Raw genomic sequence first — 72089 nt, forward strand, 5'->3', positions numbered from 1 at the left:
AATACCTCATTAACATGTTCCTTATTGTTCCTTATTGTATTTTCCTTTCATTTCTTTTTCTGGAGGTCTTCCTGTTTCTCTCTGCACCCCTCTCTTGTCCAAATGTCTTTGTCCTACTTGATTAAACTATAGCTCCCATCATCCTTTGACCACTTGCAATCTTTGCTAAATAATTACCTTTAATTATTTAAATGTTTCAGGCTGTACAACATTCTCAGGCATCCAAAATGCCCTTCCTGGAAATTTGAAAACAATGACGCTTTGAGGGTGTCCTCCTGGACATCGTAGGAAGACACCTTTCTGAATACAGTGTTGGGGCACCCTGGAACACTTACAGGAGCCTCCTTTTCCCTCCTGTTCACCCCACTGTACTCTCACTCTTATTCCATCAATCTTTAATCGTCTCATTACCCTCCTGGACATCTGACAACACTCATACTTCCACAGGTTCCTTCCTGACACCTTAGGGCAGTATCATTCCGAATATGGTGCCAAGCAGACCTTGAAATTCGATCAAGATTCCGTCTTCCTACTCCCCTCCTTCTAACCTGACATTTACCTTCTTAGGCTTGAATCATCACACTTGCTGGATGTTGACTTTGCACATTGGCAACTCTTTGTTGAAAAACCTGTTCAAGTTTCTTGGACACACTGTGGTAATTTTTATCTGGCATTACTGTCCATCTGTTCAGCACCACTGTCCAAAATTCAACACAAAGACTCACAGCCTTTGATGAGAAGAACAGATTCTGGGGTGATATTAATTTACACCAAAACCGCAAGAACACATGTTTCAACAGGAAATCTATACTGCATCAAGCCCTGACTCTAGAACAGTTTCATTTTGAGTATAGACAACAGATAGACTTTAGAAATCCACACGAATTGGCTTCATATGTTTCATCATTTACCTTTCCTGGGACATAATATCCCCTTTGTAGTACTCTGGAGGGGAATGCATAACCCGAATCTACTTTGTGAAAATTTTTAAAAATTCAAAGTATGAGATTTTTTTTCAAAAACGGCACTGGGTGTTGTTCTGTATGTTGGCAAATTGAACACCAATAAAAAATAAATTTATTATTAAAAAAACAGTTAAGGGAAATGTATTCTTCAAATTATCAATGTCATGAAACATTTTTTAAAATTTGAATGCTATTTGCCAACACATAATATAACACCAGTGCTCATCCAGTCCAGTGCCGGCCTCAGTGCCCATCACACAGTTGCCCCAACCCCCCGCCCACCTCCCTTTCCACCACCGCTTGTTTATTTCCCAGAGTTAGGAGTCTCTCATGTTCTGTCATCTACACTATTTTTTCCACTCATTTTCTCTCCTTTCCCCTTTAATACCTTTCACTATTTCTTATATTCCCCATATGAGTGAAACCATATGATGATTGTCCTTCTCTGATTGACTTAATTCACTCAGCGTAATACCCTACAGTTCCCTCCATGTCAAAGCCAATGGTGGGTATTCGTCTCTTCTGATGGCTGAGTAATACCCCATTGTATACATAAAGCACATCCTCTCTATCCATTCATCTGTCGATGGACACCGAGGCTCCTTCCACAGCTTGGCTATTGTGGACGTTGCTGCTGTGAACATTGGGGTGCTATCTTAAAATTTTTCATCAAAGGAGTGAGAAGAATGAATTTGGCATAAAGATTTCGAGAGCTGGGCTGTCATTACACAACTGACCACTTGAGAGAGATGCTTGATAACGTTGGTGGTCGGACAGTGGCCCATAAGGGTGGATTCATTCATAATTACAGAATCCTCTGCTTTTGTCTTCCTCCACCACAGTTGAAGAGTAACCACAGCTCATTGCTAGTTACCTGTTATCAATTGTGTGGGTTATTTTTTTTAACAAAATTTTCCTGGTCTCAGAAATCAAATCCTGATCCTCACTGACAGTATTTTTAGCTGACTTAATTCTTTCCACTTACGCCCTGACTCTTTAACCTCCTACCAGTTTGTGGTTGTGGAAGGCCAGGTAGGGCACAGCTTGTCAGCAATCATCATGAACACTTTGGATTTTGCTGAAAGATTTTTAAGCCATAAGGATTGAGATCGGAGGAGCGACATGAACATGACACGATTAACATTCTCACATGATTGTTATGGCTAATTTTGTGTGGACGGATTATGAAGAGATGGTATGTGTGCAAGAAGAGCACACAGAGCTATTTCAGACCACCTAGGGTGATGACTGGGTCCAGGAGAACATGGAAGTGATGAGAAGTTGTCTGTGTCTGAATGTATTTTCAGGATGGACCTTAAGGATACCTGACAGGTTGGATATGGGTTGTGAAAGAAAAGAAGAGTCAGGCATAGTCTAGAGGTTTGTATGGGAACGACTGGAACAACAATGGTATCATTAATGAAGGTTGGCTGTCTTCACAGAGCCATATGTAGATGCACATACTCTAGGTGGAAGGTGAGGTAGGCAGTAGAATGGCCTCCAGGACGGCCTCAGGTCCCAATCCCCAGGACTGTAAATATGATAACACCCTGACGAATATGTTGTTCTATGGCAAAAGGGACATTCCAGTAAGGAGGGTTAGTATGGTTGACCTTCAGATAGGGAGAGTCTTCCGGATTATCTGGCTGAGCCCAATGGAATCACGTGAGCCCCTGAAAGCAAAAGAGGAAGGCAGAGGTGGACGACAGAAATAGATGAGGCACATAAAGGTTCAAGTGGCCTTTGCAGCTTTGACAAGGGGAATCACCTGAGCAGGAAGTGAATTCTTCGAGCCCCTGAAGGAGGTTGCAGGTAGATTGTTCCCAGAGTCTCCAGAAAGGAGTATAATTGCTCCTGCCTTGGTGTCTGCCTTTTTAGGCCCTAGTCAGAGAATCCACTGAGCCAAGCTGTGTCCCACATTTGCATGCAGGGAAATTGTGAGATGCGTATTGTTTTCAAATGTTAACTTTGTGGGGGTTTGTGACAGAAGCCATAGAAAGGGATCACGGGAGGAACAAGCGAGTCTTCCAAACAAGCCTTAGCAACATGTCCTCCTGGGCTCTGTGGTTTTCCCCAGGCGGTTTTATTGCCTCTTTCGGGCTCTGTTTGCTTCCCACTTGCCACTTACTGCCTACACACCTGGGGAACCTGACCTATTCACAAGGAAGATTATTCTGTTCTGACCACAGGTAAGTCGTTTTGAAGTTGGTCCAGTCAACCTGTTGGCAGCGTGTCCGTCAGCCCCTTCCCCTGAGCTGACTGCTTCACTGTGCCTTCCTCATGCTGCTCAGGGTCTCCCTTCAGGGCAGGTGACGGTCACGCTCCTGCGTAGTGCTTGATCCTCAGTGTGGTCCGTTTCAGCCTTCCTGTAGGATTCTGTTGGTCCCTTTGGAACACTATTTCTGCCAACCCCTACGATTCAGTCTTTCACCTTAATGCCTGCTCAGTACCAGCGTGTGGGGTTAGACACTGACACACTTCCTTGATCCCTGCGGTGACGCCCCTTGGCCATGTCTTCTCTCGTTGAAGTCCTGCCTCATGGTTTCAGGCATAGTCACTGACAAAGATGAAAAAGATCTCTTGGACTCAGTCAGTTCTTTGACTGATGGAATTCTTCTATAGAGTTTTGAGTTGGAGCTATCCAGGCTTTGCCTGAAAATCTCCAGCGTGGCATGACAGCGAAAATGTACTTCACCTTCGGAGGCTTCCCAGTGCAGTGCACACTTTCTAACATGGGCCCCAATGATCCATACTCTTGTGTAATCCCGTCCCTTTGAGTGGACGGCACGTGGGACCTGCCTGTAACTAACAGAGCATGGGAGGGATCATGTGATGTTACTGCCTCGATTGTGCTTTGCTCTTGGATTGAAGGGAGAGATTCTCCTGCTGGCTCAGAGGAAGCAAACACTGATGTTACTTGGTGCTGACGGAGAGAACGATGAGGCGTGGAACTGCAGTTGACCCCTAGGACCTGGTGTGGCCTCCGCCAACCTTCATAAAAGCTGCTCTCTCAGTCATACAAACTCAAGGAAGTGAATTCCATCAACAAACATGTGACATTGGAATAAGATCCAGAACCTCAGATTAAACAAACCTTGCCTGCCACCTTGTTGGCCACCTTGTGAGACCCTGCAGAGAAGACCCATTTTTTTTAGTGCCTGAACCCCTCACTCTGGAACCTGTGAGACAATGAGTGTGTATTGTTTTAAGCCACACGACATTTGTGGTATTTGTTATGCAGCAATGGAGAACTAATAAGACTGATTTTAGACTCCTAGTGTGTTCAGACATAAGGTCACTTGAGTACCCGTGACTAGAGCTTTGCTAGCTTTGGAATAATATTGCCTTTTTCATCTGAGTATGATGAATGTTGCCCACTATCACATTTTTTATTGAATATTGTGCTGAACGTCCAAGCCACTTCAATAAAGCAGGAAAAGAGGAAGAAGGAGCAAGCAGGTTTGGAAAAGAATAAAGTTAGTATCATTTATTAAAGAACATATGGTATATAGAGAAAATTGGAGATTATTAGTTGGGATTACTAACAAAATATAGTAAGATAACTGAGTATGAAGTCAGTGTACTAAAGCATTTTTCTTTGTTCCTTTTTTGCTTTACCAGAAGTAAAGCAATAGAAATTAATTTGGAAAAAAAAGATATTATTACAGATTCAAATGGATGAAATAGCTAGGAACATATCTAATCAAACTTTTGCAAAACTTGCCCCTAAGAAACATTGAATATTATTGACATAAGTTAAAGAAAAACCTAAATCAGAGGAACATATCATGCCTGTGGACTCATAAATTTGAAGAAGTCAATTATTTTCAAATTGATATATGTTTTGAGAACAACTTAATAAGAAATCCCATTAGGTATTTTTATAGAAATTGACAAGTTCATCTTAAAATTTACATGTATAGACAAAGAAATCCTGGAGGAATAAGAAGGTCGCAAAATTTACAAGATTTTTGACCAGATATGAAGACCTATTGTCAAGTTTATCAAAAGACAAGACATAATGCTAACTGATTATGTGAAAAAAATATGGGAACCCTCTTATGGCATAAGCAAATGAAAATTGATCAGCCACCATCTAAAACTCTATCGAGTTTTCTCAAATTATTAAAAATAGTACTACCTTAATATCCAGCGAATTCACTTCTGGGTATTTATTAGAGGGGAAAAAATCACTCTCTTGAAAAGAGTTTTGTACTGCCACGTTCATTTGAGCGAATAGGTGAGAAATGGAAGCAACCTAAGTGTCCATTGACAAATAAATGGATTTTCAAAAATATTTTTAAAAAGATTTTATTTATTCATGAGAGACACAGAGAGAGGCAGAGACACAGGCAGAGGGAGAAGCAGGCTCCTTGCAGGGAGCCCGATGTGGGACTCGATCCTGGGACCCCGGGGTCATTACCTGAGCCAAAGGCAGATCCTCAATCACTGAGCCACCCAAGTGTCCCAACAAATAAATGTGTTAAGAAAATGTGGGATCCCTGGGTGGCGCAGCGGTTTAGCGCCTGCCTTTGGCCCAGGGCGCGATCCTGGAGACCCAGGATCGAGTCCCACATCGGGCTCCTGGTGCATGGAGCCTGCCTGCTTCTCCCTCTGCCTGTGTCTCTGCCTCTCTCTCTCTCTCTGATGTGACTATCATAGATAAATAAAAATTTAAAAAAAAGAAAATGTAATAAATGTACAAATATTATTCGGTCATAAAAGAGAAGCAAATCCTGCTATTTTTGACAACATGTATGGACCTTGACAGAATTATGCTAAATGACATAAGTCAGACAGAGAAAGATAAATACTGAATGATCTCACTTACACGTGTTATCATAAAAATTGAAATACTGAACCCACAGATACAGAGAATGGATTTGTGTATACATTATTGGTGTATAGGAATGCAAGAGACCTCTGTGTGTCATTTTGTATCCTGTGATTTTGCTGAATTCCTGTATCAGTTCTAGCAACTTTTGGGAGGAGTCTTATAGGTTTTCTAGATAGAGTTAGTATCATGTCGTCTGTGAAGAGTGGAAGCTTCACTTCTTCTTTGCTTATTTGGATACTTTTTATTTTTGTTGCCTGATTGCTGAGGCTAGGACTTCTACTATTATGTTGAACAGCAGTGGTGGAAGTGGACACCCCTGTTGTGTTCCTGACCTTAGGGGTAAAGCTCTCAGGATGAGATGAGCTGTAGGTCATTTGTATATGACCTTCATGATGTTGAGGTCTGTTCCCTCTATCCTTACGTTGTTGAGTGTTTTTATCAAGAAGATATGTGGCCTTTTGTCAAATGCTTTTTCTGCATCTATTGAGAGTGTCATATGGTTCTCATCATTTCTTTTATTAATGTGGTGTATCACTTTAATTGATTGGAAAATATTGAACCACACTTGCAGCCCAGGAGAAAAATCCCACTTAGTCATGGTGAATAATCCTTTTAATGTACTGTTGAATCCAATTAGCCAGTGTCTTATTGAGAATTTTTGCATCCGTGTTCATCAGGCATATTGGTCTGTAATTTTCCTTTTCAGTGGTGTCTTAGTCTGGTTTGGGGATCAAAATGATGCTGATATCATAGAATGAGTTTGGAAGGTTTCCTTCTATTTCTATTATTCAGAAAAGTTTTAGGTGAACAGGTATTAGTTGTTCAAGTGTTTGGTAAAATTCCTCCGGTAAGCCATCTGGCTCTGGACTCTTTTTTTGTTGTTGTTGTTGGATGAGTTTTGATGACTGATTTAATTTCCTTGCTGGTTATGGGTCTGTTCACATTTTCTATTTCTTCCTGTTTCAGTTGTGGTAGTTCATATGTTTCAAGGAATTTGTCCATATCTTCAAGATTGCCTAATTTGTTGCCATTTCATTGATCATAATATTCCTTTTTTTAAAAAAAATTTATTTGATTTATTAAGTTTTTATTTAAATTCTAGTTAAGATACAGTGCAATATTAGTTTCAGGTGTAGAATTTTTTTTATTAAGCTTTCAATTTTATTTTATTTTTTATAAATTTATTTTTTATTGGAGTTCAATTTGCCAACATGAAGCATAACACCCAGTGCTCATCCCATCGAGTGCCCACCTCAGTGCCCATCACCCAGTCACCCCCACCCCCCGCCCATCTCCCCTTCCACCACCCTTAGTTCGTTTCCCAGAGTTAGGAGTCTCTCATGATCTGTCTCCCTTTCTGATATTTCCCACTCATTTTTTCTCCTTTCCCCTTTATTCCCTTTCACCATTTTTTATATTCCCCAAATGAATGAGACCATATAATGTTTCTCCTTCTCTGACTGACTTACTTCTCTCAGCATAATACCCTCCAGTTCCATCCACGTCGAAGCAAATGGTATTTGTCGCTTCTAATGGCTGAGGAATATTCCATTGAATACATAGACCGCAGCTTCTTTATCCATTCATCTTTCGATGGTCACTGAGGCTCCTTCCACAGTTTGGCTATTGTGGACATTGCTGCTATAAACATCGGGGTGCAGGAGTCCCGGCATTTCACTGCATCTGTACCTTTGGGGTAAATCCCCAATACTGCAATTGCTGGGTCGTAGGGCAGATCTATTTTTAACTCTTTGAGGAACCTCCACACAGTTTTCCAGAGTGGCTGCACCAGTTCACATTCCCACCAACAGCAGCAAAGGAAAAAGTGGTGCAATTCTGCAATCCATTTAACTCATAAACATAGAACCCTAAGTAACTATGGCCAGCCATTCATCGGATCCTTGATTGGGTAGTCCTGAAATCAGACATGTTCCTGTAGAAAGAATTTTAAGTGAGGCTGTCTATGCACTTATCAAGAATAAAGAAAAGTGATTGTATCCAACAACGGCAGGGAAAATCCTTCGGCAATGCTAATCCACTTTGGCTTTTCAGAGATATATACATCTAAAGCAATAGCAGACTAGAACTGAATTCTTGTCTATACTGTAAAATATCAATTGTGCAATTACAGGAATTCTGGTGATGATATTAAAAGTGAAATAACCAAAACACACATACAGAAGGCCCCGTTTTATCAACTGGTGTGAGAAGAAATTTTAATAAGAGAGAACCTATAACTTCTTTCTGGAAATGTTTTCCCACCAAATAAGGGCTTTCCCCCTATTATTTAAGGAGCCAGATGAATTAGAAGCCGTAGAAAGAGGCAGCTATAGAATTTGATCTTCCAAGTACCCCATTTACCTTTATTGAACTTAATCATAATACTGTAGAATTGCTATGATCTCACTAAAGGATTTCTATTGCTGTCAGTTACAACCCCAAATGCATTTTTATTCTTTATACTGGGTGCATTGTCTGTTTTCTTTATAAATGCAGTACAATAAACAAATTATTTAATAACCTAAAAAAAAAAGGAGTTCCCCTTTCCCCACATCCTCTCCAACATTTGTGGTTTCCTGCCTTGTTAATTTTCCCCATTCTCCCTGGTGTGAGGTGGGATCTCACTGTGGTTTGGGTTTGTATTTCCCTGATGGCAAGTGATGTGGAGCATTTTCTCATGTGCTTGTTGGCCATGTCTGTGTCTTTCTCTGTGAGATTTCTGTTCATGTCTTTTGCCCATTTCATGATTGGAGTGCTTGTTTCTTTGCTGTAAAAAAAAGACAACCTACAGAATGGGAGAAGATATTTACAAATGACGTGTCAGATAAAGGGCTAGTTTCCATGATCATAATATTCCCTTATACTTGTTTGTATTTTTTTGGTGTTTGTAATCTCTCCTCTTTCGCTCATGATTTTATTAATTTGGGTCCTTTCTCTTTTCTTTTTGATAAGGCTAGTCAGGGGCTTAGCAACCATGTTAATTCTTTCAAAGAACCAGTTCCTAAATTTGTTGATCTCTTCATTTTTAAAAAATTTTTATATTATTACTTTCTGTTCTAATCTTTTTATTTTCCTTTTCCTGCTGAATTTAGGCTTTGTTTGCATTTTTTCCCAGTCTCTTTAGGTATAAAGTTGAGATTTTTCTATATACCAAAGTTTCAAACTGTTGTGATTTCATTTTCATTTGCTTCCATGTATTTTTAAATTCTTCTTTAATTTCTGGTTGATCTATTCATTTTTTAGTAGGATGATATTTAACTTCCACGTATTTGTGGTCCTTCCAAATTTTTCCTTATGGTTGACCTCAAGTTTCATAGCATTATGGTCTGAAAATATGCCTGGTATAATCTCAGTGTTTTTGTATCAGTTGAGACCTGATTTGTGACCCAGTATGTGATCTGTTCTGGAGAATGTTCCCTGAGCATTTGGAAAGAAAGGGTATTATGCTGCTTGAGGACGAAATGCTCTACATATATCTGTGAAGTCCAGCTGGTCCAGCGTGCCATTCAAAGTCCTTATTTCCTTGTTGATCTCCTGCTTAGATGATCTGTCCATTGCTGTGAGTGGGATGTTAAAGTCCCCTATTATTATTATTGTATTTTTATCAATGAGTTTCTTTAACTTTTTAATTAATCGACTTATATAATTGGCTGCTCCCAAGTTAGGAGCATAAATATTTACAATTGTTAGATCTTCTTGTTGGATAGACCCTGTTATTGTGATATAGTGTTCTTCCTCACCTCTTATTACAGTCTTTTGTTTAAAACTCTAATTTGTCTGATATAAGGAAGACTACTCCAGCTTTCCTTCCCATGGATTCTCCACCCCTCACTTTCAATCTGGAGGTGTCTTTGGGTCTAAAATGAGTCTCTTGTAAGCAACATATTGATAGGTCTTTTTAAAAAATTGATTCTGATATCTTATGTCTTTTGATTGGGGCATTTAGTCCATTTACATTCAGAATAATTATTGAAAGATGTGAATTTAGTGCCTTTGTATTATCTGTACAGTTGCTGTTCCTGTAGATTATCTGTTCCTTTCTAGTGTTTGTTATTTTTGGTTCCTTTTTCCACAAAAAGGGTCCCTTTTAATATTTCATGCAAGGCTGGTTTAGTGCTTATGAAGGCCTTTAGTTAGTTGTTGTTGTTGTTTTTTTTTTTTTTTTTTGTCTTGGAAACTCTATCTCTCCTTCTATTTTGAATGAAAGCCTTGCTGAATAAAGTGTTGGTTGTATATTTTTCCCATTTAGCATGTTGAATATATCATGCCCATTCTTTCCGGGCTGCCAGGTCTCCATGAACAGGTTGGTTGATGTGTCTACCTTTATAGTTTAAGGACATTTTCTGTGGAGTTGCTTTCAGAATTCTCTATCTTTGTAGTTTGCAACTTTCACTATGATATGCCATGGTATTGACCTGTTCTTTTGATTTGGGGTAGGCGGCAGTTCTCTGTGCTTTTGGACTTGAATGCCTGGTTTCCCCCCCAGATTAGGGAAGATTTCAGCTATAATTTTCTCAAATAGATGTTACACTTTTCTCTATTTTTCTTCTTCAGGGACTTTGATACACATATTATTTTGCTTTATGGAATCGTTGAGTTCCCTAAGTCTACCTTCATGGTCTAATAGTTTTCTTTCCTTCTTTTTTTCAGCTTTATTATTATCCATAATTTTATCTTCCATATCACCTATGCTCTCTTCTGTTTCTTCAGTTCCCCTAGTGATTATATCCAGTCTGTTTGCATCTCTGGTTTAGTATTTTTTATTTCAGCCTGACTAGCTTCTAGGTCTTTAACTCTTCAGCAACGGTTTCTCTGGTGCCTTCTATGCTTTTTTTCAAGTCCAGCTAGTAATCTTATACAGTTGATCTAAATTTTTGTTCAGGTATATTTCTTATATCTGCTTTGAGCAAGTGCCTGGCTATAATATCTTCCTGACCTTTCTTCAGAGGAGCATTCCTCCATCTTGCCATTTTGGCTGAGCTTCTATCTTTTGTGTGTTATGGAAGCCTATTATGTTTCCTGCACTCAGAGTAATACTATATTAAAAAGAGGTCATACACTGTCCAGGGCCTGGCACTTCTTGAAGAACTTGAAGAATTTCTGGTGTATTTTCTGTGCACCCCACCATGACCTTTTGGCTGCTCTTTCCCACTGGCCTGTCTTCAGCGGAGCTCCTTCTTGCTTGCAGTAGGGGGGTGTTTGGACCTTTATCTAGATATGCTTTGATTTGTTTGTTGAAAGTAAGAGAAAGAAAAGAAGGACAAACATTATATGGTCTCCTTCATTTGGGGAATATAAAAAATAGTGAAAGGGAATAAAGGAGAAAAGAGAAAAAATAAGTGGGAAATATCAGAAAGGGAGACAGAACATGAAAGACTCCTAACTTCCTAACTCTGGGAAATGAACTAGGGGTGCGTGGAAGGGGAGGAGGACGGGGGGTGGGGGTGACTGGGTGGCGGGCACTGAGTGGGGCACTTGACGGGATGAGCACTGGGTGTTATTCTGTATGTTGGCAAATTGAACACCAATAAAAAATAAATTTATAAAAAAAAAGAAAGAAAGAAGAGAGAGAGAGAAAGAAAAGAAAAAGAAAGTCTGATCCAAAAATAAGAGAAAAGGGAAGAAAACAAACAGATTAAAAAAAAGAAAGACACACACACACACAAAGCAAAACTATAAGCCTAAAAAAATTAAGAAAGAAAGAGACTATAGGCCTGACTCTAAAGAAAAAGAGAGGGAAAATAATAAACAAAAAGAAAAGACAAAAAGAAGACTGATCCAAAAAAAGAGGAAAGGAAATGGAAAAAACAAAAAAAAAATTATATAATTCTGATTCAAAAAAAAAAAAGAAGAAAGAAAGGAAGGAAGGAAGGAAGGAAGGAAGGAAGGAAGGAAGGAAGGAAGGAAGGAAAAGAAAGTATAAAAGGAAAAAACCCACAACCACCTGGTCCTATTTCCACCAAAACTGAAGGGGATGCTATGGGACACACTGAATGGCCAGTAAACTTGGTGAATAAAGAAGCTTGCCTGTGTTGCTCCTCTGGGGCAGAGGCCTGCTGTGCTGTCTCAGGATCCATCCTGCTGCAGTAATTAAAAAAAAAAAAAAAGAAAGAAAGAAGCAGTTACCATGCACAAAGGGCAGGGTGCCGGTGTTGCTCTCTGATGTCCAGCAGTGTTTAGCCTGCGTCCAATGAGATCTCACTCCCTGGGCAGGGGAATCTCACACCTCCCTCTGTTCAGGAAGCCCTCTCAGAAGTGAGGCCCTTCAGGGGCTTAGAGCCCGGTCTCCTGCTCTCCTGCATTTATCTCTGGTCAGGCTGGGACTCAAAGCTCCAAATCTTAAAGGAGCTGCCATCACTTGGATGTGCTCCCTCCTCAGGATTAGAGGCTCCCTGTACTCTGACTAGTGCTCTTTGTCCCAGAAAACCAGGCCCCTGGCTGGGTAGTGTGCAGATTCTATGCTCTGACAACACAAAAAGCAGTGACCCGGTGACCCCTCCTCAGCACACATCTTAGTCCCCCCGCCCTCTCCCCCCCCAATGAAAGGCCTTCTTCCTGGCGCCTGCAGGGCCTTTTGTCCTTGGAGAGGATATATACCCTCTTCCAAATGTAATCCGGGAAGGGAACCTCCCAGGGCAACCCCCGAGACCCCTGCACCTCTTTGTGCCCGCTCTCCATTTGGAGCCTTCCTTCTCTCCAGGAGCAAACCATAAAGCTCCGCTCTTCCAGCAGCTCAGAGTTTGAGCTACAACGTCTTCAGGAAAAAGAGGAAATAAACAAATCATATAAATAAACCTAGAATGCTAAATAGTATAATTCTGTGGAGAAAAATGATAGCAGGGAAGGGAGCATGGCTCTGGGAGCTTTACTAAGATTACGGTGCCTGTGCCCCCTGCACCCCCTGCACCTGCCTAACCGCCAACCCGGTACGCTTCCAATCCATTTTTCCTAAAGTGGGCGCCCGCCCTGCCACCCACTCGGTCCTCGCATCCACATGGGAGAGGCGGGAATAGCAGATTGGCCTTGGGACTGTGAGCAGTGCTGTTGCTGCGATGGGTCTGGAGCCCTGTCCCATCACGGGGATGCGGGGATGTGGGGATGCAGGGATGCGGGGACGAGGGGATGTGGGGATGAGGGGCTGAGAGGATTTGGGATGCACGATGAGGGGATGAGTGGATGGGGGATGTGGGGATGAGGGCTTGGCGCCTGGTACCTGGGTTGGGAGCAGGAGGACTGCAGCGCCGCAGGTGCTGGAGAGAGCCAGGCCGAGAGAGGAGCAGGGGCGCCTCTGTTCCCCAGACCAGTAATGAGTGTTACCCAAAGGGTTCTGGTTACTGGCCAAGGTCTTGGGAACCCGCCCAGGCAGGGGCCAGCAAGCAAATGCATTGTTTTCTTCCCTCCTCAGTGACGGTCTATGTGGATCCAGGAGTCACGGACCCGAGGACGTTGTCCTGCCGTATCCTGCCCCAGGAGGCGAGCGCACCTCCAGCCACACACACTTTGCACAGGTCTTCAGTTCCCCCGTAAGGAACCTGGCAACGCTGAGCGTGGCGGCTGCCCCTTCCTGCAACGCCAACCCAACCTCCATGAGATGAGATGGGTTCAGATATATTGTTGCTCAGGCTCTTTCACATGGAATAATGTCAGATTCGTGTGTTCTCTCTCATGGCCGAGATGGCCTCAACGTTCACCTCAGCTGGACCCCGGTTTGCACAGGTTCCCCCCAACCCCCAGCGACGCTAGGCCCCGACCTCTGCTTTCTTACAGCATTTAATTTAAAAAGCATGTACTATAAGTCCTTCCTCAGACCCTTTGAGCTACCAATCTTCTCCCAGCCTCATCCCAATTCTACAACCCAGGCAAGCGTTTCTCTAGGAACTGAGAATCATCTTTCTGAAATTTAATCAAAGAACATAGGCCTTTATCTCCCAAGTTCAGTGAAGGGAAGGAGCCTACCTTAAGCTGGGCCCTTAGCTCCTAGTCTTACAAAATGGCCAGAAAGTGGGGTTCCTGGGGCAGGGGGCGCTCAGGGGGTGGAGTGTCTGCCTTCAGCCCAGGTTGTGGTCGCGGGGTCCTGGGATCCAGCCCTGCCTGCTGGGCTGCCTCTGCCTGCTGCTCGGCCTACTTGTGTGCTCTCTCTGTCAAATACATAAATTCTTAAAAAAAAGAAAAGAAAAGAAAAGAAAAGAAAAGAAAAGAAAAGAAAAGAAAAGAAAAATATGCCAGGAAGCTTACTTTTCCTCTAGATAAGGCCAGTCAGCAAACACGGGGTCTAAGAGCTCCCCAGCCCAGCTCCTAAACTCTCTAGTTCCTTGTTCTTCCCAAGCTGGACAACCAGACTTGGTCAACGCTCGGTGCTTTCTCCCCTCCGGTTGGCGATATTATTGGAATAAAATCAACCTCTGCCCGCTCATCCTATCTGGTAGATGATTTTTTTCTTTGACACTAGTGGTTATGCTTTCCCTCAAATCCCTCTCTTCTGGTCTTTGCTATCTTGCAACTTATTAGGCAGCTGAGTAATACATTACTGGAAGTGTGTGTGCGTGTGAGACCTCTCCTAGTCTACAAAAAACTTAGAACGGGTCTAAGATGCTCTGTACACGTGCTGCCTGGTACAGTATTTTTTTTTTTTTTTATTTATGATAGTCATACAGAGAGAGAGAGAGAGAGGGGGGCAGAGACATAGGCAGAGGGAGAAGCAGGCTCCATGCACCGGGAGCCCGACGTGGGATTCGATCCCGGGTCTCCAGGATCACGCCCTGGGCCAAAGGCAGGCGCCAAACCACTGCGCCACCCAGGGATCCCCCTGGTACAGTATTGTAGGTGCTCAAGGCCTGTTTGTCAACAAAATATTTTCCCTATGACCCAAACCACAACTGCTAATTCTTTTAAAACACGACAACGTTTTTTTTTGTTGTTGTTGTTGTTAAGTTTATTTGTATTTTGTTTTCTGCCAGCAGAAAATACTGATTTTTTTTGCAATGGCCAAGAGGAGGAACCCTGATCCCCACTCATCTTTTTTATCTTCTATGAAGATGCAAAATTTGACATCGAGGGAGAAATTTGGGATAAGAGAGAGGCTTCCAGAAAAACAGGACTCTGGTGTTGTGGGAGACTTCCTGGAATTTAATTCGAGATGCAGAGGATACGTAGAGGCTCCTGGGAGCCCCAGTGCCAGGTATACCAAGGTTTCAGAGCCTGAAGGTGGGATTTCTCCTTCTTCATTTAGCTTAAGTCTGAGAATATTCCAGTAGCAATATTGTTCCTTGTTCTCCGAAGTTGACCACCGTTAAATCCTCTAACTGCCCTACGCAGTATCAGAGCTTGGGAGAAAATCGTGTCTAGTTCACCACGGTCCATCTTGTGTATGCTAATACCCACATGGTAGGGAAACCAATGCACAGAAGAATGAAGGGACGTGCCTCGGGTCTTTCCCCGGGCATGCAGTTTACGACAGGCTCAGGGCAGAGATTCCAGGTCTCTCCGGCCGGTCTTCCTTCCCATGCACCTGCTGCCTTTCTCCTACCGTGTTCAGGGGTTTGTGGGGCCGGGGAGCAGGAGCTGGGTCTTGGGGGCAATAGGACGTGGCATTGGGCTCTTCTCCGAAGCCACTGCTCTCAGAGCACGTACGGTGGCGTGGAAAGCCTGTAATGAGAATAAAAAGAAACATATCATCCATTTTCGAGACAACTCTGGGTACTGGGGTTGGTAGAGGCGTCCCTGCTCCACCTGTTGAAATGTCTCTCGCTAGTGCAAGCCACACTCAGGGGGATTGGCAGCAGCAGCAACAACAGAAACCCTCATGTGACTTTCTGTTCTGCCCGCCGTGAAGTGCGGACCCTGGAAGGGTTCACTTCTTATCTTTTTATCCTTAGAAAGCAATACTTCTATCCTTATTCGTTTATGTGGATCACTGAACACTGCTGGAGAAAACGATTATTTTTAAACAGATTGTATTTATTTCTTCATTTGAGAGGGAGAGGGAGAGAGGGAGCGAGCACACGCGTGAGCCAGGGAAGGAGCAGAGGGAGAGGGAGACGCAGGCTCCACGCCGAGCAGGGCCCGACCCGAGGCCCCGAGATCATGACCTGGGCCGAAGGCAGACACTTAACCAACGGAGCCACCCAGGTGCCCCTGGAGAAAATTATTAAATCCCTACAAATCCATATTCTGTGCCTTGAGCTGAGCCCTAATATTATACATTTATTCAACTATTAATACGTGTTTCTATAATAAACATTTCTCATTATTTATTTTTCATAGTAACAACCTCAAGCCTTTACTGTTGTCTTCAAATTCCCTGTCTCACACTGTTTAGGGGTGACCTTTTTTTTTTAGCAAAAAGAGAGAGACCGATAGGCAGAAATGTCTTTTTTTTTTTTTTTTTTAGGCAGAAATGTCTTGACTTCTCCAGATGTCCAATGTAACTGTGTTCACACTTGTCCGTTTTCCTTTCCTCTAATCTCAGATAAAGATTTGTACGTATGCTTCACGGCTAAACCCTCCAAAAGCACTTTATGTGTATATACATATATTTTTCCTTTTTAATATAACAGCTTTATTGAGCTATAATTTACATACCATCAAATTCACCTTTAAAATCCCTTAAAAAGTGTACAATTGTTTTTAGTAGATTCATGGAATTATGCAGCCATCAACTCCAGAATATTTCTATCACCCCAAAAAGAAACCTCTTACCTATTAGGAGGGCACATGATATAATGAGCCCTGGGTATTATAGAAAACTAATGAATCAGTGACTTTATGTATATTTTTAAATTAAGTTTTTAAAAGTGATTGGATCTCAACTCATTCCAATTTTCCAATGACCTCACAGCATCATTCTCTCATCCTTCCTGAACCATGACCACCCCCACCCTATTGATTCCTCCCCTTCAGCAAATATATATGCTTAAACCTTTCCCATCCTAGAAAAAAAAAAAAACAGAACACTCTTTAGAGTCTCTTGATTCCTTTATCTACTTTATTTGCATAACTTCTTAGTTTTCACGTTACTATTTTAAATCCCTGTCATATAAATAGAAATATTCTTATTGATATTTCTTTCTTTTTTTTATAAATTTATTTTTTTTATTGGTGTTCAATTTGCCAACATATAGAATAACACTGAGGTGGGCACTTGACGGGATGAGCACTGGGTGTTATTCTTATTGATATTTCTAATCATTGTGTAGTTGCAAATCCAGTGATATCCGTGCATTCTCCTTCCTGCTGGATATTTTATGACGTTTGTTACTGGAGAATATACCCTCCTTCTTGAACCATGTCACACTTGGCTTCTATTTGAAACTTTCTTTTTCCAACCCCTATAGCTACTCTTTTGTGAACATCTTGTATTTGATTGATTTTTAAATATTGCTGTTTCTAAGGGTTCCTTTTACACTTGAACTTCTGACTCTGCATACTTTCCCTAAGTGAACTGCTATTTCTCAAGTCTTCACCTGTTATAAGGAAGCCTTGAATTCCAACAAACTCTATCCTCAAGCTCGTATACCCAGCTGCCTCAGGGACTTCTCTATTTTTAGTATTTCAGAACCGCCTCCAACTCATCATATCTCAATCTTAACTCATCAGATTATTTTAGACTTGAAAATAGACAAACAAGATGACCATATTTTGGTAACTGGGAGCAGTGCGAGAGTTTCTCTTTCCAAGGCTATTTTACTACTTTGTTGGGCAGGGGTCACCTCACAAATTGATGTTGAGTAGAGATGCAAGTACTTTATTTCTGGTGTAAACGATCATCTCAGAGATGAGAGTCGATGCTGTTGCTGCTGGTGACTAGTTTTGTAGCTGACTCAGGTGTCTGTTTATAACTAACTTCTCAAATACTCTTTGGACCAATTCAAATACATTATTGGAATTCTTTTTTTATAAGGTTTTATTTATTTATTCACAAAAGACACACACACACACACAGAGGCAGAGGGAGAAGCAGACTCCGTGCAGGGAGCCCGACGTGGGACTCGATCCCGGGTCTCCAGGATCACGCCCTGGGCCGAAGGCAGGCACTAAACCGCTGAGCCACCCAGGGATCCCCCATTATTGGAATTCTTATTAATTGATGAGTTGAGTAAAATCTTTTTGAATATGTTTGTCTTATATTAACACAAGTCATTATTTTGCCTTTTTGAAAATTATACTTTAAAATATTTGCTTTTAACTTGCTATTTCTACTGTATATCGTTCTTAATAAAAGGACTCAATATTCACTTAGTCATTCAAGAAGAAACCTGGAAATTTCCCAATGTTTTTTTTTTTTTTTCTTTTCCTCCCTCCACCCCTCAAACATAAGTCTGATCGGTCCTCGATTTAGCCATTGGGCATATTAAATATCTCAGGGTGTCACACTTCCTCTCCATTCCTAGTATGCTCGTCTTACTTCTGGTGGTCACATTTCTCCTTTGTCTTTTGTGGTAGGCTTTTAAATGATTTTTCTTTCTACACTGGTTCCTTATTCCATCCATTTCCTATATTTCCTCCAGAAAGAGCTTTCTAAAAGACAAATCTAATCATATAACTTCTTTTGTACATTTCTAAGTGGCTCTTTATCTTTCTAGACTAAATCAAAACACTTAAAATAACATTGAAGACATTTGTTTCATACCTAATTTCTTTTTTTTAAATTTTACTCCTGTATGCCTTTTTTTATATAAATTTATCTTTTATTGGTGTTCAATTTGCCAACATATAGAATAACACCCAGTGCTCATATCTAATTTCTATTTATCTTTCCTATGCTTAATTTTTATCTCCCACATATCTGCTTTCTCCCAAATGGCACAAGGTGTAGTTTCTGAAGGTTTTATGATATTCCATTTCTCTCTGCCTTTGAACATGCTTATCTCTACTACCTTTAGTATATCAGTGTCTTATTGCTTCTTCTACTTTGCCCCACCATTCTTCCCCTGTTTGACTTTTACTCATGTGTCCAGATTCATCTGGACATGTCATACTCTGGGAAGTCCATTTTTCTATGTCCCTGTGGCATGTAAGTTCCACTACATGGAACTTTGAATTACCTGACAGCTTTGAATTACGGGCTATTTGGGACCATTTAAGACTAGTTCCCTTCTTTATCCTATGCTCTGCACCAGCCTCCCCACATAATCCTGGCTGTCCTCCCCCTGCACTGCCACCAGCAGAGTTGTCCATAAAATCCAACTCCTACCTCTAGATATGATCACTTTGCAAATAGGATATATGTTAGCCTGTGCCACCTCAGATCTGGCAAAAGAAACAAACAGCATCAAAAAGCAAAGAAACCAACAATCCAATCATGAAATGGGCAGAAGACATGAACAGAAATCTCACAGACATGGCGAACATGCACATGAGAAAATGCTCTGCATCACTGGCCATCAGGGAAATACAAATCAAAACCACAATGAGATCCTACCTCACACCAGTGAGAATGGGGAACATTAACAAGACGGAAAACCACAAATGTTGGGGAGGATGTGGAGAAAGGGGGACCCTCCTGCACTGTTGGTGGGAATGTGAACTGGTGCAGCCGCTCTGCAAAACTGTGTGGAGGTTCCTCAAAGAGGTAAAAATAGACCTGCCCTGCAACCCAGCAACTGCATTACTGGGGATTTACCCCAAAGATCCAGATGCAGTGAAACGCCGGGACACCTGCACCCCGATGTGTATAGCAGCAATGTCCACAACAGCCAAACTGTGGAAGGAGCCTCAGTGTCCATCGAAAGATGATGGATAGAGAAGCTGTGGTCTATGTATACAATGGAATATTCCTCAGCCATTAGAAGCGACAAATACCCACCATTTGCTTAGACGTGGATGGTACTGGAGGGTGTTATGCTGAGTGAAATAAGTCAATCGGTGAAGGACAAACATTATATGGTCTCATTTATTTGAGGAATATAAAAAATAGTGAAAGGGAATAAAGGGGAAAGGAGAAAAAATGAGTAGGAAATATCAGAGAGGGAGACAGCACATGAGAGACTCCTAACCCTGGGAAACGAACTAAGGGTGGTGGAAGGGGAGGAGGGCAGGGGTTGGGGTGACTGGGTGGCAGGCACTGAGGGGGACACTTGATGGGATGAGCACTGGGTGTTATGCTATATGTTGGCAAACTGAACTCCAAGAAAAAATAAAAAATAAAAAAACCTTGGCCCTGCCTCATAAATTTGATAAAGGTCAAACAGCTTCAATTTCAGCAATGGGACACTAATAGAACGGGCTCTGCATTTGACATTGTTGAGTGTGGTACAAATTGTGAGGAATGATGAGGATTTGGGAGGAAGATTAAGACTTCTTCTCTGGCAGAGACTAAATGAGAGGGTGGAAGGGAAGAAAACTGATAGCCGGGGAGGAGATCCTCTTTTAACGGAAGGTCCCCTTGGGGTAACTACAGAAAAGCACTTACCTTATGTAAATTAGCTAGAAAGGAAAAGGAACACCCTTTTAGAAGATGAAGACCCTTGAGGTTTTGGGTGATAAGCACAGCAGAGCTGGATTTCAACTCCCTTTGTTTCTTTGAGTCTCTTTGTGCAACGGTGAGGACTATACAGCTGGACCCCATGGCTGGCTGGGTGCTGCTACCCCTTCCAACCCTTGCTCACACCCCTCTCATGCCTGATGACAAGTAGTAGGTGAACACTTGGGGCTTGATACACAGCTTCTGGGAGATCATTAATCCCTGGAGGTAATTACAGACCCTGGAGGAGGACTTCTCTCTCATTCGATCTGAGGAACTGCCCCAGCTCACTCTGCCTTTGATGGTAGTGAGTGACTTTCCCCTTTTCCATATTTATCACATAGTGTTTAATCTCAGGTGCTTTCACAGGGATCCCCCCATTCTGTGATGTCTTAAAGGATGAAACAGGAGTGCATCAAGAGAGATAATTCATAGCTTTGCAAGAAAAGATAATTAAAGAAGTGTATGGAAGATTTGGGAACTCACGGTGACCCCCTGCCTGAGTCAAAGACTGTCAGTGAAGAAGAGATCTCTTAGTCTTCTGGTGAATCACAGAAGGGAAATCCGCAAAATCATTTCCTCATGGGAGTTACTGTGTTTCATCCAATCTGATAAATCATCTTTTGTAAGGCTCAATTATCTTACATTTCACTAAGGAGGGGGAAAAATAGAGACATTGGATGATATTGCCAATTGTTAGAGATATTAAAATGTGGAAAATTGCATGCCTTAGAAAAAGTGAGGTACAGCATTTCTAACCGCAACGTCTTGTGCTGTAATGAGGCCTCATGACCCTGGCAGAAGGTGGAATCTAGCTCCTTATCCGAAATGTGTAGCTCCTAGCAATACTTTCTCCCTGGAAATTCAGTTCTAATCTTTCCTTCACTGAAGGACCCAGCTTCCTCTGGCGGACATCTTGGCATTATCTTGTGCGAGGCTGACATCTGCTGGACAAATAACACTCGAGCGACGCTTCGCATTTTAGAGTAAATGAAGTTATTGGCAAAGAAACCTAACTGTGGAGCATATACTCCACATTTTCTATTTTAAATTGGTAAGCCTACCAGTTAATTTCCTTTTCAAATTCTTATGCCGTGGCTGAGTATGAATGAGCTGTAGCATGAAAGCTTACCCTCAACGCATCTTTGACATATGAGGGTAAAGCCCTTTGATTGAAGCAGTTATTCTCAACCCTCATGATTCAGTGGAGTCCATGTGATGGACTGTTTATAAAGATGGCAACCTTCCCACTCCACATGCCTTTTTGCAATGGGACCTTGCCATGCTTGTTAAAGAGTAGTCTGTTTTCCTTCCCTTGGAGCCTCGGTTGGCCTTGTGATTTGATTTAACCAGGAATGTAGTAGAGGGGACATGGTGAAACTTGCAACACACCCACAAAAAGAAGTGTTGCAATTTCAGTTTTAGCTGAACATCCACATAAGAAAGACAACCCATCAGCTAGCCTGCCAAAGAATGACTCAGCACACGGACGGCGTGCCCCCTGACAGTCAACACCAAGGTCCCAGACATGTGGGGGAGCCCATTTTTTACCTTTCAGTCCAGGCCAGCCAAATAACCAAAAACCGCTGCGTAATTGAGCCCAAGTGAGACAAGCAGAAGAACCTTCTCATAAACCCACAAAATAGTGACAAAAAAGAAACAACTTTTGCTTTTAACCACTGCATTTTGGATGGCTTGCTGTGCAGCAATACGAAAGTTTTAAGAGAAGAATAACAAATGATGGGGATCCCTGGGTGGCTCAGCGGTTGAGCGTCTGCCTTGGGCCTAGGGCTTGACCACCTTCAGGGTGCAATCCTGGAGTCTCGGGATCGAGTCCCACGTCAGGCTCCAGGCATGGAGCCTGCTTCTGTCTATCATTCATAAATAAATAAATAAATAAATAAATAAATAAATAAATAAATAAATAAATATTAAAAAAAACAAATAAATAAATCTTAAAAAAAAAAACAACAACAAATGATGCCCAAGCCCAAACCCTAGAGATTTGCATTTAAATCTATAGGTTGAAGTCTAGGAAATAGCAACTAAAAAAACTTGTAGGATTGAGAATCACTGTTCTAAATATTTTATGCCCATGATTACCTTTTCTAAAGTCAGCAGCAGCCGCGGCAACATCATTGTTACTATGATGATATGTTATATTACTCTGACACATTCCCTGTAAGGTGTTAAAATCTACATAAATGCCTAGTCCATATATATATTATATAATTATATAATTATTATATGTATAATATAAATAACCACTGAGCCACCCGGGCCACCTGATTCTTAATCCTAAACTTTACCCAACTGTATAAAAGATACTGCTGCCTTCTGATATTTAGCTTTTTTGTAAGTGACTACTGGATACATATAATTTATATACCTGGAGATGAAAGCAATGAGTAAAAGGGAAAGAAGGGAGGGGGTCCCTGGGTGGTTCAGCTGTTTAGCACCAGGGCGTGACCCTGGGGTCCCGGGATCGAGTCCCACGTTGGGCTCCCCGTAGGGAGCCTGCTTCTCCCTCTGCCTGTGTCTCTGCCTCTCTCTCTCTCTGTGTCTCTCATGAATAAATAAATAAAATCTTTAAAAAGAAAAGAAAGAAGAGTGACTAAGGCCCTAAAATCACTGAGAATGAAGATTAAAAGAGTTAGAATTGTAAAGATCTTTGAGATTCTGGAAAAGTAACACTGCAACTTTCGAGTATTCACCCAAAATAACTATCGGTCCAGGAAGTATGGTAAACTAAGACATTTGAAATTGAGGGAATTCTAAGCAAGACTCATTGACTTGATTCAAGAAGGATATCAATTTCTACTATCTTGGAAAAAGCATTTATTTATTCATTCATTCATTCAATCGTTCATTTACTCCTGATGCCATCTTCTCTGTGGTACTAGGGGATAGGTGACAAAAACTACAGAAGCTGCATTTATACTTAGTTTAAATAATAAATCTTCAGCCAAAATATCCGAGGGCATAAGGGATACCTCTGATATAATGCACAAAAGTTGTATGGAAAGACATTTTAGCTGCAGTAACCACCTATGTGACATTCACTGTCCTTCCTTAATTAACAAGGAAAGGAGAGCGAAGGACATCAGACCCTCACTGCAGGAAGAAACTCAGAGCCTAAGGGAACATGGCTGTGAGATACCTGGGGTTTTCCCCATGTGGTGATGTAGGCTGATTAGAATGTCTCTATAAGCAGGAGCTGGGATGAAGCTCTTTATGGTTGGTTCTCACCTGTTAAAAAACTATAGCAGTGCTTCTCAAACTTCAGCATGCAAATAAATCACCCAAAGATCTTGATAAAATTGTGATACCTTAATTCTGGTGTGTGGTCTGGGATTCCACATTTCTAAAAAAATCCCAAGTGATGCTAATGCTGCTGGTCTGCAGGCTACACTCCGAATATTAAGGCAATACAGAATTGACCCTAGAACACTTCTCAGACTGTGATTGCCAGGCCAGCAGCATCAGTATCACTTGGGAACTTGTTAGAAAAGCAAATTCTTGGGCCCTGTGGAGGGTTTCTCAATCAGAAACTGGGATTTGGGGCCCAGACATCTGCATTTTAACAAACCCTCCGGGTGATGCTAATGTCCGAGAACCACTAATCTAGAGAAGTATCTAACCAGCCATAATAGAAATACCTGAGGGGCTCAAAAACAACAACAACAAAAAAATCAGGCACTTTCCATGCCATATCAATTAAATCAGAATCACAGGATGAGGGGGCACTTGGTTGTGGGTATTTTAAAAAATCTTCCTGGACAAATACAATATGTAGCCAGGTTTGAGAATCACTGCCTGAAGGAGGGTGGGAGGGGGAGAGAAAGAAAGGAGAGAGAGACCTACTTACTTTTTGAGTCTTTGTTAGCAGAAGTCTGGTGCAGGTGGAGGTGTCTGGGAGCATCGGGCCAGCAGCTCTTCCTTCTCACCGTGGCTGTGCACCTGTAACCAAGATCCCAGCAGAACTCAGGGCCAGTGGGGAAAGGTCTCAGAGGGCAGGTGGCTGTAGGGGAAAGAGGCTGAGTGTACTTGGGAGACTCGGCTTCTTCTCTTGCAGCAGGAATGTGTGGTAGTGAGGAAGTCAGGAGCTGAGGTGCAGCTCCATGCCCAGTGGTAGGTGACATGTATGTAAACAATATTATAAATCGTCACAGCTTCTCTTGGTGGCAAGGATCTGAGATCTTTTTGTAAGAGAGCTCAGCACTTGATGGCAGTACTGCAAATAGTCCCAGATCAGAGGAATCTCGAGAGTCCACAGGATGAAGAGCGGGTGGGCCAACAGAATGTTCACACCTGGACCCTGCACTACCCCTTCTAGAACATGCTCTGGTTACACAGGATACCCAAATACGCTGCTGAGATGCTTCTAAGTCTGCCTCAGACAATTGCACTGGTTTTGTTTGGTGTCTTTTGTCTTAAAGGGTTAACCTCTCTACCAGTGTATGCACCCTCAGGCATGACTGATGACCAGTAGGAGGCTATTTGTGTGGGTAGAGGGTGTGTGGCTTTTGGATATGCAGGCCAGGTGCTCACACACTTCTGTGCAAAGTCCTTTATGGCTTAGGGCAGATCTGGGCATGGGAAGAGAAGAGGACAAGCCAGAGCCGGGGAGTGGCTCTGCTCACGCTGCCATGTTCTTGCACAGAAGTCTTAAGAGTCTGAGAATATTAAATTTGAACCTGGGCTTCCTGGGCTTCCTTTATGGCTACATATTCATTAAGGTGGAAGAGACCATATTTTATTCAATAGCATTTCGCATGGTGTATAACCAACCTCTATTCGTACTCTTGTGTGGATCCCATAAATGACAGAGCCAGGTGTGATGAGGAACTCCAATGAAGATCAGCTCGGATGAGGAAATGGAAAAGCTCTGAAAAGCTGGATGCTATTAAGAAATCAAGTCTATTTATCTTTCTCCATCTCTACTAATCTGTTCCCAAAGGTTTCTTAATGTAATTCGAGAATTGTTATATCTGGTAAGGACAAGGAGCCTGGATTCCCTTTACCCAAAGGCAAAAATCCAGAATCTTTCTCTGCCAGTCTCTCTCTCACCCCCTACCCACTCACCTCCTCCAAGTCACAAGTGTCCTGCAGCTGCGGGGTTAGAGACCGGTACAGGGCTGGTTGCTCTTCGCTCTGCTGGTTGATGGACAGGTCCAATGACTTAACCGTCCTGTCCATGGGATTCTTTTGAAACAAGCTCTTTCTTGCTCTGCTCTTTCTTTCCCAGAAAGTCTCATCGTTGGCTCTATGGACTTCCTTATTGGTGGCCTGTAGACCCCAAAGCTCTCTCTTTACCTGTGCAGGGTCTGTGCTCCACTGTAGATCTGCTCTGGGCAGAGAATGTGTGCAACAGGTTGCCTCTGGTTTAGGATCCAGAGTCTGTGATAGTGCTTGCATTGTGGACATCCCCTCTTTCGGGCAAAAGGTACACGGACCAGAAGAAGTGGGCAGGTTTGTTTCCCTGACAAAGGGCACAAGATCTTCCTCTGAGCCTGGCCCAAATCCAGGGTCTTGCTGGAAGACCAGCTTCTCTCCTTTCACTCTGTCCATTACTTCCCATACCACTTGGTCCAAACTGTTCCTTTTGGGTATATTATGGAGTGGTGACAGTCGATCTCTGGGGCTTGTATACAGGCACATCTTGGATATGGCTTTCCGGAGGCGTTCTCTGGGTGAGTGAGGTTCAGATTCTGGAGCCAGAATCCTGATAGATGGCACATCGGTTGGGTTGTAATTCCAGAACATGTGGGATGGTGTGAACTTTTGGACAGGTGTCTTAGACACATAGGAGTAGAGACAGAAGAAGGCGTCAGCAGTGACAGCAAGTGTTTGCACTTGCTTAAACCTGCCTGGACACAAAGGTTGAAGATGGTGAATCTGAGGACCATCGGTAAATTACCTCTTGTATCTCTTCCTTCAATAGCCTTTCTAAGGCTCAAAATTCGGGAAGAAGATGTCATTTTCCCCACCAGTGTTTCTCCAATTTAGGTTCTCACACCCAGGATCCCCTTTCTTGACTCCTTGACTCCCCATCCTGAATAGACATTTTCCTTCAGTCCAAAAATTAATTCCATATGGGATGAGGAACTTTTCTACTTCTTGATTTAACATATCTTTTCGGTTGTCATTATATTCTAAACTATGGCTTCTACTGCTGTTTGCTTTAGATGATAGACATGACCCCAAAAAGGACAAAACCAACCTCATTTTCTTAGTAACAAAGCTTTAGGGTCCTAGAAGGCTTCTGAGTAATAACAAATTGAAATAATGTCAATTACTAGCCAATGGACTAGGGTACAGAAATTTTGATGTCACTTTTTTTTTTTTTTTTAAGTAAACTCTATGCCCCATGTGGGGCTCACACTCATGACTTTATCATTCTATTAGACCTTGCATCACACAATATGGTCCCTACTCTAAAAACATTGGCACTGCTTGGGAACTTGTTATAAATATAGAATCTTAGACTGTATCTTGAGCATTTTAACCATATCCTCTGATAATTCATATGCACACCCATGTTTGAAAAGCACTATGATAAGTGCTTTTCATCTCTTAAAAAACTGTGAGCTTCCAAAAGGCAAGAATCATGTTTCTCTTGTCTAGTCTGTTCATACAAAATTTAACACCTAATTTTGTACCTGGCACATAAAATGAATTCAATCAATTACACTCTAATTTTAGTGTGCCTAAGAATCATCTAAGGTCGTGGAAATCCTCCAACTCAAAATCTTTGTTACGGCAGGTAGAGCTCAGGAGTGCAGTTTTGCCAAGCTTATTTTAAGTTGAATCTGATGCAAAGAATCTGAAACAAACTATCAGGAACACAATGTTGGGGATGCAGCAGACTATAGTTTGAAATGTATTCTAACATAGAGAATATTTGATTTCTCATCGAGCTAGAGAAACCCTTTCATATCTTTCCTTAGTATGGAATCAGGACAGCTTAAGTAGTTGTTTGTTGGATGTGGTCTAAGGATTACAAATAAGAATCCTGTGTGTGTGTTTAAAGTAAATACTTCTGAGCCTTTTCCCCCATGTAAAAAAAGTAGCCTGTGAATATGAGTATTTTATAAAGTCTATGGACAATTGAATATATTTAACTTTGAGAACAGCTGCCCTAAAAGGAAATGATTTTAATACAGTGGCTGTAAGTGGGGAACATTCTGTTGCTCCAAATGAGAAGTAAAAGCAGGTATAAGATTTAAAGACACTGTTCACATTTGATTCAACTAAAGGGGAGAAGGCCTAAGAAAGCAATAGTGGTACGGGGTCTCTTGATGATTATTTCTTTAAGAGAGAGAAGCAGACATCAAAGTTCTCCATCTTTACTGAAAACAAGATGCCAGGAAATAGACACAGGAGACAAAGTGTAGAGTGAAACTGACCAAGAGAAAGTAGGATCTGGAGCCACCGACCCCTGTTCATGAATGGCAGAGAAATAGAGATCTATGGGAACACTCACTGGCCAGCATGAGGCAAGGGTCCTCCATCTCAATCCTCCGCACCTGGGACTTCAGGAAGAGCTGGAAATCAATGCCTTTGGCCTGAGAGGGGGTGGTGAAAAATCGGGCAGGAATCCGCGAAGTGTCCTTGTGGTCCTCTTGGCCAAAGCCCAGACTGAAGAGGACATCCTCTGCGTCTTCTTGCACCTTGTCCAGAATCTCAGAGATGCTGAAAAGAGGGAGTTTGATAAATAGGGGCAACTTGGAGTTACAGAGTCATCCAGAGGATTTATTTATTTATTTATTTAAAAGATTTATTTGTTTATTTATGAGAGAGAGAGAGAGAGAGAGAGAGAGAGAGAGAGAGATCATCCAGAGGATTTAATAAAATTGTCCGGAGACTGAACTACCTTTCTGATCTACTTTCCATGCTGACTTGGAGAAAAGCTTTCACTCTGTGAACCCACATTTTCATGTCTGAAACATGGGAATTACGGTCCAGGCCTGGTTTAGAAATTGAATTAGAGTCTATCATACTATTTTAATTTTTAGAAAAATTTAGTTTATTTGCTTGAGAGAGAGACAGAGAGCGAGCAAGCGAGAGCACAAGGAGGAAGAGAGGTGGAGGGAGAGGGAGAAGCAGACTCTCCCTGAGAAGAGAGCCTCATGCAGGGCTGGATCCCAGGACCCAAGGATCATGAGCTGAGCAGAAGGCAGACGCTTACCCAACTGAGCCCTCCAGGCGCCCCTATCGGAATACTTTCCACATCATTACTGATGAATGAAAATTTGCTATGAGAGGGATATAAAAAATCAAAAGCATTCTAGATTTAAAGCAATCTTGTGGTTCTGTTATTAACTTATTGCTTCCCACCTGCACACACCATGGTTTGGCTGGCTTTTGTCCCCACCTAATGGTTGCGTGGGACAACTAGGTAGGAAGTGTGTAAGAAACACAAAACTCTTTATTTTTACCCTGAAGGTAAAAATTAACCAATGTAGGTATGTTCAAAACCAAATTTTGAGGGGATCCCTGGGAGGCTCAGTGGTTTAGCGTCTGCCTTTGGTCCGGGGCTTGGTCCTGGGGTCCCAGGATGGAGTCCCACGTCAGACTCCGTGCATGGAGCCTGCTTCTCCCTTGGCCTGTGTCTTTGCCTCTCTCTGTGTGTCTCTCATGAATAAATAAATAAAATCTTTAAAAAAAAAAAAAACCCTGATTTTGAAGGGTAGACCCCTTTGTAGCGCTGTTTTCAGGACAGCAGCCTTGCACTACAGATCACTCTCTTGGTATTGCTCTCACATGTATCTACATCCAAATCTGTGTACCACCAAGCCGGGTGACATGAGAGCTCAATAACTACCCACTCCATATAAATAAGTCATGGGGATGAGAGGTACAGGATAGGAGATATAGTCAGTAATACTGTAACAACATTGTATGGTGACAGATGGTGACTACCCTTATCGCGGTGACCATAGCATAATGTATACAGTTGTCCAATCACTATGTTGTACCCTTGAAAGGAGTGAAACATGGCATGTCAAGTATGCTTCAATGAAAACGTGCAGATATCTGAGCCTCATCTCTAGAGATTCTGACTTAATTGAAGTGGGATGTGGCCAGGGCTGTGGCTCAGTGAGGACAAACCACTATAGATAGCTACATGGCTGATAAATCTGAGAACTAGGTCTCAAATTCATACTTTGACACCAAATTCCAAGTACTTTTTTTATTATACTACCTTAGTTTTCATCACTTTCCACCTTCCTTTAAACTTGTGTGTGCTTTTTGTTCACCCTGATTATTAAGCTCCTAAGGGCAAGCACTTTGCTTCATCTTTTCAGTTTCCATGTAGTCATTACCTGGCCTGCATTTGGGGACAGAGAATTGCCTGAGTGAATTAGACAATCAATCAATCAATCAATCAATCAAAACATTTATTGTTTGTTTATTGAGTACTTCCCATAAGTCCAGGAACTGTGGTGACACCCATGCTTCACCTCCTGGTGTACAAGGTCACGTCTATGTTACAGAGCATCCAGCTCAGAGCAGTAAGTCCTTCTGCATCTCCCAGTGTTCTTGAAGCAAACAGTCATACTTCTCAAGTATGTGAGTGCATAAAGCCCCCAGTAAGTTATCCCAGAAAAATTGGGCAATTGTTCTTGGTTCCATTCTCTTCTGCCTCTCATCTTCCCCACCCTTACACCCCTACCAAACCCAGCACCTACCTTGAACTAGTCTTGTTGGTCCCACCAGTCATGCTGCTGGAAGCCAAACTGCAGCCAAGATCGAGTAGCTGGCAGGGCCGGGCTGTCTCCAGGAAGCTCCTACAGGGATCAGAGTTGATGTCATAGTAAGCTTGTGAGCATTCTGTGCCCGGGATCCAAGACATAGTCTTCTGTGTACCTTCTACCATCTACTGGGAAAACTCAGTCTAGGGCCTCATTCCTGGTTGGAAAATCTCACTTTCTCTTGTGACTCTTGAGCTCTTTATCTTTCATCTCTTTGACTCTCACCAGTTCAGTACACCTACACCAGTTCAGTAGCTCCTGAAGACGACACCAGGCAGTCTGTGTAAACCTAACGCTTACCTGGAGAAGACTTTGCCATTGGCGGCCAGTAGGGTGGCTGGACAAGGAAGAGAAAGGCAAAGAGAAAGTTAGAAGGGGAAATGGAAATCATCTCAGCTGCCTCTCTGGATGTAAAACTCAACCCTCCTCACTGCAGTCTGCCACCACTACAGGCTAGCTGAACCCCAGGAGCTCTGCTCTTTGTGGGAGTATCTGCAGTTCACCCAACGTCCATCTAGAAGGAGGCAGGTACAGCAGAGAACAAGAGGCCCTGAGCCTCTGAACTTATAAACTGTGTCAGGTGTTGAGGCGAGAGTTTCTCTGTCCTGAGGAGGAGGACATCATCCAGCCTTCTAGGCTGGAGTTCCTGCCTCACAGCGTAATCCTCCACAGGTCTCAGGAGACACTGGTCCATTGCTATATCTCCATCCTTCATTCAAGCTCTTCTCTTCTTGCAGTGTGGTCTCCTGCTTACGCCCAGTGTTCAAGCTGCTTTGGGCTTCCTATACAGACAACAGCTTCAGAGATGTCTGGGCAGCCAATATTGTGGTGATTTTCTTTCTGTCTTTCTTTTTTTTTATGACAAAGATTCTTTACTGGAGCATAACCTAGGTGTCAGCTTGGAGATCAGGTTAAATTTTATGTGTGATAAAATCAGTACTCTGATAAAAATGATTTCAATGGCTGCTTGGTGATGTTTGGATAAAGATCAAAATATTATATCCCACGGGGCCCTGTGGTCAGACAGGAAGCTGAACATTTGCAGCCAGCCTCACTCAGTTCCTTTTATTTTTTAAAAAAATGAATTGGCAACAAAAAAAACCTCCAAAACACAAATTATAAATAAAATATAAAGTATAAAAATATAAAGTATAAAATAATATTTTAATATTTTAATATTATTATTTATTTTATGTAAATAATATATATATATTTTTAATTGGAGTTGGTGATTTTCTATATTGTCTTCCCAGGGGCCAGATGAGAGCCCTAATGATGGACTGGTGGATGTCACGTCAGGCTGGTGAGGAAGTGTTCCTGGGCTCATGAAGCTTTATGGGCTCTACGTTAGATCATGATGAGGCTGCTCATTCCCTACAGGTATGACTGCGGGGAATGGGTTGCTTCTTTCTACGGTTCTTCCCTTCCTTTATTTTATTTATTTTATTTTATTATTTAATTTTTATTATCTTTATTATTTTTAATAATAAATTTATTTTTTATTGGTGTTCAATTTGCCAACATACAGAATAACACCCAGTGCTCATCCCACCAAGTGCCCACCTCAGTGCCCGCCTCCCAGTCACCCCCACCCCCCGCCCTCCTCCCCTTCCACTACCCCTAGTTCATTTCTCAGAGTTAGGAGTCTTCCATGTTCTGTCTCCCTTTCTGATATTTCCCACTTATTTTTTCTCCTTTCCCCTTTATTCCCTCTCACTATTATTTATATTCCCCAAATGAATGAGACCATATAATGTTTGTCCTTCTCCGATTGACTTATTTCACTCAGCATAATACCCTCCAGTTCCATCCACGTCGAAGCAAATGGTGGGTATTTGTCATTTCTATTTTTTTATAATAAATTTATTTTTTATTGGTGTTCAATTTACCAACATACAGAATAACACCCAGTGCTCATCCCGCCAAGTGCCCCCCTCAGTGCCTGTCACCCATTCACCCCTACCCCCCGCCCTCCTCCCCTTCCACCACCCCTAGTTCATTTCCCAGAGTTAGGAGTCTCTCATGTTCTGTCTCCCTTTCTGATATTTCCCACACATTTCTTCTCCCTTCCCTTATATTCCTTTTCACTATTATTTATATTCCCCAAATGAATGAGACCATATACTGTTTGTCTTTCTCCTATTGACTATTTGTCGTTTCTAATGGTTCTTCCTCCATTCTATCCTTAGTCAATCTCATGCGTAGCCTCTTCCCTTGATTCTAACATCAGAGAGCTGGCCACCTACCCTCTGCTCCTAGGGTCAAGTCATCTTCAAAGCTGGTTCCATGGCTGAGGCATCCTGTCAAATAAGGCAAACAAAGCTCACAGAAAATAGGCTTGTATACACACACGCACACACACACATCTGCATATATGCACACCTGCCACCACGTAACCGCATCAGACATCACGATTGCAAACCCTCCCCCCAGCTATACACATATGACCTCAGAAGCCACATTCATATTTTGATTTAGAGAGACATAAACAGTCACCTGTCATTAACCTGCACCCTGTATGACATAGCCATGTACACAATCCTCTGTCAAATAGTGGGCACGTGGGGGTGTGCACTCCCATACATCTTACAGAGCTGTTTTCCCATAGCACTGGCTGTTGGCTGAGCAATCACTAACAGAAGATAATCTTTGAGTATTAGTCAGCCTGTCAGCTCTGAGCCAACATTTACTCTATCTTTTGGACCTCCCGGACTGCCTTGTGACCAATGGTTGTTTTGCAGACAGTTAAAAGGCAGCCCATATTTTTATGCATGCATACGCATGTGCGTGTACATAAACACACAAGCACTCACACACACACACACACACACACACTTACACACACAGAGCCTTGTCACTGTCCAGATAGAACAACAGATGAAATAACAGAGCCTGTACTCACCATTGTAGCCTGACTGTCCTGTTTCCTCAAAAAACCCTTCTTCAGAGTATCTGAGGATCAAAAATAATCTTAGGGGTTGAAATCACAACATTTTCCAAGGGGCCTTTCCTCAAATATTGTTTAATTGCTTTTATGTTGAGGAAAACTAAGAGCCGTTATTTGACAAATTCATAGAAGTAGTCAGGGGAAGCGGGCCTGAAGTGCACTGTATCTTGGGCTGCATTGTGCCGTGTTCTGTGTATGACCCGTAGACTGTGCTGCCATCATACTGACCACACTGTCCACAGTCAGCGTAGCCAGCACCAAGTCTGCAGCTGCTGCAGTAAAATAGGAAAGAAGGAACATAGAAACAACACCCAGAGAAATACATCTACATAAGCAAGGGCTTGAGTGACGTCACAGATACAGATATTGATATTTTCAATTTTCTGGAGGTCAGCTTAGCTCCCTACACCCGTGTCCTTCTCTGAGCCATGTACTTGCTGATGGTCACGTCTCCCAGGGAGCAGCAGAAACTGCATCTGGGCTAGAGATTTTAACTTTGCATTTGAAGATAGATAGGGTCTTATCAAAATTTTACAATCTCAGGGATCCCTGGGTGGCTCAGCGGTTAAGCATCCGCCTTTGGCCCAGGACATAGTCTTGGAGTCCCGGGATCGAGTCCCACGTCAGGCTCCCTGCATGGAGCCTGCTTCTCCCTCTGCCTGTGTCTCTGCCTCTCTTTCTGTGTCTCTCATGAATAAATAAATAAAATATTTTTAAAAAAATTTACAATCTCCACAAGAGGAACAGACAGAAATCGGCATACACGGCGGTGAGAAACAACTCGGTTTCACAAAGGAAGAAGTCTCCGTCTAAAATAGGTGAGCAAAGCAATCTATGGAAAGTGTTGAGCTGGGACCAGAGCTCTTGGCTGACACTCCTGCTTCCTGGCTGCTGTACACAGGGGAACTTGGATCCCTCGCTGGGAGCATTATCCAAGTCTGTTTCAAGGACTAATGCATTGTGTGGGTTTTATAGAATTTATTTTCCTGAAAAATTTTAAAAAGGAAGTGACTCTGCCTTTCTCTCTCTCTCTCTCTCTCATGAATAATTAAATAAAATCTTAAAAAAAATCAACCATGCTTTCCAAACAAATTTTTATGTCTTTTGTGAAAAAAAAAACTGTGTATCACTGTATTTCACATGATAAAATGTGAAATAATACTCAAGCTAATTGAGAATGGGTAATTAATAATATAACTAGAACTACAAATATGTGCTTCTTTCCTCTAATGGATAATTACATAAAAGTGTATTTTAATATAATGACATTTTGTCAAACAAAAATATTAGTCTATATACTATTACAAATATCAGTATAAATTCATATTTTACTATTTACTATTAAAAATACCATAATTTATATTGTCAACTATGAGAATACTGAGCTTTAGTCTTGCATTTAATGCTTGGGCTGCAGCTACACAGTAATGCGAGCACCAAAGCCTGCTTTTATTATAGCTACAACTAAAATACACTACGATTCCACTGTCTATACTCAATGGAAATGCCTATATGTGTTCACCAAAAGAAATAATATTCATTATAACCCAGCACTGGGAGACATAAAATCTCTATTGTAAAATGGATAAATTGTATGATAAATATACAATTTATGCTTCACAATAATAAAAAAGAATAACTCATTGTGGTATGCAAAAAAAAAAAGGACAAACATCACAAATATGCTGAGTAAAAGAAACAGACATAGAACACTACATATTGGAAAAGGTACCAACCTCCAGTTACGAAATAAGTCACAAGGATGAAAAGTACAGCATCGGAAATATAGTCGATAATATTGTAATGACTTTATACGGTGCCAGATAGTGACCACACTCACCATGGTGAGCATTTCATAACGTATAGAATTGTTGAATCACTATAATCTACACCTGAAACTAATATAATTGTGTATGTCAAGTATACTGCAATAAAAAAAATACAATGGTACGTATTGTGCAATTCTATTTATATCAAGTTTAAAAGGTGCAAATTTGGGATCCCTGGGTGGCGCAGCAGTTTGGCGCCTGCCTTTGGCCCAGGGCACGATCCTGGAGACCCGGGATCAAATCCCACGTTGGGCTCCCGGTGCATGGAGCCTGCTTCTCCCTCTGCCTATGTCTCTGCCCCACCCCCTCTCTCTGTGTGTGACTATCATAAATAAATAAAAATTAAAAAGAAATAAAAGGTGCAAAATTTATCTGTGATGCTATAAGTTAGGTTATTGGTTACCCTTGGAAGCAGGGTCGTGAATGGACGGAGACCTTCCAGAAGGAGGCTTCTGGAATGCTGGTAATGTTCTGCTTCAGGTGTCATTGGTGTGTTCTCTTTGAAAAAACTCACTGGGCTATATATTTAATACTTGTTGGTTTTTCAGTAAATATTTTATTTTTCAATATAACTTATATGGCTATTATTTCAACAGCTCTGTTGAGGTATAACCGACATACAAAGAACTGTACATCGTTAGTATATACCATTTAAAGAGTTTGGACATACGCAAACACCCACAGTACCATCACCAGTTATGGTAACAGACATATCCAACATCTCCCAGGATATCCTTGCTTCCCATACCACTGATGGGGCACCTGGGTGGCTCAGCAGGTTAAGTGTCTGCTTCTTGGTTTCGGCTCAGGTCATGATCTCGGGGTTGTGGGATAGAGCCCCATGCCCAGCACCATGCTCAGTGGGTAGCCTGCTTGAGATTTTCCGTTTCCCTCTCCCTTTGCCCCTCCTGCTCATTCTTCCTCTTTCTAGCTCTCTAAAGGAAACAGATACATCTTTAAAAAAAAAATAAAGGAAAGGTTCCTTTTGAAATTTAAAAAGAAAATAGCTCTGATAAAATTTCTGGTTCTTCTAAGCAGACTCAGCGCTCTTCAGTCGATACAAGTTTGTGTTGGATGCTCATCCTACACTTCTCTTCTCTAGTTGTGCCCTGGCAGGCATGTGCATATTCTCTATGTGAGGACGAGCCCAGGATGAGCTGTGTGCATGTGGAATCTACCACGGAAGCAGGGACATGCACCTGGATCTACTGATTGAACTGAAGTTGATTTAAAATTCCATGCCATCACCCAAGTCCCAGGCCTTTCATGGGTTATTACTTAGGACATAAAATCGATGACTAGGGACTGGATCTACAGCTGCTCCTCTCCCTCCGTCTTCCACTGAGATGTACCTTAGCATCATTTCAAGTCTGAAACAGAAGACCCGAGGCACCACTCCTCCTGTATACCCAATTCATAAACAAAAGTGGGAAAGAGGATCAGATTGGGAGACAGATGTGACTATTTTTAACTTCTTCCAGCAATTTCCATAGACTTTGCCTACAGAGATTTAAGCTTAAGCCCACACAGATAACCTCTGGGCTCCTAACCCCTATCTCCAATGATTCACAGGCAACACATTCATGTCCTAGAAAACCCGAAAGCCTTGGGAGGAGGAAAAAAAAGAACAGGCATGGTTTGTAAAAATCTACGTGATCTGGACCTGCCACTGACAGGTCCGCCGCTGGATTCAATACACTGAGAGACACTAATGCTATATTACTCAGGAAGTTGGTGGGCTTTCTTGGAGAGCTCAGCAGAAAACAAAAATGTCTTGCTACTGGAGGTGTTTGGCCTGGAAAGAAGACGGAAACTATATAGTCTTAGAGTAAAATTTGAAAAGTGCCTCCCAGGCACCTGCCCACAGAGTGGACAGATGTCCAGTGAATGCAGGGTCCCTGTTTATCCTCTTTCCTCTGCAGCCTTGACAGCCTAAAAATTGAACACCCTGGGGACTCACAATGGCATATCTGGAATGCTTTTTCCTCCTTTTTTTTTTCCACTATTATCACAATCGAGTGTTCTCTCACTACCATCAACAACCATCATCCTTTAATTTTTCTAATTTCCCCGTATAACTAAAAAGTATTGCATATATATTAGGGAGGATTAGAAAATAGAAAAAAAATTGGAGATATTTTATGAATCTAATAATTTCCCCTGCAGAGACAAATGTGTGTTAAGAGATTTTCCTGTGGGCTTTCCAAAGTGTAAATACTAAAATTTTTTCAACACATAGAAAGGTAGAGAAAATATGACAAATACTCTAGTACTTGCTGCCTTATTTTCACACATGTAAGCATTTTGTCATATTCATTTCTGATCTCTGTTAATGAAAATATAAATATAATATTAAAAATATAGATAAATTTTTAAATTTCTATAACTATATTTTTTAAATATAACTAAATTTTTAAATTTTTAAATTTTCTCATTTTTATGCCCATTGCTTCTTACTTTTTCCCTTCCCAGAGGTAACCACTCTCCAAGAGTTGGTGCGTATCACTTATGGACATACTTTTCTGAGAAATAATGAAGTGTAGACAGACAGATGCTAAGTATATAGGCAGACCTAATTTGTGAAATTTTAAAGTAGCTCAAAGCACTTTATAAACCTCACTGCTCACATTTTACTACAGAGCCCAAAGCACTTGTGCATATATTATATCATTTAAGTCTCATAAGAAAACTTGAGACTTTATTATTCTGAGTCTCCACTTTATAGGGGAGGAGCCTGAGACAGAAGGAGTTTTGGTTGGTTTCTTACAGTTGGTGGCACAGATGGTTAACACAAGCGTAGGCTCAACTCTCTGAGCCTTCGGATTCACCAGACTACATTTCCAGCACATGCTTTGGCTTAGAGTTTATCTTTCTAGAAGATACGTGAGGAAAGGTAATTTCTGGGGTTTACAATCTTATATTACTGTATTCTTTTTAGCTGGAATATAGTATGTTTGAGGTCAAGAGGCATATTTTACACGACGTGGCCCTCTTGTCAGTCATTTAGACAATTAGACATCAGCAAATGCACCATCAACAATTATTGATGTAAACAGACTCAAGAGTCGTTAATGACATAAAGACATTAACTGAGGTGGCTGGTTCTGCAGATACCAGGTGAGGCATTCCAAATCCTGGGGCAGTTGCGACATGCCAAAATGTGCAAACATTCTTATTATCACCGTCCCTTCACTTCTCGAGCTGTAAGGGGCCCTTCATGGACTTTGAGGTCAATAAATTGTGAACCAGGTTAAGGCAATAAGGACAGTATGCTTTGTAAACCCACAAAGACACAAAATAAATCCTTCCCGGCATTACCTTCTGGGGCAGAGTTGAAATAAACAACCTTAGATGATTCAGTGCTATTTATTTCCTACCAAATAATCAAGGATGGGTTTATTGCACATCCATGGGTGAGCTCAGATTAAAGGCTATGTAAAGTCTGAAGCATTCCTGGAGAGGAAAGAAGGTGCAGGCAGGAGTTATAGATTCTCAGAATTATCACACGAATGATCAGGCTTCGCCAGGGCGCTGATCTCAGAAGCTTTCCCTCTGTGTCTGGGTAGAATGAGCCTAAAATGTGCCTTGAAGAACCTGCTCCAGGTCACTGCTTTGAATGACTGGGGTAAACCCTAGCCCATCATCCTGTGTTGTGTAGTAGAAACAAACATAGTGATGACTTCCTGGGATCACAAGGACAACTAGATTTCTCACTCCTCTTTCCTTACACAGTGCAAGACTCTAGTCTGAAGGAGAAGCAATGGAGTAGGGATCTGAAACTCAGCCCAGGCAGGCACCAGAGCTGCAGATTTCCATCATTCTGGGCTTTAGATCATACTCAGCCTGGATTTCCAGATACTCTTGGACTTCATCTCCGCCCAGAGTTGTACTTCATTCGTAGCCCAGTCCCCACACTCACCCCAAACCCTTACAATCTTGCCCACCCCGACCATCTCAACGTCACCTCGAATCATTAGGCCCAACTCAACCCGGTTTCCCTGTTTCTGAGTTCTCAAGAGTCAGAGCCCGTGAGCACATCCAGATGTCCACCTCCTTCGTTGCCATGGCCTCTTCGGCACTTACCCGCAATCCTGCAGCCAATCTTCAATCTTATTGATTGGATTCCCTGGAAATGTCAGAGGTCAGATCATCATGAGAGCTGAAGGCGGTCCCTTCCTCCTTGCAACTCACCTCGTTCTGCAAGTTCATCACCATGTGAGCCATGTCATGACCCTTTCCCCCCATAAAAATTTTCTTTAAGACATGAGAGGAATATACCCGTGTATAAAAATAGTGGATGCTTCTTCTCTCTCTGTCTAACCCCCTCTTGCTCCCAGAACCTGGAAAGTGCCCTGGATAACAAGTTCACTACTCCCTTTTCCCCAAGGTTTGGGTACAGGGGTGGGTTCTTCTCCTTAAAATATAATAAAAAATATTCACTCATATTCACTCCTGTTGAGGATCCTTGAATATGGGGTCAAAGATGAAGTGAAATTGGAAAAAAAAAACAACTTTCCTTTATCCTCATAAACTTAGCTATGTCTTCAGATCTTTTCGCAGGTATTTATTGCTTCAGTCATTGCTATGCAGAAGAATGATTCAACAAGGAGAATCCTATTGACTAGGATAGAGTGGAAATGACTGAATAAAGTTTATATCTCACTTCAAATATATATATATATATATATATATATATATATATATATAATAAATAAATAAATAAATAAAATGAAAAAAACCCAAAACCTCACAATCTTGTTTTTGTGCTTCTGTTTTTTTTTTTTGCCAGATAAGCAAGAATTTATTTACATATTTATATAAGAGGTTTATTTATTTATGTGAGGTTTTCTTTTTTCTAACTCTTATGTCTGTAGTCTCATTTGAACCTCAAAGAAGCTCTGAAAGACATGTAGGAAAACTACTACTATTACTCCAGGTACCACCACTTCAACTAGACCAATATGTCTTTGAGAGGTAAGTGATTTGCCAAAAGTCACGTGGCTTGCTAGCAGCAGGCTTGCAGCCAGAGTCCAGGCATCCAAATCGAGCATCACTTTGTTGCACAGACCAAATAAAAACACCCAAAGCATTCAAGACAACCCTGACCTCAGGCCCTTACAGTTTCTTGGGATGATGCAAAAATGTCCTTTCTTTTCCCTGATTGTATGCCTCTCTCTCTCTCTCCCATAATTCATATTTTTTATTACATTATTCTTCTTCCTTTAAATTCATTAAACCCATCAACATGAGCCTCCCTGAAGTCCTAACCCCAACAAGGGACCTCCGCCCACACTCTGCAGACCTGTGCCTGCTGGCACGTCTCCCCGGGTCCAGGGTGATGTGGAAGTCTGTCTGTTGTCTAACTGCCTCTTACCTTCCTGGAAAACATCATCCAGGCTGGAAGGCTCAGGATCTGAGACATCTTGCAGGGCGGCCGCAGCCTCCTCTTCCAGGACCTGGGTCTGCCAGTGGCGGCTCTGCCGCAGCCAGGCCCGCCGTTTCTCCCAGGACGTGGGGCTCAGCACAGAGCCCTCCATGGCTCCAGTTCAGACTTCAGGGCCTCCTGCCCCAATAATGCCGTTCTGAGCACTGAAACACAGGGACGACTCCCTCATCCTCAGTTCAGAAACCACCCCAGGGGTGCCCCCACATCTTCCCAGCTCTGCAAGAAGGAGCATGAAGCATGATCCCTGTGCTCGTTCAGGAAGGGGGACCAGCTGTCCAGCCCTTCCTCTGTCTGCCCCCCACCCTCCGCCTCCACCCCCCAAAATGCTCTGAAATATATCAGGGCTACGTCTTTCAAATCAGCAAATCTTGGAACTTCAAACATGTTATGATTTAAGGGACACTAAGAAAGTTCTTCTAACTTAAAGACTTCCTACTTCTTACAGTAGCTGGCATATGGTCATCCAGACTCTTCCACTAAAATTAGAGTATCTTTACACCTGCAATTGATAAAATTCACTGTATTTGGTCTTCATGTAGAGGTATGAAGAATTTCCAGATCTCAAAGGTCAAACCACTTTTCTAAGGTGCAATAGCCAGGATGTCACTCCAACTACAGTCATTCTGAGTTCGTTGTTTGTTTTGTTCCGTTTCCTGTTTTATATATGAGGGGTCCACATAAGATTTCTCTTGGAAAAGAAAAATCCCATAATACAAACAACAGAGAGATGTTGCCTTACGCAATTAGCAGTCATGACCTTCAGATCATTCCTTTCTAATTTGTCAACTTGGGTTGAGCAACTTGGGTTTCTCCACAGCTAGGAGTTAACGCCTCAGTTCATCCATGCATTTGTGTCTCATGTGACACTGCCCACTCAACATCTCTGTGTTCTTCCAAAAGATACATCCTGATGGCCACTTACTCGAAGAGGAAGAGAGAGGGGAGGAATCACTCAGGTGTCTGAATAGAGCTTGAAAACCCTTGAGGCTAATGTACATTCGTTGACTTATGCTCTGTCCTCCGGCCTCTTCCCTGCTTGCCCCCCTCAACCCACTACAGTGACCAAGTAGATGCTGGATGAGTACTCCTCATGATCTTATCCCTCGACTCCCTGGAGCTCCCAGAAACAGCTCCATCTTTATAGCTGTGCTTCTAATTGTTGGAGTAGGGGGAAAAAAGAGGAAAAACAAAAAAACAAGAACGGCCGTTTCTGGAGACTTCCATTCTTCAAAGACTTAAACACAAAACCATTAGGGAGGCGTTCAACAATATAGGCCCTTAAAAGAGCTATTTTTGAAAAGAGCATCCTGAACATAAAGTGCATTCCTAGGGAAATCGCATTGTTTTGGATGCCTCTGCTTGCTATATATAGACAAAACATATCCAGAGAACAGTATTACATGGTAACTGTTGTCAGATCTAGTCTTTCGCTTTAGGTCCAGCCCACCTCTATTCTTCTCCAAGGAGAGACCGCAGTTGGTACTTGGAGGAGACGTTGTCAACCCTGAGCACTTGGCTCTCTGTCCACTGCCTGGGTCTTTGGGGGGAAATTAAATGAATAAATTAAGCTTGTGACACAGGGAAACCACAAAGAGGGGGCGCAGAGAAAACTCATCCTTTAGTCAGAGGTCTTGTGAGGTGATAAAGACAGGATGGAACTGCCACTAGAACGAACTTAAGAAAAGAGTCTAAAAAGCCTTGATCAGGGTTTATTTCCCTGTTCTGCACCTTCCAGATATTGAGTAGGTTGGCGTCAGTTGGCCCAGAGAAGAAAACGTCAAAGGCTGAGTCGCCTTGTGTTTCATTCCCAGAGTAAGTGGCCCTCACCTAAATCGCAAGAACTCTTGAACTTACAAATAACTTTTTTTTGGCAAATGAGGGGAATTTAAAAGGCAGTCAATCCCTTTCTCTGGTTTCAGTTGCTCAGCTGAGGACATTATGCCCTAAAATTGAATGCTTCTGGTACTATAAACTCCTGGGTGCGCCATTTCATAGCTGAACGCCCACAGTGCCCAGCGCAGGTGCCGGAATCTTGCTTGTTGAGATGGTAGATAGAGTCTCAACATCCTCTGTGATACAAATCTATTCTACATTCCTCCCACATCTTTGAAAATACAGTAAGTGCTTATAGGCTAATTTCCCCTTTGCCCCTTGAAAATGCTTATCTCTTTTTAAACCCTATGCTTTTCTCATGTTCTTTTTCCTCTCATCTTCCTGTGTCTCTGCCTTTGACACACTTTACTTGCAAAGCTCAGCTTTTTTTTTTTTTTTTTTTTATCCTAGCTTTTAACCAAACTTCTTCATGAAGTCGGGCCTGGCTTCTACAGCTGACGTGGCCACTTTCACCAACCGCCTTCTCTGCCTGATTTTTTTTTCTTCTTAGTCCTTATCACTGATATACTTTGTATTTTAATGATTAATCTAATTGATTGCTTGCTCTTCTAATTGGAATAACAGCTCCACGAGGACAGAAGTTTTATCTGCATTGTTTGCTGAGGTATCCCTAATGCCTAAAACAGAAGCAAACTCATTGTGGTTGCTTAGTAAATACAGATTCTCCAAACAAATGAATATTCAGGAGATGACTACTCCACAAAGGAGCCCATTGCCTTGTAGGAGCTCAGATGCGTCATAGACACATGTAGGGAGATCAACTGTCAAGACTGTTAACAATCTGTGTGTGTTACTAAGCATGTAACAGTGTTTTTGGCCGTGAGTTAGTGAGAAGAGATGAATTTGAGGGTTATTCTAAGATTTATTTCTGATCTAGGTGTTCCTATATTGATGACCAGATGTTGTATTTTCTTAACTATTCCCATTTGCTGTTCTGTCCTAGGCACAAAGGTTTTACTCAATGTAAATACCTAAAGGAAAAAAGCTATGGAAAAAGAGGCCTCAGTGCTTAAAGAGTTCCAAAGAAGGGCTTATAAATAAATGGCTGTGATGGTTCTGGCGACACAAAGGTTGGCCAAGTTAAGGACTCTATTGCTCGCTGAGAATGGCAGCCATTTGGGTGAGAATGGAATAATTTCTTCCCTTGGGAACGCAACGTGGTTTCAAGTCTGAAAGAAAATATGCAGGGCACATCTAAGCTAATCTCAACTGCAGCAGACTGGACATGGGCCCAGGGAATTGAACAAGGTCATTTCCCCCCAATCTCTGCCACAGGGACCTTTCATGGGTGTTCTACGGGAATAAAATCAGCGCAGTGATATTAGGAGGGTGGGAAGAATAGAACTGTCTGGTTAGAGGTCGCAAGAGGAAGCTGTGCTGCTGAGAGATAAGAAAGTAGGTATTCTTTGTAGGAATCTGGAGGAAGCGGCAAATGATATCAGACAAGCACATCAGTGATGACAGCATTAGGAAGAATTGAAGAATGGGTGCAGGCAGCTGTCCAGGCGGCAACTTTGAAGGTCTTGGTGCTTCTTGTAATAGAGGAAAGGGCCTGTCATACTCAGACATACACTTAATATGTACAATGGAGTTGGGAGCAGTGAAAAGAGGAGGAATCAGAGTAGATGTGGGCATTCTTTCAACTTTTTGGTCCAACTCATTGACTTCTGGCAAGTCAGTTAGGTTTTCTCTTTGGGCAGCAGTTTCATCCTCTTGATAGTGAATTGGTGGGAGTCAGTGCGGTACACATTTGCCTCCAGTACCAACGTATCTGAAGGTATTCTAGTTGAGTTTGAAATAGCTGTATGGATGATACCCTTAAAAGGAAATGCATTTGTATGGTTTTCCCCATAAGCATTAAGAGATGGTGCTATGGTCTCTTGTGTTAGTTCCCATTTGGCAGCTTCCTTTTCACAGCGACACTGATTTATGAGGTGCCTGTACTTCTAACTTCCACAGACTCAGGAAAGCGGTGAGTCTTGAAGGGGGTGGCAAGAAGGAGCCCAAATGAGTGTGATTCTGGTAAGCATTGCTCACTGGCTTCCAGCACTTTTTGAACTTTTCCTCTACTCGTTCTTTAGCTTATGCAGTTTTATCCACCTCCCTTTCTATCCAGACACATGCTATCTACACTTTGAAGGCCTATTCAAGTCATCTCTTCTCACCCCCACCTCTAGTGACAAGTACGTGTGCCCATACCACATGCAGCAAGGGGGAAGTAGTCGCTGGTCTCAGCATCATACCCCACTTCTTGTGACCCCCTCCCCCAGGCCCTGTCTCAGGACCCAGAAGGGTACCTGCAGCAGGAGGCGCCCAGCAAATGCTGTGCCTGCATAGGAGCAAGAAAAACTATCTTCATTCAGTACGTGCCATGGGACAGGGGCTCCCGACTTTCAATAAGGTCTCAAATCTTAATGTATATATTTGTTTTTTATATTTTTTATAGGAGTTCATTTGCCAACATATAGCATAACACCCAGTGCTCATCCCACAAGCTCCCCCCTCAGTGCCCGTCACCCAGTCACCCCAACCTCCCGCCCACCTCCCCTTCCACCACCCCTTGTTCGTTTCCCAGAGTTAGGGGTCTCTCATGTTTGTCTCCCTTTCTGATATATATTTGTTTACACCTTGTAGTAAAGAGGAAAGAGGCTTGGGGCATAGTCACACTGTCTCTTATTGACAGAACACAGGGGTCCAACAAGTCTGACCAAATCTTATAAAACTCAAACTATCAAATTCTTCTATATTTAAAAAATATTTTTCCAGAATTTGCATTTTTCTATATTTAAAGAATATTCTTCCATTCTGAGTTTCCATTCCTTGGTCAGAAGTTCCTTCTAGAATCTGATTACCATCTTTTGTGATGCTGGCTTATTGTATTTGATCTATTGTATTTAATATTGTATTTAATCTACCTCCTGTGAGGAAGGAAGTCCTAGTCTGCTGGTATTTTTTTTTTCTGATGTTCCTTCTAACTGCACACCCCCACAGCCCAAAAAAACTCCACATTTATTCTATTGCTATTTGCCTGAATCACTCTTTAAAAGCCTTATTTTCCCCCTTCTGCTCGCATTTCCAGCCCTTTGTCCTTTCCTCTTCCCTACATTTCTCTAGAGGTTCACTCCCCAAATATTTCTCTACAATCTGTTCAATGTTTAGGAATCTGACTACAACAAATAGAGCAGGAGGGAATTCTCTTTGCTTTGAGGATATCATAGTTAAAAGCAGAAATTTCAGCTTACAGGATCAAAGTAGACAAAAGAAGGTTCAGGAATCAAGAGCTTTGAAAGGAGTATCTTCTAACAAAAACCATCAGCATAAGCGGCAAGTGTAGTAGCAGGAGAAAAACCTTTATGGGCCTGTCATTATTATTATTACTGCATTGAGTACCCCATGTACCTCCAGGGTATTTTCTAAGAGATGGAGTTAGGGATTCCCCATATATTAATATGGACCAAAGCAATAGGTGCTAATAACTGGGATATACACAGCACCTTCTATTTATCCATAAAACCTTCCTATAAACCATCTCACTTAATCCTGACAATCACCTTTTGAGCTAACTATTGTTATGTGAAGCTCAGGGACATATGCGACCCATCCGGGGTCATATATTTAGGATATTGTAATGTTGAGAACTAAACTCAGGTTGATCTGACTCAAGTTGTATGATTTTTCCATTAACTATGGAACAAGAAAATAACCTAATATCTCCACCCAAGGATCAGTGGTACATGTAATGTAGGATGAAAGAAAGAAGAAACTATTTCAGTAAATTCTCCATTTCACATGCTATGCAAACTCTCCACGTTATAGCCTTCTATCAAAGAGGCAGCATAAACCAAAATTAATTTATCCTTGGCTTTGTGACAACCTGAGTGAAGGAAGTGTTGCTTTCTTTGGTTATTAGCATAGTTTTCCTTCCTAACTCCAACTAGATTATGAAGCAGTTTTGCCTTTGTCAGGCTTACAGAATGGCTTAGCAGCAAAGGTCCAATTAGGTTCTGGTCGAGAGGAAAAAGTCAGTCTACCTAGAATCGCATACTTCTCTCAGATTGTTGTGATTCAGGTCACAGAACATTTGGTTGTGTCCTATGCCATTGTGCCATTCAGAATGATGGTTCTAGGGCAGCACAGACAAATCAGAGTTGACACCAGTGATAGCCCCTTAGCCAGGTTCTACAAGTATATGGCATTGAGTTTTGGGGCCAGTCTGGGAACCTTGTGGGAAGAGCTGGGGTAGTTGGGTTGGTCATGGGCACTCAGTGGGCTTGGGGCAATTGATATTTACCATAATTTGGTATGGAAATATTTTAATAAATCATTATGGGTCTACTAATTTGTACCTGCCAAATATCAGCTCTGCATATAGGTATCTCATGGGGATCTTTTCAAGAGGCCCAGAAAGGATGCCCAACTCTTGAAATGGAAAACTATAAAAAGAACAAGGGCCTGGAATCAGAGTTAGCCTTGTTTGGAATCACAGTTCTATCTACTTTCTGCTTATGTGTCCTTGGTAAAATCACCTGTCCCTTCTAAACCTAAGTTTCTTCATATCTAAAACACATAACATGCAATTTGTTGGGCTATTAGAGCTAATATCAGGTGATGTGTTGAGTCCCTGATATATATAGGAAGTGCTTGATAAATGATAGCAATTATTATTATTAATCCTCCCTCAGTCTAAACCATTCACTAAAATCAGAACATTTTCAGGAATAAGAGGGAAGAAGGAGTGAGATGCAGGATATGGCAGCTGGTGTAAAATCCAGATGGGAAAGAGAGATGGTGTTGAGCAGAGATGAAACACAAACAGTTAAGTAGCTCCTTCCTTCTTACTTCATGCCTAAAAGGACCCGAGAGAGCATCTAATCCCAGTCATTCATTTCAAAAAAGAGAAGGGGTGGGGATGGGAGAGAGAGATAGACAGAGAGAGAGGTTGGGAGGGAGAGGGAGAGAGAGAGGGGAGGTAAGAAGGAGGCTTATCTGAAATCACATGGAATATTAAGGTTATAAGTGGGACTGAAACTCACAAGTTCTAAGCCCCAGGTCTGTGCTTCTTCCTTTACATCACACGACCTTCCTCATGGCGCCCTGGTTTCCACTCGGGGCCTCCTCCCAGGAACAGGTATCAGACAGGCCTCTCTTCTTTTCTGTCCTTATTGTGCCTACACCCAAGCAGAGCCTATAAACTGGGACTAAGAGTGAAAACAAGCGTGGGAGGAGAGAAGAAGGACACAGAGTTTCCATGATGGGGCCCACGAGACGTGCATCTTATCCGCATTTACAGCCAAGATAGACACACAGCACCACTATTGCAAAGGGCTGTGGGAAATCCCAGGACAGCCATTCCGCTCTAGATAGGACAAACCACCTCAAGCCAGGTTGGCTGCACCCCCTTCCACTATGCCCCCGACCTGTAATATGCTCTCACGTTCCTCCATAGATAGGAAATACATTCCTAATTTCTAGTTCTCTTCCATGTCGCTGCAGTTGGGAAGACCTTCAGAGCAAAAATTCCCCCAAGTGTAGCATTTGAATATTCTGAGACGTCTATGGTCTAAAGCAGCAGCTCAATCTATTTCAGGGAAATAATATTTTTTGATAAATAATATGAAGAAAAATTCCAAGGAATGAATAGAACTATTTTTACCCTCTTTCTCCCCCAGATAATTTCAGCTGAACAAATACTGGAAGAAGACCGTCTAAAACCTCTTCCTCTCTCTTTCCCTTTCTTCCCTATGCCCATCTCCATGGTGTGAATGAGTTTTATGGAAGGCTCATAAAGTGCCATGGGAGACATTCAAGTTATACATTTGGAAAAGGGTAATCCTGTGCTCTCAGTGCTGAAAGAAACTAAATTTTTCACCTGGATGGGCTATAGAGACAGCTGGACTAAGAAACATCCATCCATCCGTGTCCTGGTTTGCAGATGGCTTGGGCTGGAGATACGAGTGAGGGTGAGTGGAGTTCTCAGTTCTGTGAATCCATATCTTCCATTTTTCAGTCCTTTTTTCCATGGTAATATGGCACTTTCCCTTATGTGCTCATTTTAATTTTACTCCCCTCCCCCCCACAGTTATCGACACTCTCCCTTCTCAGAATCTGTGTTTAAGTCCTTTCCGCATTGAGCTTGGGTATGGGCAGGGCTCAAAGCGTACAGAACACTTGTCAATGATCAAGTAGCATTAAGGGTCTGATCTTTTTCCGTTGCTGTAGCCCATAGTGGACCCATGATTCATGATCTAAGCTGGGACCAAACTTCCTCTCCATTCTCTATTAGAATACAAGTCATAAACCCTAACTAAAAAGAAGGACTAAAAAGGACTGTGTTGATTCCCATGGCCACTACATAATGCTTAACCCCAGGGCTCTATCCTCGTTTCAGGGGACTGGGAGACTTATGAGAAGGGGGTACTAGTAGGGCTGTCAAGAGTTTCTAAACTCCCTGGGATGCCCTTGAATAAGAAATACTTTGTTAGATCTGTTTCTGTCCCTCTTGTTATATCTTCCGCCTGTTCTCTCTGATAATATTCTAGTAGCGAGAGATAATAAACCTGGCCTCCCCGCCCCCTAGTAATGCTTCCTGTTCTGGGAGAATCACACCAGATCTTCAGCTCCAATCACTCAAGCCCAACAACTGTTAAGTCTGCAGCTTAGACACACAGGTGGAAGGCCTCCAGCCTCCAACTCCAACCTCCCATCCTCAGCACTGCTACATACTGCCTGTCTAGGCAGCCGTTTGTGACCGAGTCACTAGTACTTATAAGTCCTCATGATCTTATCAAACCATTTCTGTGGGGCTCTTTTATCTTATCATTGTTCTGCGTAGGCACCTGCCTCCTCTCCACCCACTGGAAAGCTCTGTAGCACAGCAGGGACCTGGGAAAACCCCAGTGTAGAGGATCTTTCCACTCCTCTACCTTCTCCAAAAGTCATGTAGGTGGTAACAAGCTCAGCCTGGCTACCGCTAAGTCAAGGGATGTTGGAGGAGCACAGACCCACCCCACGTGAGTCGATACAAGTCATTAAGTGGTCGACATATCCGTATATCCACCTCTGAGATGCACAGTCTGAAAAACAACCCTGACAGCTGGTTGCCTCTCTTGAGTTGTGCAGTTAAGCAGGCCTGGCATTGTCCAATCATGTGACCTCCCCCTCACATCTACTACCAATATATCTGGCTGTAGCTCATCTCCTCACCAGCCTTCTTCTGCAGCTTTGGAGAAAAGCAGTCACACTCACACAAAGCAGCATTGATTTAGGCTAGGTAATTTCCACTAGTTCACAGTTAGGAGCACTAGAATGGGACCTGCAGTGACGTGAGAAATGTATCTCCCTGAGGACCTTTCGAAGTTGGAATCAGATTGAAATTCCAACACAAGGGAGTATAGCAAGATGCGGAGAGGAGCTTCCCACGTGAGAAAGGTGAAAAGTTCCTAGATATTAATTCAGGCCATCAAAAGAACCCATGTTTTGTGGCCCTATATAAAATATCTGTCCAGTAAATGGGAAGAAATAAAATAATAATAATAATAATAATAATTTAAAAAGATAAATAAAGGGACCTTTTTGTTCTGAGAAGCACGGTGATGAATTTTTTAAGATCGGAGTCAGAGATGTGGGAGATTTTCTCCTGATTTTTCCCTTTTCCTCCCAGCTCCACCCCAAATCGGTATAGTCTTAAAATGGAGGTGGAAATCATATACTTACCTGCCCGCAGGTAGAGAGCAGAGTTTGAGGGTGAGCTGAGGTCAGCAAAGCCGGGCCAAGCCCTTCCCAGGTATCGGGATCTGAGTGAGGACAGTGACAAAGTATCATATTGCATGTTGTACCTTTCTCTCTGTCCTCATTCAACTGCTGTTGCCCGCTCAGAAAGGGGAAGCGGAAATGAGAAAACACACACACACACACACACACACACACACACACACACACACACAGTCGTAGTCCCCGCCTCCCACCCCAGCCACATCCTCTGCTCTAGCTCCGGAGACAGAAGAACAAAAGATCTGAAGTCACTGTGCTCACCACTAAGGAGCCCTTCCTGTCAGAGGCCTGCCTGGGTCTTTATCAAACAAGAGATAGTTTCCTATTAAGGGAAGGGCACAGCCCGTCTGACGATGTGTGATGCGTGTGTAGGAGTCTTCCTACCCTGTTACTGGAATCTCACCGCTCTGAGAAAGCTTTCTGTCCCCAGGAGGAGGAGGGGTGTCGACAAGTCATCTCACATTTATCTCAGAGAAAGTGCTCGTGGCTCTAGCACACACTTGAGGCAGCTCTAAGCCAAAATGGATCAGTTTGCATAACTCTTTCACACTCTGGTAAATTCTCTACAAGCCTGTTCTCAAATCCTGCCGTGCCACTGTGGGCGACCTCTTTCGGGGTTGACTTATCAGCCCTTGTTTTAATGTTCAAACCACTTTGGAGTTTTTCTAAATAAATAAATACATGGATAGATCATTGCTTTCCCGAGGAATTTTTAAAGCTGAATTTATTTTACTTTTTTATTTTTATAAATTTATTTTTTATTGGTGTTCAATTTGCCAACATACAGAATAACACCCAGTGCTCATCCTGTCAGGTGCCCCCCTCAGTGCCCGTCACCCAGTCACCCCCACCCCCCGCCCTCCTCCCCTTCCACCACCCCTAGTTCGTTTCCCGGAGTTAGGAGTCTTCATGTTCTGTCTCCCTCTCTGATATTTCCCACTCATTTCTTCTCCTTTCCCCTTTATTCCCTTTCACCATTTTTTATGTTCCTCAAATGAATGAGACCATATAATGTTTGTCCTTCTCCAATTGACTTACTTCACTCAGTATCATACCCTCCAGTTCCATCCACGTCAAAGCAAATGGTGGGTATTTCTCATTTCTAATGACTGAGGAATATTCCATTGTATATAGACCACAGCTTCTCTATCCATCATCTTTAGATGGACACCGAGGCTCCTTCCACAGTTGGGCTATTGTGGACATTGCTGCTAGGAACATCGGGGTGCAGGTGTCCTGGGGTTTCATTGCGTCTGCATCTTTGGGGTAAATCCCCAGCAGTGCAATTGCTGGGTCGTAGGGCAGGTCTATTTTTAACTTAAAGCTGAATTTTTAAGACTCTGTCACAGCCTGGAGATGCCTCCCGTTTATTGGCTTTCAGTTCCAAGACGCTTTCTTAAACTCTGAAAGTTTGCCCCCACCCCCCACCCCAGTCCTCCCCTGTCGCCCCGACCAGCGTTCAGCATCCACGGCCAGCTGTTTCCCATTCCTCCCGCATCTGCCAGGACAGCTTCCTCTCTTTCCGTCTGAGGTCTGCCATTGCAGCTGTCTCCCGGACCTCTTTGTCAGTCCTACTCTGTTTCCTTCTTTGTAGGAATATTTGTATTTGCAAATATTTATCACAATATTTGCGTACAGGGCACACCTCTAATGTGCTGACTGAGACTGATTCCCGCACACCCGTTCTTTTCTTTCTAATTTTATGGCTGTAACTACAGTTGGGCCCCTTTTTATCGTGTTCCCAAATTCCATCTCCGGTTGACAACGGGACGACTTCGTGGGCGACCCACGGCATGGCTATGGTTTGGTGGAAAGCTGCCCAAGTGAAATTCCTGCTTCGCAAAACAAGTGCTCTCATCATTGTTTTCTTCAAGGACAATAAAAGTAATAATTCTCTTTCAAATATGGACACGCACACACCATTTATTTACACGTAGGGATGATAATGTCTAGCATGTTTCCCAGGACATAGTAGGTGCTTTTTTTGAGAATTCCTTCAACGTCAACAAGTAAAAAAAAACCCAAAACTCAGCATTCTCTTGATCTCTTGATCAGTATTCTTTTTCTGTACAAATTCACTATAAAAACTAAACTAGTAGGGGCACCTAGTGGCTCCGTTGGTTAAGCTTCTGACTCTCGATTCAGGCTCAGGTCATGATCTCTGGATCATGAGACCGAGTCCCGTGTTGGGCTCCCCACTGAGCATAGAGCCTGCTTAAGATCCTCTCTCTCCTTCTGTCCCCTCCTACTCCCTGACGCCCTCTTTCTCTCTCTCTTTTTCTCTCAAAACAAACAACACAAAACAACAAAAAAACAACAAAACCAGTGGAGCTCTAAAAATTCTTTTTAGCCCTAAGCTTCTGAAACGCAGTATTTTCCTTAACAGTTGAGGTATGGAGAGTACGACCTCTACAGGCAGTTTGTAAATGCGGAAGGACATCTTAATTTTCAGAGTGACAGTCAAGCTGCTCCTGGTATTTAGTGCCTGAGGGTCAAAGACGCTAAATGTCTTTGAAGGGTACAGGAGTTTTCATAGGAATGATTGATTGTCTTGGACAAAATGCCAGCCACCATGTTGATAAAGAGTAGGCCTTGACATCAGACTGTACCCTAGGTGGCTGTGTAGTCCTGTGCATAGGATGTAAGATCTCCGCGCCTCAACTTCCTTGTCTGCACAATGGGGACAATGTCCCTAAAGGAGAGGCTGCAAGGCTATAGGAATAAAGGGATGTAAAGTATTTACTCACCACAAATGCTCAACAAATTGCAGCTACTTTTTATGGCTCTTTCATACTGTTCTCAACTTATCCAGCATGCTACGTATCTGTATACACCAGAGTCACTTCAGTCTTTAAGTTAGTCCTTTCTCAAGCAAATTTCTGGAGATTTTTTTGTTGTTGTTGTTAATTAAAAAAAAAAATTGCTCTTTGGGTGAGATTTCTTTTAAAGATTTTATGTATTTATTCATGATAGACAGAGAGAGAGAGAGAGAGGCAGAGACACAGGCAGAGGGAGAAGCAGGCTCCATGCAGGGAGCCTGACACGGGACGCGATCCCAGGGCCCCGGGGTCACACTCAGGGCTGAAGGCGGCGCTGAACCACTGAGCCACCCAGGCTTACCTTTGGGTGAGATTTTTAAAAATGTTTTCTTCTTTACCAGCAGTGGCAGGAAGACATGAATGAAGCCCTAGGAGCTTCCTAGGAGGAGAAGGAAATATGCATATTCTGGATTGGTCGTCTTTCTCCATTGTTATTTCCCTGCCCCACAATCTGTCTCTTTCTCTGTCTCTCTACCTCTCTCTCTCTCTCTCTCTCTCTCTTGCAATCTCTCTCATCTACTGTTCCTAATGTTTGAAGCCATTAAGTGCCTCTATATCCCTGACACTGTAAAGTGCTCTGATCATATGTCACACATGCATCCTGAAAAACAGTTGCCCTTTTGGTGCTAGATGTAGTCCAGGATTTCAGATTTTTTAAATGAAATTTTGCTCCTTCCCCCCCACCCCCGCCATGGGTTAAAAATAAAGACCCTTATACTAAATGAGGCAATGAGTTAGGTGCCCACTGCCTCTGTGGCTCAGCAATGTGGTGCCTCCTGTCATGGCCAGGTTGTCCCTCTGGGCATCCTCCCTTGGACATTAAGGAATCTCAGTGCAAACGCTGAACTGGGGGTAGAAAGGACCCTCCACCTTAACGCTAACTGTATGGTCATTACTTAATTTCAAGGACACCGGTTTCCTCTTCTGAAACATAGAAACATTTTCTAAGATTCTCTCGCCTCTAGGAATTTACGATCTCTACATGTACTGTTGTGCGTTTCTCTCATGTGAGTGCATGTGGAAAATGGAACTGTTAAGCGGCAGACCTTTGCTGAGAAACCATCATACAGGTAATAGCGAATGCACTAGAAAACACCTCTTGTCCATGGCAAAGCCAAGTGAAAACTACTCGAGAATCCTCCAGACAGGTAGCCTGATGGCTGGTAGGTCAGAGCGCCCATGCATCCCTCCAAGAGCTGAGCTGGAGTTGGGTGTGGGTTCTGGAGCCACAGGACGGGGCGCTCGGCTGGCAGCCTGCCCAGACAGATGGGGGCTGAAGCCAGAACAGCTGCTCCAAGAGGCGTCCTGTGGCAGAGACGCTGTGGCTCCCAGCCCTGCTCAGCTCCCCTCCGCCCAGGCCCGGATGCAGGTGATGTGCTTTCATGTCAGTTCTCAGCTTTTCTCCTTTTTCAGAGGCGAGGCTTTGCAAACACCCGCTCTTCACCGTGTCCTGCTCCTTCGCCTTGCTGGGAGCTCGAGCGAGCGTGTCTCCTGCTCATACCAAAGGCTCAAGGGTAGGGAGCACAGGTAGAGTCTTGGGGACAAGGCTGTGGTTCAACCAATGGAGGATTTTCTAGACTTTTTCCAGACAGAAAAGGGTCCACCAAGGTCATCTTTTCCTCCTCTTTGCTTCTATGTTCTGGGAGCTCAGGAGACGATCGGATTTGCTCACTTTTCTAAGACAACCGCTGAGTCACTCAGCTCAGTCATGGGAAAGTCCTTTTTTTCCATCTTGTTCTGGCTTCTCTGTTTGCAAGTCCTGCCATCTGGGGGAGAAATCCGGCACAGGCCTCCGCAGAGGGTATTCCCTCAGAGATCTGGAGTTAGAATTCTATTCAAACTGTATTTTATTGGGTAGTGCTAGAAAGAAGCCAGACCCAAGGGGATGTGAAGAAAGATAATATAAAAAGATGCTTTAGTCTTGTATCAAAAACCTCCTAGAGGGCTTACTTTCCAGTCTGATTAGACAATTTAAGGAAACACGATCAATAAAAGATGAACCTGATTCTAAGGCACAACTTTTCGAAGTTCTTAATAAGCTGATGGGAATGCAACGCTCCTAGAAGGAGAGAGTTTGTAGTTCCCAAACATAGTAGTCTATTTTTATTTTTATTACTATTTTTTTCTGGAGGATCATTCCAAGGAAATTACTTCTGGGAAAATTGTCCTCCACTAAAGCCACTATAGTTGTGTCTTCTCTAGATTAAATAATGACACTTGCGTCTTCCATCATATTCAGATGGTTTGAGCATAAGAAGGTTTGACTGTCGTGTGAGTTATGTTCTTTCTTCTGATCAATTTGTTTAATTTGGGAGCACAGGGCCTCTCTAGGGTCTCAGGTGTGACTCACATCGTGATTGCTTAGGGCTTGACCAGCCCATTGAGGAGGACAGAGCCTGGGGCCCATAGGATGGAGCATAAGTGCAGTGGAGGAGGAAGGAGCTGGGGATGTAGGTGATGAGAGTCAGAGTTCTTCTGTGGCTAGACAAATCCCCTGGACTTGAGGAACAGGAAACGTAGAATAATTTTCATCTTGGTCTCCTCGTCTAGAAGAAAAGAGGGCTTCTAGTAGGGTTCGTCTTTATATCAGGTAAACGGTACAAAGTCAATACTCATGACAATGCCATCACTGGTGGCAGGAAAAGAGAGAGGGGATGAGAGCAAGTAATCTAATTTTTTTTTTAGTTAAAAAGCATTTAAGGGGGATCCCTGGGTGGCTCAATGGTTTGGTGCCTGCCTTTGGCCCAGGGTGTGATCTCTGAGCCCCGGGATCGAGTCCCACATCGGGCTCCAAGCTTGGAGCCTGCTTCTCCCTCTGCCTGTGTCTCTGCCTCTCTCTCTCTCTCTCTCTGTGTCTATCATAAATAAATAAATAAAAATCTTTAAAAAAAAGAAAAGAAAAGCATTTAAGGGAGCACCTGCTTGGCTCAGTCAGTTGAGCATCCAACTCTTGACTTCAGCTCAGGTCCTGGTCATAATCTTGGGGTTGTGAGTCCCATGCCAGGCTCTGCACTGAATATGGAGCCTACTTCAGATTCTCTCCCTCTTTTTCCCTCTGCCCCTCTGCTCTCTCTCTAAATAATAAGTAAATAAAGTTGCCCCACCCAAAAAGCATTTAAAAGAGGGTTAAATCTTGGAGGAATTATGGCATAAGGGCCAGGAGGTTAGTGACCTTGAGGATTTGAGGAATTTTTTAAAGTTTTGGGGTCCAGCACTCTATTATCTTTAAAGGGATAGGCATTAAAGGATACAACAACAGGTAGAAATTGGGGGCTGCTGTAGGTTTGGTGTAAGGGAAAAAATGTAGGGTGAGTATGGGGTCAAGTGTCAAGGTAGAGCATGAACACTTGGGTTACAGTGAGATGGGGCAGGGGGTTAATAGATTGGAGGGAGAGTGGCTCTTTTCTAAGCCCAGGGAAGCCCTGAGACTCTGAGGTCATCCCACCAAAGTCAGACTGTTCCCCACTCACTGTGGACTAGAACCTGGTGGGCAGGGCGGGGGTTGTGGAGCGGTGGTCTCCAGTGATGGACTGAAGAAGGACAGACCAGGATTTATGGGAAAATGGTATAATGCTGCATGAGTGTTGTATCAGTTAATCAGAGGAAGTGGGATAACCGTCATCTGCCCTCCAGAGGGGGAGCTGCAGGAGGGGAAATGGTGTGGGTGTGAAGCCCAGCCCTCGGTCTCTGCCGGAGCCTTGGAGCCAAGGAGACATCTCTTCGTGAGGGTTAGAGAAGAGGAGGAAGGGGTGGGGAAGAAGAAGGAAGAGGCGCTGCCCCAGACGGAAGCGCAGACAGAGTGTCTGAAAGCAAGAGATTCACACACAAGAGATAGTGAAGCATAACCACCCCCGCGCTCCGGTCCCCTCATCGGGGGGAAGATGGCACGCTCCCCAAGGGGCAGCCCCTGCCACCGCCATCCTCGTCCTCCCTGCTGCTCTGGGGTCTCCGCCTGCCCTTATCCCCCGGGAGCTCACAGCCTGCAGCCTGCCTGAGGCTAGAAGGAAATGAGAGGATCCGCGTGAAAAAGTCAGACCACTCACGCGTCCTATGATCACCTAGTGTAGCTTTAGCCACACTCATAAGGACTTGTTTCTTCTGACCTACATTTGCTAACAGAGTGAGGAGTCAAAAATTCCATCTTCTAGGCTTTGCTCTGCACCTGTCCTGGATTTCACATTCCCTAACTATTGGGTGATAAAATGGAAATGAGTGGTCTGTAGGACTCCGTGTACTAGTCTATGTTCCTGATTATAATAGCTACCGTTTAGAGGGTGGATATTCTGTGAAAAACAATGAATATATCTTAACCGTAGAGTTCTGTGGATCGGAACGATCCACAACGTGGATTTTTATGACCCACAGATGGAGTGAATGAGACTGCAAGCCCAGTCTGCATCCTGGCTTCCCTGTTCTGCAGACTGGCCCCCAGACCGACTCTTCCAACGAGTATGTTGCTAACGACCACCAGGTGGTGGCCTAGATCCAGCCTCTGAATTCGGTGTGTGGTTTCCTGGGTGGAATCTGAGACCAGCCCGCTCTGCTCAGGAGGTTGACCTCACCCAGGCTTAAGGCGTGGATTCAGGGGCTAACGAGGGCTTCTTCCTTAACACTGGATAATTTTTATTAAGGATGCCCCGTGTTGAAAAGGATTTCAAAATTTCATAGAAAGAAGTCTGTGCTCGCAGAGACCCGAGTGAGCCTGAATACCAAGGAGGGAAATATAAGGTTTGTCTGGGAAAATCAAGCAGCTCCATGTGGCTAACTGTGAGTTATAAGACGAAGAATGAAGGGAACATAAGGCTGTTCAGATAGTTTGAGGTTAGATCTAAGAAATCCTTGAATGTTGCATTTCAGGGTTTGAATTTTGTTTGATTTTTGTGAATTTCTCTTTTGAAATCATCTCAAACTTAAACAGGACCTGTCCCTTGGATTGACAAGTGTTCATCTTTTGCTTAATCGCACGGCCTTTTCTCCCTGTACCTTTTGAGGGTAATTTGCAGATGCTACGACCCTGTACTCTTACCTAAAAGCCATGATTTTCACCACCACGGTGCAAAGATCCAGACAAGGAAATTGAAGATTGATACAATACTATTATCCAATCTACAGACTTAATAATTCTGATGTCATTTTTCCCAGTCATGTGTGGGATCACGAAGTACACACCGTTTGTTATGTCTCTTGTCTCCAAGCTGGAACCGTTGTTCAGGGTTCCTCTTCTGCGGCGTTGACCTTTAAAGACTCCAGCCCTTCTATTTTGTGGGCTGTCTCTCACTTTGGTTTGCCTGCAGTTTCCTGTGACTAAATCTGGGTTAGATGATTTTGTCAGGATTCTGCATGTGCCTCTGTACCCCGGGTGCCTCCCTTCAGGGAGCACGTCGTATCAGTTTTCCCTTTATTTGTGTTGTTGTTGTAAAATTGTGGTTCTTAAGACTTACGGGGTACTTCTGAAGATTGTAGGCCTGTGTAAATACCCTAATCCTTATCGAGCTTTCAGCTCTCACCTGCTCGCTTTAGCATTTCATTCTCTTAGTGGTGGAGAGTGAAAAACAAATCAAAACTAGATCAAGTGGGGCAGGATGTAATCAGAGGCACGCCGAGAAATCTCATTCTGGAAACTATGTGCACGTGTGTTTGTGTGTGTGTGTGTGTCATTTCACGGTCTGTAACTCCCGAGCACCATGTCCTTCTTCGGCCTGGAGCTCTGGTTGTGGAGGCCCAACCAGCTTTCAGGAAACTTTTCACACTTGATGAGTCCTGTCCTACACATAACAATCTTGGTAGATTGGTTTTATAAAGATTTTATTTATTTATTTATGAGAGACACACAGAAAGAGAGAGAGAGAGGCAGAGACACAGGCAGAGGGAGAAGCATGCTCCATGCAGGGAGCCCGACGTGGGACTTGATCCAAGGACCCCAGGGTCACACCCTGAGCCAAGGGCAGGCACTCAACCCCTGAGCCACCCAGGTGCCCCACAATCTTGGTAGATTAAGGGTAAAACAGACACCTTTCTTCCAGGCCAATGCAACCGGGCTCAGAGTTGTATCTTGGTTGTATTTGCTCCCTCGGGGGGAACCTTTATTTAGGATCCAGCCAGCACAGCTACAGTGCAGGGGCCTGCAGCCCTGGGTTGGCTTTGGGACACACTTTCACCAGCCACGTCTTCTAGGTGCTTCACTCTCCATCCCTGCCCTGAATCTCCCGGCAGTCCTTCAAGGCAGGTGATCTTCTCCCCAACGTACAGGTGGAAACGAGCTCCAGCCATCTCACAGGAGGCCAGGATGCCATGACTGGTCTGTGCGACTCTGAGACCTATGTCCTTGCTGCTGCTTTCTGGCCCCAGTCACTGTGGTGCCCTTACTAAGAGCAACCCTCCTCATTGCCTCAGTAACTGGCATGATCAGTTCTTCAGACATTTTCCACTCATTCTCACCAGTTTGTGGGAAACACAGAACAGATGCCATTTGTCTCATTTGGTAGATGAAGACAGTGCCCACACAGCCACGGGCAAACCCAAGTGGTTTGAGGTTCAGCCAAAAGCTCTTTCCAATTATAGGATGCACCCTCTTCAGAGCAGGCCGGGGAGGATCTCGGAGAGTCCCAAGAAGACATCGGGAATAAAAGCTATGTGAGTGGAGGGTGTCGGGGGGTAGGGAGACCCAGGAAGTCAGGAGGCTTCTCCTGCTTTCCTAGATGTGGAGCATGGAGCTGCCCAACGGCGCCTGCAGGCTTCGGGATGCAGGACACACCTGCGCCCTTTCTGGCTCCTTTTGCCAGAGCCCCGGAGATTGGCAGGGACCCTAGAGAAGCCCAACTCCTGGGTATAGGGCAGATGCTGAGCAGCTGAGCAAGCAGGACAGGCGGCAGGAGGGGCTACCTCCGTTATCCTGAGGCCAGCACAGCCTCCCTCCTTTCGTCCTTTGGGAGGAGGAAGCTGGCTTCTCTCCCTTCTTACTCCCAAAGGCTCTCCTGGCCCCAAACAGAGGTGTTTCAGCCCGGGAAACAGTGAGCTGATAGGGTGGTGGATTGTGTCTGTGTCTTTATAAGACAAGAGGACCCCAGGATGGTTTTGCAGGTCCTTGGAGGTGAGAGGAAAAGGCCACAAGAAAAGCCACAAGAAAAGTTAACTCTGAGATAAAGAGCAAGATGCCTCATCAGCTGTGTCCTCCCAGGCCGTCAGATGACAGGCTGCAACGTGACCCGTACTGGCTGAGGCTTGACGCTAAGGAGGATTTCTGTGGATCCTTGAATTTTCACGTTACTCCACGGGGTGGGTAAACCTCAAGGCTCTGTGACGGGCACAGAGGGAAGAGGCCAGTGACACCTGACGGAGAGTGTGGCTCGCAGGGAGACGGCGATGAAGAGGGTGGGCCATCTGCACTTGAACCCCTGCTCTGCCGTGAGCCAGACGTTTGCACTGGGAAGTGGTATAGCCTGCAAGATTTTGTCTTCTCACGTGGAGTGGGGTGGTGGTAATAGTGCCTCCCTCCAAGTGCCGTAGGGGTGAAGCGGGCGGGCATGTCACCCAAACACACTAAGCGAGCAGAGAACTGTGCGGTTGTTACCATGCTCCCTAGTTCTAGTGAGAAAAGCATTGGGTTGAGGGTGAAGAAAACTGGCTTCTAGTTCTGTTTCTTTCTTTTTCTTTTTTTAAAAAAGGGTTTTATTTATTCACTGAGAAAGAGAGAGAGAGAAACAGCAGGAGGAGGGGCGGACGGAGAGGAGAAGAGTCCGAAGTCCGAAGCATGGACAGCGTCCCACGGCCCTGAGATCACGGCCTGAGCTGACATCAAGAGTCAGAGACCCACTGTCTGACCACCCAGGTGGCCCTAGTTCTGTTTCTTTAATGTATCCAGTTCTAATGCTGGCAAATCACTTCCTCTTCGCCCTTCAGGTCCTCTATGCAGAAAGGCAGTATGGTGTGAGATCCAAGTTCCACCTGCAATTTTGATACGAACTCACAACTGAGGCTGTTAGCCGGTCGCTGGTCAGCAGCATCTTGTCTGGGGTCAGACAGGCCTGATTTCAATCATCCCTTCGTTTACTAGCTGAGTGACTGTGGGCACCCTATCTGGCTTCTCTGAGCCTCAGTTTCCTCAGTTGTTAGGTGGGGATTATGATACCAAATACCTTGTCGCGCTTCATGAGGTCTACTTAATAAAGTGCTTAGCCCAGAGCCCAGCACAAAGTTAACTCCCTAGAAGTACAATCAACAGCTGGTGGCTTTTTGGTATGAATTAAATCCCTTAAAAAGTATTCTTTGAATCACATTTCTCTTGCCAAAGGCAAAAGGGAGATAATGAGTGTGCAGATGTAAAATGCTTATTCTGCTTTCCCCATTTAGAATGACCTACTGAAAAAACATCTAAGATTTGTCTGGAATTCAGCCATAACCTGCTCCAGCACCGCCCCCCCCCCCCAAGGTAACGAAGAAGGCCATCCATCAAGCCTGAGTCTCACCTTTGTCATGCAGAGTGGACTAGCCCCTAGCTACAAAGCCCTGCCCCCTGAACACACCAACACACGCACACATCCCACACACCACACACATAATTTCTCAAAAGCCAAATTAAAGTGGCCATCCATCCACTGACAGAAGCCTATTTCCTACTCCCTTCTCCCAGGGGAACGCTCACCCCCCCTTGACATCGCCCTCCCACTCCACCCCCACCCTGGACACTAGCACAAACTGGTCACCGTCCCACCTCTCCTCCCCTTCTCTATTGCTCTGTAATTATATTCTCCGCCTCCCAGTGTCATGCTAATATAAGCTCCTGGCACAGCTGCCCAGATTAAATTAGAGCCCAAACCAGCAGGCTGACTAATTATATTTTCTGGCTTGGAATTCTCTTCCCCCACCTTTGGGGTACGGGGCCAGTAAAGAGTAAATGAGCACTGCCAATATTTGCTGAGGATATTTGACTCCTCTTGCCTGGGTGGTTTTGTCCTCCCCAACCAATCTGGGCCCCTAGAATTAGATTAGACTAGAATGAGAGAAGAGAGTTTTACTCAAAGGGACCTTCCTAAATCCCATCCACTCTGCTGCCCGGCTCTGCTGTGCCTGGCCACCAACATGAGGCCAAGGGAGGAAGAATGGCATGGAACTCTTTCCCAAGAATGAGAATCTACTGTTATCTCCACTGGTCCTTCCATCCTTCTCAATTCCAAGATCTCTCCTGCAAATATTCATTGCCCCTTGTCCTACCATATTGTCACTGAATTCTTTGAATCCTGTTGTGTGTGGAAAAGAATGCTACTCCCTTTATCGAGTCCTGTTTCATAACGGCTCTCCAATGCTTATCTCCCCTTATTCATGCCTGCAACATAAGAAATGTGATTTGCCTAGCACACAGCTTACCTGGCCTTCATGTCTTTATTCCATTGACATGTCTCTTAGTGAGATGGATGTTAAATAAGTAAAGACATAATTTCTGCTTTCAAGAAGACGCAGGCCTCATGATTGGCCTAAATATATGTACACGAGCAGATAGGTCTTTCAAGAGGTCTATACTGGGTACAGTGCTGGTGCAAGAGGCTTGGGATAGGAACCAGAAAAGGCATTATATAAGACTCAAGGGAAGCTTTGGAAAATTGCTCAGAAACTATGACAAAATGGGGATTCTGGGAAGAAGCGTCAGAGCCCTAGAGGCAAGAAGATACAGCAGTTTGGTGACCTGCAAGCATACGGGATAAGACAAAAAGGATTAGCCAGGAAAATGAGTCTTGGGAAGTAGAGGAATGTTTTATTTTTGGATCTTTCTGGGCCTCAAATTCATGTCTTCTTCACTCGGGGAAAACAACTCTGTTTCTCAAAGACCTGAGGTGCTCTAGTTAGGGTTGTATTAATTTTCCTCTTCGAATTTTCTTGCTGTAATCCCTCCCACATGTAACTATCCCATTCTTGACTACTATCTCTTTTGGCAGTGCATTGAAGAAAGAAGTTGAGATTTCCAAAGATTTGAATGGAAAAATGCTGGCTGTAGAGTGGCTGAAAAAAGAAAAGAAAAGAAAAGACGACTAAAGAAAAGGAAAGAAAAGAAAAACCTTAGCCCGAATCTGCATGTCTTCTCATATAGTCACCAATCCCCTTTTTCTGTTCATTCATTTACACACTGAATCAGCACATATGTTTTCAGTCCTTTTCTGTATCAAGAAATATTATAGAGATGGTCAAGCACAGATAAGTAAGAGAGTTCTTCCCTTGAGGAATTCAGTCTAGAGGAAGATAAATTCATATGTAGATAATTGAAAAGAGGGTATTGCAAAAGCATGGAGGAAGAACACCATATCTGTTTTCTAGGGTTGCCGCAAACAAGCACCAAGAACTGGGTGGCTTAATAGAACAGATATTTATTGTCATACAGTTCTAGAGGCCAGAAGTCCTATTACTATCAAGATGTTGGTCAGAACATGCTCCCCCGGAAGCCAGGAGGGGAATTGTTTTTTCTTCTTCTTACTTTTTGGTGATTTGCTAGCCATCTTTTGCATTTCTTGGCCTGACTTGGAATGTATCACTTCCATCCTCTGTGTTCATATGACATTCTCCCTACGTGTCTCTGTCTTCAGATGGTCTTCTTATAAGGACACCAGTCATATGCCAGTATGGACAAGTGGACACCACCCACTTCCAGGATGACCTCATTTTGACTAATTACTTATTCTCTAAGAAGATCACCTTCTAAGGTACTAGGGGTCAAGATGACAATGCATCTGTTTTTGGAGGGAACACAGTCAGCTTCCATCAAGTACCTAACTCTACCTAGGTGTATCAGGAAGTTTCCTAGAGGCAGCGGGTTTTCATTCCAGAAAATCAAATAAGAATCAGCCAAAAGTGTGGTTTGGGGGAGGATACTCTTTTGGAAGAAGTAATATTGGAAGATGCATGAAGCCATGGAAAGGGCATGAACAGACCAAGGAAGTGTGAAGAAGTTCCTGCAGCTGCACAATGGAATATTGAGACACAAAGGAGTGCATGATGGGCATGAGAAGTGTGCTTGGATCACAAAGTGATGGGCACTAAGGTGTCTATATCCTGGTGCCAAGAAGATGCTCTTACTTATGGACTTGGACTTACTGCTCTGACCACAGAAAAATGGAAGCTGGAACTGCTAGTAAGTGGGATATGGGAAAAAGGAAGTGATGCATGGCTCTTTCTCAGTAGAAGAGCCATGCATCAGAAGAAATGGCCCTCCTATGAGCACTGGGTATTATTCTATATGTTGGCAAATTGAACACCAATAAGAAATAAATTTATTTAAAAAAAAAAAGAAAAGAAATGGCCCTCCTCCTGCCCTCCTAGAGGTATAGGCATCATCTTTCTGGACCTCCCAATGAACTATCAATCCCACAGAAAAGAGACACTGTCCTATTCATCACCGTGTTCCCAGCTGTTTGCGCAGCAGCTGGTAGAGCATGCATGCTGGATTCAGATGAGTTGAATGAATGCGTAGACAGAAAGGTACAATCAGTGCATCCAAACTCTGAGCAGGCCTTGTTGGCCAAGTAACGCACCTTGGCTTACAAGGTGAGCCACTTCACTCATCTCTGCTTCCTTTAAAGTTGCTTCAGGGAGGGTTTTGTGGATTATAAGGAAAGATTCACAGAAATATTTCAAAATCCAAGTTTACTAACAGGCTATGTGGGAAAATACATGGCAGTGGCCCAGTTATTCTGAGTCCCAGGAAGGCCAGAAGGCTGATATACAGAGAGGGAGACTGATACTCAATTTAGGACAAAGTTGAGCTCTCTTACCTCACCTTCTGTGTGAACCTGAGTTTGCACCTCCCGGGAGAAGATCTGGTTAGGTCTTCTCACCAACATCTAAAATGAAGTTTCCCTACTGGAGTGTTGCTCCAGGCCCCTTCATAGGGGATCGGCCTCCCTCGCATACTACCTACTTAAAGTCTGCCTCTGACCACTGGTCGAATCAGCTCCATTGTTGGGTTTTAATTTTTAGGTAAAACCTGAATTATAACTTTAGGGAGGATGAACTGCTCTTCTCAGAACGGTGCAGGAGCCAAGCAGACACTTGCTTTTAAGACTCTTCCTTAGACTAAGCAATTGGCTGTATCAGAGTGATCTGGGTCTGAAATCCCGCAGCCCTTGAGGAGTCTGCTTCCTCAGCATGCACCTTGTACGGGCTTCTCCACATTTTATATGCTGCCTTTCATACTTTTCCTCACACATGAGCCTTAGTTATCTCCCCAACCATTCTGGGCAATCAAGGAATTATGGACTTTTCAGGCAGGTAAATGTGGGCTTGAGTCCTATTGTGACACCAGGTTTGGTTATTTACTTTTGTCTTAATTCAGTCTTTATCTGCAAAAGAGAAAATAATATTTCTTCACAATTTCTTTTGAATATTATGTCAATCAAGGTTCTCCAGAAAAAAAAACCGATAGGAGATCTATCTACCTATCATCTATCTATCATCTATCTATCTATCATCTATCTATCTATCTATCTATCTATCTATCTATCTATCTATCTATCTCTCTATCATCTATCTATCCTGTATCATAGGAATTGGCTCATTTCACCTTCTATTCCACACCTTATTTCCCTATTTTAAGCCCTCTGCTTTCTCCTTTTTGCATTCTAAACTAACTTGCTGGATGGATTCTTTTACACTTCACTCCAATATTTTCTCCTGGGATGCACAGGTACACTTTGTAACACATTTAATTCAATTGCTTATATACTGTTTTAAACATTTTAAAGTCATACGCTCCTTGAGGCCTCTGACAAAATATTTGTTTTGAGTAAAAAATTAACAGGAATCTGTCACTGGCAAAGAGAAATAGTATTTCTGTCCTAGCAGGAGGGATCTGGCCAGGTTGAAACCAAGGTTGAACATTCTGACTTTAACCATCAGGAGATTATTCCTGAGAAGCAATTGTGAAATTAAATTTTCTAGTTGTATTGAAGCATAAATAATATTGTGTAATTGGAAAGAAACTTGTCAGTTCCATTCTCCACTAGTGCCTGGAACAGTGTCTGGCAATCATATGGGCTTAGTAGAAATTTATGGAAGGATGTCACCAGCCATGCAGAATTCTTGAGATAATGTCTCATAGTTCGAGTCCGACAAATGTAATAACTGTGCCGTGTTGCGTGCTGCAGGGATTTCAGTGAAAACTAAGACGCGTTTTGACGTGAGGAGAGCATGAATTCTGTAGGAGAAGTGAATAAACAGCATGGACTGTGATAACGCAGCATATCCTGATGAGTGTTATGGTAGAGATAGAAAGGTGCTTCTTTCGCCTACTGGAAGGGCAGGCTAGTTCTGTCTTGGAAGGAAAACCATCGAGGAGGTGGCATACACTAGAACAGTGAGTGAGCTTTTAACAAGTAGAGACCAAAAACTATTTATTGGGAGGCAGAAAAATCTAACCTGAATATAATTTGGGGTATAATAGGGTGAGAAGAGAAGAGGTGGAAGTACAGGAAGGTCAGGGTCTTTGAGGAATAGCAGAGAGGCCAGTGATCCTGGAACAGAGCAGACAAAAAAAAAAAAAAAAAAAAGAAGAAGAGGATCAGAGATCAGGTCATAGAAGTTGTAGGACAAGGAGGAGGGAAGAGTGAGTAGAGAGTTGTAAGTCACTGTAAGGGCTTTGTGAGTAAAGTGAGAAGCTATTAGAAGTTTTTGAGCAAAAATAGGACATACTTCTCACTTCACTGCTATGCAAAAAACAGAGTATGAAGACCAGAGATGTAAATAGGGAGAACAGTCAGGAGCCTGCGACAATAACCCAGACGAAGGATAACGATGGCTCGGACCAGAGTAGTAGGATAGTAGCAGACCCGGCGGGTGAGAGTCCTTGGAAAGTCGTCTTTGCCAGTCGTAGCCGAGGTGTGAAAGCCCGGAGGGGAGGACCTGGGGAGGGGAGTTGCTCTGTCCTGCATGTGTTAAGTTTGAGATGTCTCTGAATCATTAGTTGGTGATGTCAAGTTGCAGTCGCATACATGGGTCTGGAGTCCAGGGGTGGCCCGAACTGGGGATACGTGTTCATGCACCATCACTTGTTGCAAAGAGGGCTTGGGAGTATTATCACGTAGAGTGAGACGGAGGACATTAGTATTAACCGTCAGAAGGGTAAGCTCAGTACAGAAAGCGTTGAGGTCTCAAAATCCGTGCTCTGAACCATGTTGGATTGCTTTCAAACGACCTTATGATCTCTGTGCCCTAATGGTGTGGAGTGTATTTCAAGAAACTGCAGGGGGCACCTGGGTAGCTCAGCCAGTTGGGCCACCAACTCTTAGTTTGGGCTCAGGTCATGATCTCATGGGTTGTGATATCAAGCCCCGTCTTGGACTCCATGCTCAATGTGGGTCTGCTTGAGCTTCTCTCCCTCTCCCTCTGTCCCTCCCACCTGCATGCACACGTGCTCTCTCCCCCAAATAAATAAAACTTAAAAAAAGAAAAACCTGCAGAGATAAATAATTAGATTTATACACTTGACCAATTATTTATTTTAAACTTGTAAAACACACTTTTTTTAACTATAAAAATAAAACAGAAATCAAGTATAGCTTGCTGCTTAAGTGATACCGATTGTTAAAAATCTTTTGTATTTCTTTCTTGCTTTTTTTTTCTTTGAATATTCAAAAGTATTGGGTTCCTCAAAACTTCTACTAATATAAATTGCTTATAAGACAAAGTTTAGTTTCTTACTTTCCACAGCAAGGGAGATCACTGTCTTGTCAGAATCCCAAGGGTGGTTTTTTTTTTGTTTGTTTGTTTTTGTTTTTTGGGTTTTTTTTTTTTTTTTGAGTCAAAAGGGGACCAGGATATTTATAAGATGAAAGTGTAGTTTAAGAAGGTTCTTCCAATGTGAGGAGTAAAGATAATTGGATAAAGATAATAGAATAATTTAGGATTGAGAAAGAAAGCAAGGCAAGGATTATGAGATGAGAATTTTAAAGTCTTGATGATAAACAGTCATTGGATATATTCTCATTCAATGCTTTTTTTTTTTTTTTTGAAAAATTCCTGAAATAAACAGTAAAGTTATTTGAAAGCTTTTTTTCTCCTGGGAAAGAACTTCTAGGACAGGGAATTCAGGTTAGTGTAGACAGCAAGCTGCATCGGTGTAGAAAGGGTGCAATTCTTAATATACAGTGTAGGTAATTGAGACCACGTTGTATACAAAATTTTATATCTTATGTTCTTTTTATTTATTTACTTTGTGCCATTTTTCTATGTCTTAGAAATCTGTTGTAAACATCCAGGAAAAGCAGCAAAGTTTTATCTCACAGACTCACCTAACCTGAATGAACTATTCCATGGAGCCCATTATAGTCATTTCCTATGTTAGCTCACCTAAATAATGCAGGGATGAATTCACTTACAAATGAGGCTATTTCTATTTGGGATTGCTTTTTCTATCTAGATTATTTGAGGTGGAATTATGGAACCAAAGGATTTAGTCACCTCTTAACACTAAAGTTGCTATAAGTGGGCAGCCCGGGTGGCTCAGCGGTTTAGCACCGCCTTTAGCCCAGGGAGTGATCCCAGGTCCCGGGATCGAGTCCCACGTCGGGCTCCCTGCATGGAGCCTGCTTCTCCCTCTGCCTCTCTCTCTCTCTCTCTCTGTGTGTCTCTCATGAATAAATAAATAAAATCTTAAAAAAACAAAGTTGCTATAAGTGGTTTTGGTTTGGTTCCACTTGTTTCCAGACAAGCTCCAGTCACTGAGACCAGCCCTCTCAGTGGTGACCTCATTCAAGCCACTCACCCTATGGGCATTTTACCTTTTCTTCTTCTTCTTCTTCTTCTTCTTCTTCTTCTTCTTCTTCTTCTTCTTCTTCTTCTTCTTCTTCTTCTTTTTTTTCTCCTTCTTCTTCTTCTTCTTCTTCTTCTTCTTCTTCTTCTTCTTCTTCTTCTTCTTCTTCTTTCTTTCTTCTTCTTCTTCTTCTTCTTCTTCTTCTTCTTCTTCTTCTTCTTCTTCTTCTTCTTCTTCTTCTTCTTCCCATTCACAAAAGAATTCCGACTTTATGCCCAATGAGTTAAAACTAACTTTAGTTTAGCAGATATTGAGAACTCTCTGCAAATAGGAGCTTGCTTTTATTCTTGATGGCTCCAAACTGTCAGGATCTTAAAAGCTAGCACTACCGTGCAATGCATCTCCCAGAAAACAAGTTGCTGAATTAGGAACCCAGCCAAAAATCTGTGGATTTTCCTTAGCGCTCGCAAGCAAAACAAAACACAGAGACAAAACACCCTAGGGTTTCCACCTTAAATAAACTCCCGCAAGTTTCCTTATACATAGTATACAAAATAGATTGCTGGGGTGCTTTAAAAAAATGCACATAAATGCCCAGCTCCCACTTGGTGCTGAGTTAATGGGAGTATGTCTGTCTCAAGGCACAGCTCAAGTTCCACATCCTCCTGGAACCGTTCCCTGAGCCAGGAGGTATCGTCTCCAAGAGTCATTGGAGCACAATTTCCACTCATCATGATTTTCCTCCATTAAAGTCATGTGTATATGTGAAGAGTCTCCATTGGGCTATGAACCCTCGGCACCCGTGGAGTGTTTCCTGTTTTATTCATGTTTGTGTCTCCAGCACCTCCCAGGATTCGAACAGATAGCTGTTTGTTAAATAGGATATAATTTTGAATTATCTGCAGTTTGGGATTTTCTGCACCATTGCCCCCTATCGTCAGTGTGCCTAATCCTGACTTCACTGCAAACCCAAGGTACTGTTAGACCAGCAAGTCTTAATTATATGGCATCAGGCACCTCAGCAGGGGAGAGGGCGCCCAGCAACTTGGCTGGACTGTACTTTCTCTCTGACTTCTGTGGCTTCGAAGACCTTCCTTGCAGGCCTGGCAGGCATCACGTTGAGTGAGGGCCGGGGAAAGCAGGGGAAAGCAAACCAACAAGTGAGGGCTGGGGTGGGAAGAAGTGGGGTCCGGGAAGTTTGCCTGAATCCTCCACAGCTCTCCTAGAAACTGCCCAGGGAAGGGAAGGGGCGGGAGGGGCGATGGCTCGCGGCCAGGGGAGGGACGACGAAGGCTGACAGATGGAGTGCTCCCTCTGAGGGCTCTCTGAGGACCGACCGTTGCAAAGCCACACAATGTACAGAAGTAAATCAAATTGAGGAACATGTGCACTACGAGAGAAGGGGAGAGACGGGAGGGGGAAGAGGACACAGGGTGGGCGGGGGCAGAGGGATTGGGGTAGAGACCCGCTCAGAGCCTGAAGAGGAGAAAGCCAAGCCAGTGGTGGTGAGAAAAGGACCTGCACCTCGAGGCTGGCCGTGCCTGGAAGAGTCAGGAGGTGGGGGAAGCTGGCACAGGGGGGTCAGAGGGAAGTTGGAGGAGCATTTCAGTTACTCTCAGGTCCAGGCCAGACCCAATTCTCAGCACTGGCACAGGCCTGTGTGGGGGGAAGTAACACCCAGGGAAGGATTTCAGGGCGCCCTCGGGGATGGCCGGCAGCCCTCCCCATGGATCAGCACAGGAGGTGCCCCGGCTTTAGCCTGGCCTCAGCTGGTACCTACGGAAAATATTCAGAGCCTTGGTTTAGCCTTTAAAGGCCTTAAATCCTTTCTAGCCTGGGGGAATAAGCCACCCCCACCCCGAAGGCTGGATTTGGGCCTCGCACTGCAGGCCCGGCTGCAGCTTCAGTGCAGGCTGTGACTAGGGTCGTCCCCACCGCGTGCACCGAAGCTGCAATTGTTTTAGGTGAAAGGGGCTCTGAAAACAATTGATGGGCATTAACTGGCCTACAACAGGCACAAACTGACTGTACGGGGCGAACCAGAGCTTATGGTCACTGTGGCCATGGAGAAATGGTGTGGACACAACAGTGGTGTGTTGTCTGTGTGTTGTCAGGTAGTTCCCTTCTCCTGGGAACTACCTGGAACCATTACCTGCCTTTATTTGGCCAATGTGACTCTTCAGAGGAGGTGGGAGTATTAACGTACTTGGTTTTCATTCAAATCCATCCTCCCGGTGCTTAAGGATTAAAGGAATAGAATAATAATCAGAATGAATAAAAGGGACATACCAATAAGCAGGCCTTCATTTCCTGGCTGTGGGATCTTGGGCAAGTCGCTTGTCCTTTCTGTCGTTTGCTGACATATCCCCACTGTTCGCTGCGCACAGGGAGCCGTCAAGTATTTACCGGATGCTTGGATTAATAGACCTCATTCTTCTCATTTGCAAAAAAAAAAAAGGGGGGGATGATGATGATACTAGTCCCCATCCAAAGAGTCGTTGCCACAATCAAATGTCATCATGTGAATAAAGCTCTCAGATAAATATAAATATTCACAAAACGCTGGCTTTTTTTCCTGAAAGAGATGATGTATGCTGATTACTGATGCAGCAACTGTGGGGTGTAGACACGTCTCAAATGTCAGTTTCCTGCTTTATCCTTACCCTTTCCCGCACTAGAATCCTGGGATCTTAAAATACTCACCCTTTGAGCCCCCAGAGGGCTGGCATCGCTCTTCATTCTCTGTTTCCTCACTCACACCAGGAATTAAAACGTCCAGAAATGAAAGCGGTTCCAGCTGAGAGAATCGGTGGGCAGGGAGGGGGGGAAACGGTCTGAGAAATCCCACCAGACCTCCGTGGTCGGAACGTGCCTTGTTGCAGAAGCGGAGTTTGCGAACCGGGCTAGGTGGACGTTTCGAGGGTCCCTTCGGTACTTCTGTTCTCTTACAATCAGTGGCACAAAGGGAACCTCCACCTGGACGACGGGTCTGAGGCTGCTGATGGGCCTGCCTCCCCAGCTCGCTCCACGGCGACCCGGCCACTCTCCGCGTGGCTCAGATCTAAGGGGTTTTTCATGTATGTCCATAAGAGAAGTTACTGTCTCTGTTCTGGATTCATAAAATACCGTTCAGAGCGTGAGGTCCGGGGCAGCTCGGGACTCAGGATGGCCAGATGAGTGGGCAGTGGCTCTCCTGTCGTGGCAGCGTCTAGGCACCAAGCCCCCCTCTCTCCACGTCGCATTATCAGGGGTAGAGGCGAACCATCTCCTGAAATTGGATCTCAGGCATGTGTATTATGGGGAAAAAACATGATTCTTGTGAACATACCCTGGACAGCAGGGATCCAGCTGCAGATGCCATCCTGCCCGCCGTTCCGGCAGGCACTGTCCTTCATTTTACTTCCAATATCCCTGCTGGGGCATCCAGGGAATAGGTTTCAGATGTACAGTTAGCTGTCAGCTCCCTGCTTTGGAAAGGAAATATCAGGTAACAGAGGTAGACTATTTGTATCCAAGTTCCAGGACGGTCATTTAAGAAACCTCCGCTTCCTATGTAGCCTTGGGCAAGTAATTCAATCTCTCTGTATTGGATTGATTTGTCTATAAAACAGAGGTGACGCTGCTGCAATGCACC

At 43.4% G+C, this 72089-nt stretch overlaps 1 protein-coding gene across 3 annotated transcripts; it reads right to left on the minus strand.

The window, feature by feature from the left end:
• Positions 1–14706: 14706 nt before the first annotated feature.
• TESPA1 (thymocyte expressed, positive selection associated 1) lies at positions 14707–50014 on the minus strand. Of its 3 annotated transcripts, XM_038577881.1 has the most exons (12): positions 49850–50012; positions 47170–47334; positions 40172–40386; positions 38881–38923; positions 32924–32973; positions 32268–32321; positions 30322–30358; positions 29959–30057; positions 27750–27958; positions 25349–26133; positions 24132–24223; positions 14707–15447 (listed from the first exon to the last, which is right to left on the minus strand). In XM_038577881.1, the coding sequence occupies exons 3-11, from the start codon at positions 40332–40334 to the stop codon at positions 24146–24148; spliced, it is 1518 nt and encodes a 505-aa protein (XP_038433809.1). In that variant the 5' UTR covers positions 40335–40386; positions 47170–47334; positions 49850–50012; the 3' UTR covers positions 14707–15447; positions 24132–24145. The 3 variants fall into 3 exon arrangements, with proteins under 3 accessions (XP_038433809.1, XP_038433808.1, XP_038433810.1); XM_038577880.1 differs by lacking the exon at positions 47170–47334; XM_038577882.1 differs by lacking the exons at positions 14707–15447; positions 47170–47334 and having other exon boundaries at positions 24148–24284; positions 49850–50014.
• Between the last annotated feature and the right edge of the window lie 22075 nt (positions 50015–72089).

The sequence above is a fragment of the Canis lupus genome, chromosome 27, assembly GCF_011100685.1.
Source record: "Canis lupus familiaris isolate Mischka breed German Shepherd chromosome 27, alternate assembly UU_Cfam_GSD_1.0, whole genome shotgun sequence".
Lineage (NCBI taxonomy): Eukaryota > Metazoa > Chordata > Mammalia > Carnivora > Canidae > Canis > Canis lupus.

Excerpts from the sequence above, each read along its gene's own strand:
- TESPA1 (XM_038577880.1), bottom strand. The coding sequence starts at position 40,334 with ATGGAGGGCTCTGTGCTGAGCCCCACGTCCTGGGAGAAACGGCGGGCC. Across the intron at positions 32,322-32,923 it reads AGGACAGTCAGGCTACAATG|GATGCCTCAGCCATGGAACC; the intron begins GTGAGTACAGGC and ends CTTATTTGACAG. Across the intron at positions 30,359-32,267 it reads CTTGACCCTAGGAGCAGAGG|CCACCCTACTGGCCGCCAAT; the intron begins GTAGGTGGCCAG and ends TTCCTTGTCCAG.